Raw genomic sequence first — 55,309 nt, forward strand, 5'->3', positions numbered from 1 at the left:
ATAATACCGATGCGTGAACCTGTTGCACCCTGTACGTTCGAGCAATCGCCAGCAAGGCGAGCACACAGTGCGCCCACTGAATTACGATCGTCATCAAAGTAGCCGACTTCCTGGCCGATTATCGCCTTGAAAGCATCTTGGCGCAGGCGAGATGTCATTTTCACGCCCGCAGTGCTGAACATGTAAGTTTGTAGAAGTGAGCCAATGCCAGCAATTATACCGATAACGATGAACAGAATAGCAAATAAAATCGATTGTTTGGTGATATAGTCATCATCCGGATCAGATAAGATCTAAAAGTGGAACATAGAAGATTTAAAAATTTGAATTTGTGTAGTCAATATCAGCTCGACTTACGCCAAAGAAGTCACCAAAGAGCACCGCCCATACGGGGAATGTAGCACCGTGCAGCATGGCCGCTATGCAGCCGACCAGAATGTAACGCCACTCAGGCGCATTCATTTTCATCAGCTGTGCAAAAGTGATATTGTGTTTCTCGGCTTTAATCGTCTTCCTTTTCGTCTTCTCTGTGGAAAGAATATTAAAATTAGTTGGTATTTCGTCGCTCGCACGAATCGTTATAGTGCCACTTACTTCGGCTTACCACACTATCGGCATCTGCTTCATCAAAGCTTGAGTCACCCTCGTCGTCGGAATCATCTGGCACAGCCAATTGTTGTTTACGCTGGCGCACAGCATTCGAGGTGTTCGCCAAGGCCTCTTCCTCTTCTTTGCGCTTGGAGATCATCACCAGCTTGCAGTAAAGTCCTTCCGCGCGCATTAGTTCCTCATGCGTACCCTGCTCGGCTACAACACCATCCTTCACGAACACTATCAAGTCGGCATTTGTCACTGTTGAGAGCCGATGTGAAACCACCAGCGTGGTGCGTCCTTGGCTCGCTACATCGAGTGCGTCTTGCACTCGGCGCTCAGATGTGGGATCTAAGGCCGAAGTCGCTTCATCCAAGAGCAGTATCTTCGGGTTACGTATGAGTGCACGTGCAATGGCTATGCGTTGCTTCTGGCCACCGGACATCTGTGCGCCACGTTCACCGACCATAGTGTCGTAACCGTTTGGCAGCTTCACTATGAAGTCGTGGCAATTAGCCATGCGCGCGGCCTGCTCGATTTCCTCTTGCGTTGCAGTGGGTTTACCGTGAAGTATATTTTCGCGTATGGTTGTGGCAAACAGCACTGGTTCCTGCCCGACAACACCAATCTGTGAGCGCAGCCAGCCAACATTGAGTTCGCGTAGATCGCGACCATCCAAACGCACACAGCCGGTGGGTGCATCGTAGAAGCGCTGCAATAGTTGGAGTGTTGTTGACTTGCCACAGCCAGAAGGACCAACCAACGCAACCGTTTGACCTGCTGGCACTTGCAATGAGAAGCCCTTGAGCACCTGTACATCAGGCCGCGCCGGATAATTGAAATGTAAGTTCTCAAAATTTATGTTCCCCACAACTTTTTCCAACTTGGCGCCGCTCTCATTCAACGGATCAATTTCCGATGCGCGATCAATGGTGGAAAAGACATTCTGTGCAGCGCCTTGTGCCGTTGCGAACGACTCTACATGCGGCAGCGAGAAACCCAAATTCTGTGCGCCCATTATTATGCTGAAGAGCACTATAACCAATGAGCCAGCAGTGTACAGCTTTTCGTCCTCATATCGATACTTCAATATCAGTTGTATGCCATACCAAATAGCTACTGCATAGGCAATATAAATAATGAACCACATAAGGCCGGCGCCAATACCGGAGTATAGTCCCTTCTTGCGTCCCATCACATCAGCAGGCACCAACAACTTGGCGAAACGTTCAGTCTCCTTGCGTTCACCACTAAATGCGAAGACGGTTCGTATGCCCGAGAAGACCTCCTCGGCGACCGCACCGGCATTTGAGTAAGCCTTCAGTTCCTTTTGTGTGAATGTGCTTTGGATTTTTGCAACATAGGCAGTAGAAATGATAATAAACGGACAACAGGTGAGTACCACCAATGTTAAAAGCCAACCATAGACAAAAGAGAAAATAATTCCTGTTACGAAGGTCATAATGAGGAAAACGAATATTGCGACTTTTTCGCCGATTCCCTCTTTCATTTTATCCAAGTCTCTATATTTAGGAAAAAAAAAATTATTGAAAATCTGCTGTGTGAGTGGTGTGTCAAACATACTCAGTCATCTTATTGGCGAACGTATTGCCGGAAGACGTGTCATACCAAGACATATCCTGACGTAAAATGGATTCCAAGAAAAGTTTTCGAATTTTTGCTATCTGCATTAAAAAAAAAATATATACGAATTTTATGCTATTCAAATTTCTTTTCACAGATTTATCAATGTTGTACAAACCTGTCTGAGTGCAACTTTATTGAGCATATCGACCGCTAGCGCCAAAAGTATCAACTCCACTACACACCCAACGAGCGTAGCTAATCCATAAGCCAACGCATCCTCCTTGATTGCTAGCATATTCTCCGCATGACTCGCATTCGTACTACATTAGCAAAACAAATAAATAATATTAGCGACATTTGTATTTATGTTAAAAACGATAGCCTTTCCACTTACAGCTTCCTACCGCCGCCGAAGGCACTCAAAATCGGCGCTGGTGTAGACGTGCCAATGCCAACGTTGCGATCTATGAGCAGCGTTGTTAGCTCGGCGTAGATGATTATATTGTATGGTGAACTAAGTGCAGCTAGAGATGCCACAACAGCACCAAAAACTACAAGCAAACGATCCCATAATGTCGCATAGCGAAACTGAAAAAAAATAAGTGTAAAGGAATACATATACATAGTATGTAAATAGATATAGGGAACTATCCGGTGAGCAGGAAAGAAAATAAGTTTCCTCCTGTACATGTTGTTTATCCTTTTTCTGCAGGGAAATCTATTAAAATGCTACATGAAAATGAAAATCTTCAGCCAGTGGCGGATCCAGCGGGGGGTTTTCGGGGTTAAACTACGTGTCAGTCAGTGGCGGACCCACGGTAGGTGTTCTAATACATAGACGCCATATTATACATGGGCGTAGCCAGGTAGGGGCAGGGGGGTGCTCGAGCCCCCCCCTTAACTTTCAAATTTTCCTTATATATATTTAAAATAGTACCCTGAAATGCCAGCTTATCGTTTATTATATCGATAAGTTTCGAAAATATCGATAGCAAATTCAATAAAAATATCGATAAAAATTTCGATAACAAAATCAATAAAAAATATCGATAACAAAACCGGCAAAATATCGATTATTATATCGATGAGTCCCGAGAATTCCGAAAATCTCTAAAATCCGGAAATAGTCCCCAGATTGAGTCTCTGTCTATATCCTTTTCTCTATAATTACCTTTATTTTAATCTTTCTTCCTCTATCTTCATCTCTACTTTTATCGGTATCCTCATACTCATATTTTTCTTTATATTTATATTTATCTTTGTTTTTACTTTTATGTCTTTCATATTCTTCATCTACATATTCCCCTTCACATTTGCTTTTTATAAATATTGCGCCATCTGTTATTCAAAAGCCGAAATACCTACACACACATACTTTTTGTCTCCTTCTCCTACTTCCAGCGCATGGACGTTTTTTAAAGTGATGAGGAAGTGATTTTGTATGGAAAATTATTTATGCCCATATATTTGAATCAAATAAACATACTTAAAAGATATCAACCAATACTTCCCATATACCAAATGAAAGGAAAAATCTTGAATTTTTGGTGCAATTCAGAAACAAAAAAATGTGCTAATTTTTTCAACAATTTTTTGCATTAAAATGCTCAATATTTGTTGAACTTATATAAAATTTGTACACGATAATATTTCTATTGCTCCAAAGAACCTATATCCCGAAAATGAAAGTTTAACCTGCAAATCGTAAGTTGCTAGAACCCCCAAGGCTCAAAATTGACCCCGAAATAAGCCAATAAGAATGTGTCGTTAGGTTTGGAATTATGTCTTTCAAACGCCACACGTTTTTTTCAAATCGCTTTATTAGTTCACGTGCAACAAGCGTTTTCGTAAAGCTCTAAAAATTGCAACTACAACATTTGAGCATAGCCTCCATATCGAAACGTAAGACATATTCTACGTCAAAATATGTACTACCGCTATGACAATAGGGGAAACTGCCTGGCTGACGAGTTCGTAAGAAAGGGTACCCAGGGGAGCGGGTGGGACCCCCAAAACCCCTACCTGGGTTCGCCCCTGGCTCAACCTATTAAATATATGTTTTTTTTTATCGGTGTAACAAATATAATCACAAAATCAGATAACCCAAATAGGTTGAAAAGGCTGTATTCATTCGTATTCGGAATGCAGTTGCAATCATAATCGATATATGAAACCCGATAGTTACTATGACGAAGAATGTGAAGCATATCGCACACCGTCTTCAAAAGAGTCACAACTCAAAATTTGGCATTTTTGAGATTATGCGCTAAAAATGCATAAAGAGCTTTTATTTACCTTTCAGCAAAAGCTGGAGCAAATTTTTGTTATAATTTGTTAAAAAAAACCCAAGGTAAAGTCGCCCTTGCCCATATGATTATCATATGCTAAGAAATAGTTTTTCGCATTTTCTGACAAACGTGTTATTTTGAGTTGTGACTCTTTTGAAGACGGTGTGCGATATCTTCAAGAAGGTCAGAATACGAGGAAATATTTATATACATACATAGATCCTACTTTTTTGTCCACCCGAAAGAATTTTAAATATTCTTTAAACATTTTTCAAGTTTGAAATGCAACCATTGACCCCAGCTGGCAGTGAAAATTGCAAGTTTCTGCAAATTTACGTTCGTGTAAAATGTTGCAAGCATCTCTCGATGAGAGAAAATCTTCAAATTCATAGGAATTTCGCTGCTGAATGAACCTTACTGTACTGGATAGGTGAAAGCACCTACTGTACCTCTTTTACGTTGACATCAATGACCAAATAAATTTAAAAAAAATTCCTTAACATTTTTATTTCGCTTCATAGTTTCTTTTTAGACAGAACACTCACCAGCTCTAAATATGGGTATCTTATTTGTGAATCGCTCGTGCCGCTGAAAATAAACCAATAATTACATATTAGGAATATGGAACTATGTATGTGGTCGTGTTTGTAAAAAATTTAGCTTACTTCTGTGTTTTAGCCTCAAAGTCTTTTGGTCCTGGTAGAGTATCCGATTTCTGGAAATTATCAGCTGGCTCTGGGCGGCCTTGCATTGCAACATTGTAGCTACCATTAACCATGGTTGGACAATTGCCTAGCCTCAGAGTATTCTAGTAACCGTAGTATTTGGTTTTTAAGTGAAACTGAAATCAAAAACAAAAACATTAACGAGGAACCAGTATTTTTTTAATTCTATTTTGAGCAATATGCGAGATAAGTAAACAATTAAATAATATTATTTTTTATTAAGAATTTTATTCTTGCGCAGCTTCGTCAAATTGGGAAGTGATAGGGAAGTGTTGCGAAGATTTTTAAGTATGATAAATGGGCTATCTATTAATGTTATATACATGTATGTATGAATATATATATGTATGTGTATACCCTGTTGGAAAATAGTTGACTGATGAAAATGTCATCAATGAAGTCGTTAATACCATTTTACTTGAATTGACTACCAAAAATACCTGCTTGGAAATGGTAGTCACTAAAAGCCAGCGTTCGCAAAAGAGTACGAGTCAAAGAGGAAGACATTAAGTAGAACAGAAAAGGGAGAAACCCAGTCTGCAATGCATAGTCAATGGGTGTCATCATGGTTCAGTTATGCATACTTGGCATTGCATGAGAGAGAGTCAAATAGGGAAGCGTGTAAGCGGTTACCCAGCGCACAGCATTACATTTGCAGAAGTCTGTTGGTTTTTGATTTCCTAAGTAAAAATGACATTCTATGCAGTGCAGTGCAAAGTATGCATAACTGAGCTATCATGCTGGACGCCATGTCTGAAGAGAAGAATTGGCAAAACTCACACTTGCTTGAAAAAGTCATTGATGACTTTTTGGAAATGCCAGCTGCTTTCGGCTTGTACGAAATCAGGCGTGGGTAGGGATGCTAACGATACATCGATGTATCGGCAAAAAAAAAAAAACATCCATGTTTTAACCGATGTTTTCAACGCTTAAATATCGTTGCATCGATGTTCTTAACATCGAAAGTTTGGGAATTAATTTTTGACATTAGATATAAAATTACAGATGAACAATTAAATTCGACATCGATTTTTTGTAATCTGATATATCGACATCGAAAATATCAATGGTTTTTCTGCCAATATGGCAACCCTAGGCGTAGGTTTCCAACTGGGTATGCTTATTCTTAATAGTATCCTAACATACATATGTATGTATGTCGGTATGTATGTACATTTGTATGTCTATCTCTCTGTATATGTGTAAGCTTGCTTTTGACACGTAGTAGCTTGCTCAGTGCTTGCTCAGACACGTAGTATATCAATTGTAAACTTGTGAAGTGTAAATAATTTCTTAATTGCTTGAACTCGGTGATAACGAATTTCGAAGTAATGCACTCGCATCCCGGTGTAGGTATACATTTGTACATTTATACTTACCTACATATATACATACAAAGTAATATAAGAACAATAAAAAATAGATCATTTATACACATTTAGTGACATTTATCTGTCAAACAACAATTGTACTGCATTATTATTTGCGCAGATCTATTCATAAACACGCTATTTGATTTGAAAAACAAATATGTAGATGCGCTTTAAAACCATTTGGTATTTATTTATGCACTTTGAAAATGCTACATGTAAAGTCTGGGTTGTGTTCTGCTGTATGAACAGCAAACACCACCCGCCAATAAAATGCACTAAATGTTTATGGTCAATTACTGGGCATATAAACTTACATAGTTAATACTAAAGATAGCTCTAGGTGTTCCTTCATGTTTATATAACTTCGATAAGAATTTCATAAAAACATACAGAACCAAATGGGGATTTGGTGCGCGGCTTAAGCGAGTTTTTGCTTACTCATGCATGTACCTACCAACATATTCACATATGAAGATTCTTATATACAATTCATCGTATTTACTGTTGGACCATTTATAAACTACTATATACATAAGTAATTAGTTGGGTTCCTCCAAAAAAAGGATGTGCCAAAAATTACCCTGGAAAACACACATGGCTGTAAGAACATTGATGATATATCTAGGTTCATAGGAGGAAAAATTTGGGGTTGCTCTCCAAAAGTACTAAGATTAGTCTATACGGCGATAGTGCGATCTATGATAACTTTTAGAGCAATCTTCATAAAGGCACTCACTAAGATACAAAAGCGATAAGAGCTTGTCCAAAACTATTATTGAAAGTTCTTCAAGAATCTAAATCATAACCCATTTCATATTCATAGCCAGGCGCAGACGAAAGGAAAAAATGGGGTTATGAGCCGAAGGATGATCGAAGCAGAGCATTAGGTTGGTATATCCGAAACATATAAGATAAACCAACATACAGATATTTCTACAGAGCTCGTTCATTGACTGAGGAAGTACCGGAATTGAGGTACATATTTGGGTCCGGGGCACAGTGCAGCTTTAGTGGGCAAAAATCGAAAATACAATACAATACAATATGAACATATTTGGTATTTGTGTGAAGGTAATTTATGCACTAAAAATAATTTAGCCGAAATTTTCCTTTAAAATAAATTATATACCGCCAGAAAAGACAACCCAAAGAAATGTTTTTTTTTTATTGAAAAAAAAAACCGAAAAATATGACCTGCCCAACCGGGGATGAAGTATCTTTTGCTGGTATTACCGACTTCCAGTTTCGACCGGAGGTGGGTTAAACTTTTGTTTTACTACAGATTCTGATTCTGAGGAAAAAACTTTTTGGTTTTTGTTTAAAACTTTTTTGTGGGAAGTGGCCGTTTAACCCTTTAAATGACCTTCGAACTTAAACTTGTCCTGGACTTCTGAAATGAGTGAAAATGTTTTTTTAAAAAACAAAAAAATATGAATTACTAAGAGGAGGATGCTCTATATGTTGGTCTTATTGCCGACTCCCGGTTTCGACCGCAAGAAGATTTAAATGACCGGAAGTTCATTTTTTAAATGAGATATACATGCTTTTACCACAGTTTTGCGTTCTGCGGATAAAATACATAGAGCTGATTTGGTAGGTCATAAAAAATATTTCCCTACATTTTAGACGGGGGTTGAGGGGTGGTGTAGGACACTCTGTATAGTAGAGAACTAGGTTAGGTTGAAGTGGCTTCCAGGTTCAGACGACGCCAGTACACTTAGGCCCAATCAGGCCCATTGTGAATCCATATGGCCAATGGCCAATGACATATCGCCTCTATTGAGAGTGAGACTTTCTCTCGATCTCCATATATTCCATTTTGACCATGTAAGCTTCCTTGAATTACAGTTTTCAGTGCGCTCCCATCTGGTGGGGCTGCTTTTTCAAGCAAGTGTTCTCTTAATAAGAGCTTGCAGGAAGCGAGTCGCATACCCATCCTCTTCCAGGATGGAAAAAGTAGAGAGGAAGTACCCCCCTTGCAAGCTCGTCTGCCTTCTCATTTCCTGGTATGTCACTGTGCTCCTGTACCCATACCAACTGCTCTGCCATCACGCTAAGTGATTTGTGGCAGTTGACAACTGTTTCCGAATTAATGGTGACAGCGTAAAGTGCCATAAGGGCCGCCTGACTATCTGAGTATATATATCTATTATTACTGGCGATAACAGCTACATTTAGGCTGTCAATGGCTTCTTGTATGGCTGCCAGTTTGGCTTGAAAGACGCCACAGTGGCTCCTACCCTGTTTTCTAGTTTGGAGCCGTCCGTATAGAATCTTATGGCATTTTCAGATCCTGGAACTCCTTCGATCCATGATTCTCTGCTAGGCTATAACCTTTAGTGAACGTGAGCATTGGTACACAATAGTCCGTTGTGCTCGGTAAATGGTTGTCGGTTGATAAGAGCCGCTTTCCAGCTTCTAAGATCCTGTAGTCTTAGGGCAACTATCACAGCGTATTGCCTTCCCATAATATCTATGGGTATGATGTTTAGAATCGTATTCACACAAAATTCTGAGATAGGGATGCTTTCTTGAATCAAGTTCGGAAGTAGGGAGTTATTGAAAAGTTTTCTGGGATAAGGCGCTTTCAATCTGGCTAGGTCGATCTTCCACTCAGGTATCGATATATTTTTCTTCAGAAAATGATTTTAATGAAAATTAGAAAATGTTCTATCTCTCAACTTGGCAGCTAATATTTTTAATTCAATAAAACTATGTATTCATAATTGCCGCATCAATGTTACCGACACTGACACACAAATAGACAAATGTCGAAAAATTTGTTGAAACTTTACTTCTACAATAAATACCGGTGATTTTAAAAATTAGATCGTTTTTGTACCGGTAAACAATTTCCAAAAATTCGGATTTTTATTAACAGTTCCCAATTTTGAGAAAAGCGGAGGCGTTAGCGCCCATATTTATACTTTCAACTTTTTTGTAATGGTTACCAATTTTGAAAAATCCAAAAATTTAGTGCCGGCTACCAAAGGATACAAAATAACTAAGTCTGGTGCGGAGATGCACAGTGGTTCGGATAGCAGATCTAGCTGGACGTAAGTCAAAATTTTTTTGTTTTTAAAATACTTAATGGTACTTGGAATACATTCCTGACAATACATTCAAATAGAAATTGCATTTATTAAAGCATTAACATATGAAAACAAACAAAAAAGGTAAGTCAACGCCGCCAAATTTGAGAATTCTATTTTAAAGGCTGAAATTTAACTTAAAAGATTGCTAATTTCACTCACAGATATTTGTATAATTACAAATTGACTTTATAAACAAAAAATTACACTTATTCCGCTATAGATTCAGAGGTCATAACGCAATTTATGTCCACACTGGTATAAGCAAATTTATTCTGAAAAATCATCATTTTGATTAATTTGTGTGTTAAAACAGAAAAATACTGGGAGTTATAAAAACTTTGGTTATTTAAGAGTTAAAAAAAATAGTAACTCGCGAATTTTCTGCTTTCTGAAATTAAAAAATTATACAACAGGCATGCAAATCTTTAAGCGCTGTTATAAATTTTTTTCTGAAATTTATTTGTGTTTCCTGCTGTGATCTTAAATTTTAGTCATGGTAAAGAAAATCTTAAAAAGTGAGTTGTTTAACATTTGGAGAAGTGTTGCTGAAACTTCTAAAAGACAACAAGGTCCGTGATTATGTGATTAGTAAATTGAAAGAAATATCTGATGAAAATGCTCGTTCCGAAGTAAATAAAGTAAATTAAGTAAATGACTTTAGATTCGTAATCAGCAACCCAGAAAACCCCCAGATACCCAGTTACATAGAAATCTACCGATTTTTTTTTAATTTTCGTCCGCCATATTGGATCCTCCATTTTGAATTTTTGGTAAATGACTTTAGATATGTTATCAGCGACCCAGAAAACCCCCAGATACCCAGTTTCATAGAAATCTACCGATTTTTTTAATTTTCGTCCGCCATATTGGATCCGCCATTTTGAATTTTTGAAAAGTGACTTCAGATTCGTAATCAGCGACCCAAAAATCCCCTAGGTAAGAAGTGGTGTAAAGATCCATCAACGAGAATTTGTTTAAATAGTTTCGTCCAGCTAGATTTGCGATCCGAACCACTGTGAGATGTGGGGATCTCCGAAATAGCAGCTATAACTTCTACCCCGTAGACTTTATTGCTATTCCCATTTTTCCTAACAAACAAATCGTGGTATAAAGTTCAATAACTCAATTATTAAAAGAAGTATAAAAAACATATTTTAATGGCCTTAATCTGATTGGAATTCTTTTGATTTGTTGACTAAGTTTATTCATATCTTATTGAATTATTTTATCAAATAAAAAAAATGAATTAAATTACAAAACCACTTCTAGGGAAGTTCGATTTTTTTACATATGAACAGTAAGTGTTTCCAAAACTCCGCCACATAATATTTCAATTACACAATTTCAATTCAATTTCACAATACTTCAGACTACATTATTTCGCAATTGTTTGAAGAATTTGCCGTACTCAGATGTGTCTTATCAACAAATTATTTTGCACATGCGTACAATTTACCACTCCTACTTCTAGACTCACTCCTCTAAATTACTTTTGTTAATAGTTAATTGATGTGTACTTAAATTATAAGTACTCTACTTATTACACAAAACTTTTCACTTACATATGTACATACATATATAGAAAAGCAATCGATATAAAATTTAGAAAAGTTATAGCTAGTAAATTATTATTTTTTAATTTTAGAACGTTATCAAAACTTTATCACATCAAGTACCTACGAGTATTTCAATTTCCGCGCAACTTCTATATTTATTATTTTATTTGCACCAACGCGTGTGTGTCCATTACAACGTCCCGAAGTCAACTGAAGGCTCCATACAATTGGGGCTGAATAAAATATTGGCAAGCCTTGCAGCTAATTTTAACGAATATACTCGGGGAAAAAGACGCAGCACCAGTAGCACAGATAGCAATAAGATCATATAGCCATGCTCGTATTTTCTTTACTTACTAATTTAATAAATTTGCTCTTGTTAACATTTTCGCGTTTCATCCAAATGTATGCATTACGGCCATAAACAAACTTATCACCACCATATCTACTATATGCTATACACATGTATGTATGTACATACATATGTGTCTAATACATATTTAATAATAATCCATATACACTTAGGTCTTTTTTTATGCGGTACATGCGTTCCTCAGAAAGCCACCTAAAAAAAAATCCGCACTTTCATACAAAAACAGGGTATGCGTTCCAGCATTTTCAAAATCCGCATAAATTCAGATACTCCATATAAAAGAAATTGAGAGGCCAAATCGACATTTCATTCTGATGAAAAGCTGCTAGTTTCTGCTGGAAAAATTTTTGCCAGCAGCCATTTGCCAGCAAGAAAAACAGCTGATCAAAGTCAACTGTTTTCTATTTATGAAAATATTTAAATTTATTTCAGGTTTAGATTTAGATTTAGATTTATTATTATAATTTTTAAGTTTGAAATAACTTATTAGAACTGCAAATGTATCGGTAGAAAGCAAATACTCATTTACTCATGTTGCTTTAGAAGTACTTCTAATTTATATTCTTTTCATATTTTCTGTTTTATGCTTTTGTACGTAAAGAAAATTTCGATCAGCTGTACTAAAAACTTGCAAGTTTTTGCTAGTTTTGCGTTCGTGAACTTTTGCTAACATTTCTCTCTTTGAGAGAGAACTGATAAAAATTCATTAGAATTTTCCGCTGAGAGATGTTTGCTGGAAGAATACGCGAATACACCTAATATTAAGCAAAAAAAAAAAACTATTTCTTCCCTTCAACACTTACATATATTCCATGTAAACCTGAACATTAATGAAATGAATAGAATTTTATCTGCATTTTAACCAAAAACAAAGAAAAAATACCACAATGAAAACATTAGTCATATAAGAAAAAATGGTTTGAAAACCGCATTAATTCAAATCCGCGTAAAAAACGCATAAAAGGAGACTTAAGTGTACTTGTAACCGTGTAAAGGAAATGAACTCCAATAGAAGATAGATATCAAATGGGGGACTGAGCGTTTTCAGGTGTTGACAACGACCAACATATCGTCGTTTAAAGTACAAAAACCGCGTATCAAGATAACGCAAAACCGCGTATGTGAATTATTTTCTAGATAGTAAAAACACTCATTGTTCAAAATGGCTGTATTTCAGGACTAATGGATAAGGATTGAGCGAAGAGCTTGTGTGAGCAAATCCAATTTTTGGCAGAAAATGGCAGTTACCTTCTACAGCTTCTGCTAAAAAAGCTTTGTTAAGACACAAATGTCGAGTGGGGACCGGAAATTTCCACTGTTAAACCATACCTGTCTTGCCGAATTTCTTACCATCGCTGTCTTAACATCAGCTGTCATTTCGTTTTTTGACAACTCAGTTTTCATTTTACCGCGCCATCGACATTGGGTACAGATCGATCCAAGTCGAATTTATACAAGGTGGTGTTATTGGCGAATTTAGGTTTTCGCCGCAGTACTTATTAATGTCAAAATAGTGTGTTTGTTGCTATATGAATTCGCCTTGTTTACAACAAATACATCATTTTGACTTAATTAGTACCTCGGCGAAAATCTAAATTCGCCATCAACACCACCTTGTATAAATTCGCCTTGGATCTGTCTGATTGGCTTGATGCCACTTCGCCAAGTGCGTCTCTTCTTTGTGAAGTCACATCAGTAGCCCACACTAAATATAAACGGATCAAGCTGCAATGGGTTGTCCACTAGGGTGGTTCTTAAATACAAGCGGGGGGAAAAAAGTTTAAAATGTTAGGCTCTCACCCCCTAGGATTTTTCTAAATCGAAACAAAGATTACCAGTATTCTTTTGTTAAAAAAATTATATTTAGAGCTACTTCAAAACCGATGAAGTTTTCCATGCATTTGGTATGGGAAAAAACACTTCACAATACTTTTTGATCGGAAAACTCTGTTTTAACTATTATTTAACTATGTATTAACTATTTTTATAGGTCCCCTAAAAACCGCAAAAATTTACACTGAAGATGACAAAACGCCGAAACAGGTTTGTCTCCAAAATTTGACAAGGTATGATGGAGATTCGATCCAAAATAAATCATCTTACCACTCAGTCGGCTAAATCAACCAACACCAGCGAATAAATTTTATTTCTTATTTTGCCGGCGAATAAACTCATAAATATTTTATTTTTTTATTGCGTCGTTGAATCAAATCACAATTCAAATATATTTCTTAATTAAAGGCGAAATTAAAATCAAAAAGTATTTTGAATCACGCAATCCTGATCACGCTATTTGGATAGCGCCACCAAAATATATTTAACAAAGTGTGATTGAATTTGACATTGCTCTCAGAAAAACCATCCTATAACGAATCGAAAAAAAATTTGAATCGTTTGTTTATATTTTTTTACACTATAGTGCCTTAAAAGAGAGCCGCAGTGAGTTGTCAATCACACCTTGAGCGCCACAGCAAATTTTGAGATTAATGAGAAGAGTTTGTACTTGTACACAAGGTGTATTAAACAAGGTGTGATCAAAATGTATTCAACAAAGTGTGATTGATTTTGACATTGCTCTCATAAGAAACAGGCTATAATGTCAAACTGAAATGAATTCTTAACCCATTCGAATTTTTTCTTTCAAATTTTAATTTGTTCAAAAAAAAGTTACACACAAATTTTTCAAGCAACAAATTTTCTTAATAAACGTGAAATTGTTAAGAGATAAACCGCCGAGAAGAGCAAGTAAGTACAATTAAGTTTGGTAATAAGTAAATACGTTCGACTTTGCTTAAATATTTTATGTAAGGAAACCAAGATGAAACGGAGCAAAACGTTTGAACGGTGCGCTGTATGCAATACAAGTCAGGACACGAAAATAGTGCGATATTTTAAACCACCTAGTTGCGAATTTAGACGGCAGCGATGGGAAGAAAGCTGTGGTGTTGTACTACGTGATTCATCTCGCGTTTGTGAAAACCACTTCAAGGAAAGTGATGTCCAAATCAAACACTTTCCAACGAGCTCGTTTATACCCATGCGCAGTCCCAATGCCATACGGAAAAACTGATACAAGTGAGGATTTAGTACGCGATCAGGATACATTCTTTGTTGATGCCCAAACTCAAACAGACGACTCTTTAGAATGCACGTTGCGAACAGAAATATTTCGGCTTACCGAAATAATTAAACCATGCAAGCAAGTATGGTAGAGCTTAAATTAAAACCGCTCGAAGCAAGGTCTTTAATGGAAAACTATTTCGCATGAAAAAAAATTTAATTTCAAAATTGTTTGAGTTAAGCTCACATATAAAAGTGGTAAAAAATGTAAAATCATACTTTTATAAGTGTCGAATAATGCTTAGGATAAAAAATTTAAATATAAAAATAAACGCACAAAAGTATAAAACTAGGGCAATTAAAAACAAGAAAATTGCTAAAACGATTTTATAAACAATTTGTTTTATTTTATTGACAAAATATATGTGATGTAAGTAATGTAAGTAAAATAAAACTATAATCGAAATAAAAGCCTAGGGCATCAGTGCTGATATGATAAATGCATCACTAAGGGTTAATTCGTTTGTTTATACTTTTTGACATTATAGTACCTTAAAAGAGAGCCGCACGGAGTTGTCAATCACACCTTGTTTAATACACCTTGGGTGTGATTGACAATTCAGTGCAGCTCTCTTTTAAGGTACTATAATGTCAAAAAGTATAAACAAACTAATTAACCCTTAGTGATGCATGTATCTTATCAGCACTGATGCCCTAGGCCTTTATTTCGATTATAGTTTTGTTTTACTTACATTACCTGGAATATATATATTTCGTCAATAAAAGTTTTAGCAATTTTCTTGTTTTTAATTGCCCAAGTTTTATGCTTTTGCGCGTTTATTTTTGTACTTAAATTTTTTATCCTAAACATTATTCGACACTTATAAAAGTAGGATTTTACATTTGTTTCCAATTTTATATGTGAGCTTAACTCTAACAATTTTGAAATTAAATTTTTTTCATGCGAAATAGTTTTACATTAAAGACTTTGCTTCGAGCAGCTTTAAATTAAGCTCTTCCATACTTGCTTGCATGGTTTTAATTATTTCGGTAAGAGGAAATACTTCTGTTCTCAACGCGCATTCTAAAGAGTCGCCTGTTTGAGTTTGGACGTCAACAAAGAATGTATCCGGATCGCGTACTAAATCCTCACTTGTATCAGTTATTTCGTATGGCATTGGGACTGCGCATGGGTATCAACGAGCTCGTTGGAAAGTGTTTGATTTAGACATCACTTTCCTTGAAGTGGTTTTCACAAACGCGAGAGGAATCACGCAGTACAACACCACAGCTTTCTTCCCATCGCTGCCGTCTTAATTCGCAACTAGGTGGTTTAAAACATCGCACTGTTTTCGTGTCCTGACTTGTATTGCATACAGCGCACCGTTCAAACGTTTTGCTCCGTTTCATCTTGGTTTCCTTACATAAAATATTTAAGCAAAGTCGAACGTATTTACTTATTACCAAACTTAAATGTACTTACTTGCTCTTCTCGGCGGTTTATCTCTTAACAATTTCACGTTTATTAAGAAAATTTGTTGCTTGAAAAATTTGTGTGTAACTTTTTTTTGAACAAATTAAAATTTGAAAGAAAAAATTCGAATGGGTTAAGAATTCATTTCAGTTTGACATTATAGCCTGTTTCTTAAGAGAGCAATGTCAAAATCAATCACACTTTGTTGAATACATTTTGCTTGTACATACATACTCGTTTGAATATACATATCGCCATAGTTGCCAACTTAGTGCTTTAAGCACTAGATTTAGTGCTTTTTGAAAATTAAAACGCCAAAAAAATGGTTTAGTGCCTGGTGCACTTTTTAGTGCTTTTTTCTGAACTAAAATTTCTGAATTTACAAGAATCTACAAATTTAAATGCACTAAAATGCACACCATGATTGATAAAAAGATGAAGTTGCAAACCCACGTTCTTGCGTTCTTGTTAAATTATATTTGCGTTGAAAATGCTAGCACGCAGATAAGTTAAGTATTTATTTTTTATTTTCTTGATTGATTACGCAGTTCGAAAAATTTTAATTTTTTTTGCCATCTGAGTGCATCGGTTTTTGTAGATTCTTCGGTGCTGAATACAAATTTAGCTGCAGAATTTCTATACCACGTCAGAATTTTGAGATATCCTAGCCTCTAAGTGTAAAAACATGGTTTTCGCAATATTTGAGGTTATATTATAAAACAAAAATTTTTTTCGCTCATTTCTACTTTGGGTATCATTAAGTATTACTCTTCCCCTTTAAAATTCAATTCCGTTTGTTGCGATTCGATTGTTCCTTCTCCAGATGTACCAGTTTTAATGTGCAGTACTTCGGTATTACTTCGCAAGCATGAATGTGTATTTATTTATACATGTAAATATTGTTTATTTTTTTACTTTTGTTTACCGCAAACTGTTATGAAAAAGAGTATCCTTTGATTAAAAAAAAAATTTAGTGCTTTTAGTGCGGTAAAACGCTCTTTTTTCCAAGATTTGGTGCTTTTTGTAACTGAAAAGTTGGCAACACTGCATATCGCACACCGTCTTCAAAAGAGTCAGAACTTGAAATTCGCCATTTTTGAGATGATGCGCAAAAAATGTACACAGAGCTTTTATTTACCATTCAGCAAAAGCTGGAACAAATATTTGTTATAATTTGTTTAAAAAAAAACTAAGGTAAAGTCGCCCTTGCTCATATGATTATCATTTGCTAAGAAATAGTTTGTCGCATTTTCTGACAAACGTATTATTTTGAGTTGTGACTATACAAAACTGTCTACTCAAAATATTTCTAAAAAATCGAAAAAAAATCGAAATTTTTACGAAAGTTTGTTGATTTTTTTAATGTTCCACAAAGATTGAAACTTGGATTTATATGGTTTTTGTTACAGACTCTACACTAATTTTCTAAACAAAGAACTAAAATATTAAGATAAGTAATCAAATCTTGTCAGTATGTGAGTGTCGTAAAGTTATGATAAGCACTATATTCCGAAGGGTTTCATGGTCAACATTTTTGTGTGGAAACTTTTGAATTTTTTTCGGGGAACTCAGCAAAACTTGTGTTATATTAGGGTTGTTCAGGTTCTTGTGTATATGATCTTGCATTTGCATTAAACTAAATGCAAACGGTTGCCAAGGTAGTAAGCATAAAATTTGCAAATGCAATTCCACATGCAAACCCAAAACCTTTCCTCAATATCCTGAACAGCCCTATTGAGATTTCCGTTTTAGCACGGTTGGTTATATCGACGTTTAGATGTAATAACTGAACTCTAGCGCCAGCTGGTGGCAATTTGGTGCAAATGTATTTCTCTTAAAATTATAAATGATTTGTGTATACCCCGTGTCAAAAGAATAAACACACCACATATTTGCAAATTTTAACAATTTATTTTTTTCAAATCATATTAGAATTGAAATATGCAAACAATGCATACCCAAAATCTTTCTAAGAAATCTAACTGGAAATCTTGAAAGTTTTACGAAACTTTATTGACTTTTCCAGGTGAAACTTCCTAAGCAGCGGAAATGGTTGGGCCGGAAATGGTTAGGATGGAAACAAGTGCTTCTTAAATGTATGCACAACTAAAGGTGAGCCCATATGTAGATGAAGAAAAGGATAAAAGCTAGGACTAAAATAAAAACAAAGACAAATATGCGTGATGGCACAACGCCGAAACCGGTTTGTCTCCAAACCAAATTTGACACGGGATGACGAAAAATCGTTCCGAAATACGTCATACTCCTATCCTGTCGGAAATACCAACAACGAAAATGAGAATAAGTTTAAACCATTTACTTGCACTGCTAACCACTACACCGCACCTGAACTTGCTACACCTAAATTCACCACACCTTAAGTCACCACACCTGAACTCACTCAAACCAATTACACCTTAACGCACCACATCTAAATTCAACACACCTATATTCACCAAGCCTTATCTTACCACACCTCAACTCTCCGCACCCAAACTCACCACACCTCACCTAAACTCACCACACCTAATTTCACTACCTGAAATCACCTGACAAGACATCACATAATACAATATGACATAACATCACATACAATTATATCACATCCATTACCTGAAATCGCATCACATATGTATATTAACAGAATAATTTTTATTTTCAGAGAAAAGTTTTGTTAAACACTTTTTTGTGTTATGTTAGCGGAACCCATTTTAAGACTCTTCGGGCAATAGACTCAAGTGTTTTGACACTTTAAATTCAAATTAGAATAAGAATCGCTGGTAATTGGATGTGCCGCATAATGTTATTCGAATTTTGTTAAGTTGTGAAGTTATTGTATGGGTGAAAAATTGGAGACCATTTGCTAAAACTTAACTATAGTTTAGTCCTTTATATGTATTTGCATAATTTATTGATTTTATAGATACATATGAATGTAGATTTGTTAGTAAATCTTTACATTAATGAATAAATAACTGAGTAAGTAATACCAAAAATATGAACACAGCGCAAATAATTAAATTTAGTAGAAAATTTCGTCATTGCAAGTATGTCGCTTCTAAGGCCTACTCTATTTGAAAGAGCTCATCTTCAACAGATATTTATTCAGTAGCAGATCTTTACCGCTTCATCTCGATAGAAGTCATTACGGCGCACGAGTACTTCATAGTTTGGGATACGCCTTTCATACCCGCCAAATGCAATGTATAGCGCTCGATGAGACGGCTGAATTTTGCCGGGAGTTAGACTGCCACAGTAATGAGCTCTACCTACATACAATGGTTCACCATCGGCAGTGCGTCCCGCCTCTATAGCACCCGGCGGTATTATACCATCCGATGCTGGCACCCAATCATAACCTTCACCAATAAGAATCTCAAAATCGGATTTGGGTATCTCTTGACCCGCGTATGAGACATAAGCGCAAGCACGACTCGGTATCGCTTTTCCCGGCAAAAAATCGCCGTTGTGGAAACAACGACAAACCAAAATTGGCGAGAGATCCGTATCGTGTCCGGCATGTACTGCATTTGGTGGTGTATAGTTGGCGCTTGAAACCACCCAAGTATCGGATTGTTGTGGACGTGGGGGTGGCATAGGTGAATGCATTGGGGGGATCGTTGGGTAGACAGATACACCGAGGGACTGGTATGATGGAGGTGGATCGAAATGCGTTGGCGCTGGTGGTGCATATGGATTGTATGGATCGTTCGGAGGTGGCGGTCCCATGGGTGCAGGCAAGGGTATTGGCATTGGAGTACCAAATGGCGGCTTAACGTCTAGCGGTGGTGGGTAAGGCTTCATATCCTCAGTTGGTGGTGTTGGAAAAGTAGGCTTCTTTTCTTCTAGTGGCGGTGGTGGTGTCTCATCGATTGCCCAACCCTCGGTGTGTTTGTCTTCTACCAGTATCTCGTAAGACTCCAAGCGACGTTCTGCATTTTTGAACGGTATAAATAAGGCGCGATGAACCGAGGATATTTTACCGACACTCAGGCTACCTTCATAGTGACCGCGTCCAATATAAACAGGCTGACCCAGCGCCGTTTTGCCACAGAGTACAGCATTCTCGGGTACGACATGATCGTAGCATTGACGCCAGCTGAGATTTGTGCCACAAAGCACCTCGAAATGATCCTTTGGAAACGCTTCACCACGCCATGATACAAAAGCAATATGTTTCTTTGGTACGATCTTGGCTACGAGCGTGTCGCCATTGTGGAATGTGCGACCAACGTAAATGGTGTCACCGTCAAAATCATTGCCGCCAAGTAGGGCATTTGGTGGAAGTGAAGCGTACGCGGACGAATGCACCCATTTATAGCCTACAGTACGACATAAAAAAATAGACAAATTATAGATAAAAATCTAAGAAGAAATGTAAATTTGCTAAAAAGGATGCATACGTCCGCGTCGCGCTGAGCTTTGTTTCCAGACATCAGTGAAGTATTTGTAAACTGCTGCTTTTAGTATTTTTAGTTAAAATATATTCTTTTATTATTTACTCTTGTTCAAATACAAAATAGATCTCAATAGTAGTATTCAATAGTATTTTTTTTTTATTGACGGCAAAGAACCTCGTATGCGTCAACGCGGATTTCGCGACCACCATACGGAATAAAAAGGCAGCGCTGTAATTGCGAAATCAGACCAGGCGTCAGACTGCCATGGTGATGGCCACGTCCGACATACAGCCGCTGACCATTGCGTCCGATGCCGCTGAATACAGCATTAGGCGGGATAGCGTGATTGTACACATGTACCCAGCTGTAGCCATGGCCGCAGAGGACGTCGAACGAGATTTTATTGATCTCATAGCCGCCAACGCAGACGTATGCAGAACCTTTGTTAGGAACAAACTTAGCAGGCAGCAGCTCACCTTCATGCATGGCGCGAGCCACATAAATGGGAGCGCGATCTGTATCGTAGCCAGCCACCACAGCACTGGGCGGAGCATAGTTGGGCGTTGAAGGTACCCACTGATCGGTGGACTGTTTGATGAGTACTTCATATGTGGCGATTCGCACCTCCTGCCCACCGAACGGTATGTATAAGCAGCCATGCGATGGATGTATTTTACCCACGGTCAAACTGTTGGCATGGTGACCACGTCCAACGTACAATGGCTCTCCAGTGCGTGTAGTGCCGGTGCGTACAGCGTTGGGCGGCACAGAGCCACCGTAGCAGGGTACCCAAGCGTAACCTTGACCTACCAGTATCTCATAGTGTGATTTCGTGATTTCACGGCCACCCCAGCAGACATAACCTGCACCCTTGCTGGGGACTACTTTGGCTGGGAGATTGTCGCCTTCGTGAAACGAACGACCCACGTAGATGGGAGTGCCGTCCGAGTCGTGACCGCCAATAACTGCGAATGGTGGCACCGGCTGATATGGTGATGAATGGACCCAGGTATTTTCTGCAACGATAAGAAATTGGTGAAGTGAGAAAAGATTACAAATTATTTGCTCTTAAAAATAAAATGTGAGTATGAAGTTATTAAAAAGTTGTTTATATGAGCATGGGTATGAGAATACTTTAAATAATATATATGTACATTAGTCCGTACTACCATACAAAAAAAAAAACAAAAAATGTTCGCGGTGCATCTCTGAGTCTAAGGTATTTTTGCAAGACAACTTCATAATTGAGGTTGTTCACACTTGCCTGGTTATCAGGTTATCTGATTAAACATTATTATTGTGTAGTGCATTTTATTGTTGTAAACGGAACAAAAAATATAACCACATAACCCCATAACCTGATAACCAGTTAAGCATGAACAAACACATTGTTTTTTTCGGCCGAACCTGGGGACAAATACAAACAGCAACACAAATTTTTATTTTTTAAATCAAAATACTTAGAAGAAGTTTAATAATTTTTTGTGAGCATTGTTTCACGGACATCTGATGGGTAAGTACTAGAACGGGGTACTTGAGGTCAATGAACTTTGGAACAAAAAATCTTCCTCCGTAAGACAAAACCAACGATATATTTATCCATAATTTAAGATTCGACTGTAAATGCCTAAGATATGGCGAAAACCCCTGCTTCAAAAAAAGTTTCGAAAAATCTAAAAATTGCTTCGCAAAAATAGATACTTTAACATTCTGTTGGTATAGTCTAATGTCACGTAAATTTCAAAATTTGAAAAAAAAATTTAGAGGTTGCTACCAGGGGTGGAAAAAATTAAATTTAGCTCTTAAATCCTAAAAATTCATCAAAATATTGACTTTGCCCAGCTATAACTCAGCGAGTTTATGAATTCTTATGAATAAGTTTCAATATGCTATGTTATAGCCTTCCGAGCTCCTGCTTTTGTCAAACATTTGCGATAAATATTTTTTTTTCAAACCCTGCCTGTGACCTCTAAAAATGTTTGAAGTTTTGAAATTTTCGTGGATATTTTCATTTTGTACTCAGAAAAAATTTAAGGGGTAGATATCCCATACAAAATTTAGATGTCGATAGTGAATGTCCACACTAATCTATGTATATACATTAGGGTGTCGTAGAACTTAAGAGAATTTTTGTTTGCCAAATCCTATAGGCGTAGTCTCTCTATTTTGTCCTTTTGATCTAAAAGACGCATTTGACCACTCTCCATTTGTACATGGTTATGCCTGGGTTAAACCCTTGGAATATCTCTAAGCTTTCCATTGAGCCTGATGGGAGAGATCGGTAGCCAAGCTCTTGCCCTGGGTCGCGATATCCTTATCTGTAACAACTTTCAGGCATGCTCCTGGTAAGATTGCGACTATTTTGTCCATCGCATTCTTGTAGATGCTACAACCTTTCCGGAATTACTTCCCATAACGAGCATCTTTTTTCCCCTCCGCGAACTGCTACTTTCGGATTCAATCCCTACTGATCGCTAAGGCAGCCAGCCACCATGCGGTACGTTAGCATTGTAATGGGGTTTGCAGGTCTATTCTGCACGCAACCGAAACATTTTATTACCAAAAAATTTTACCAGTTCTTGTCACCGCGATTCTAGGTACGTTGGTAATGCAGCAATTCAGCTATGAAGATTTGTGGAAATTCAGGCATTGCATATTTCACGGGGAAATATTACAAAGCCTCGCATGAGACACCCTTGCCTTAGTAAAATTTCCCAACCTGTGAGTATGTATATTTTGACTTCAAGTCGGCTAAGGTTATCGTCATCCAATAGCAATAAAACTTTATACATTTATAAGTGGTTTAAGACATGATTAAAAATTATGTATTGAATTTTGCAACAAAACATTTTCTAGGTCATCCTAATGTACACATTCTACTAAAAGCTAAGATCGTTAAATAAGAGCGATTTACCGTAATTGATAACAGCACCTGGCTCCACGGAAATAGTAGCGCCTAAAAGTATGCATCAATTTTTTAATTTAATATTAACGTTAGGGTTTGCGCAAATTTGAATTTATCTGCTTATGCAGACACACACATACATACATATGTATATGAATTTGATGCAAAATGTACGACTACGACTTTTTGCTAATTTATAGATAGCTGTTATCATGAAATTGGTCAAGATTAAATTTCAATCAAATGACAATTGCAATGTGTCATACATAATTTATTAAAATAAAAAGCAAACACTGAAACATTTTTCTTTTCCACACAAAAACAAAATACGCACAAATAACAACGTAAATTCTGGGCCAAAAAGGAATAACCGCTAAAAACAGCCAAATTATTGAATTTCATATGCTGCCATATTCTTCGAAAAAATACCAAAACTTTCACATCTTAACGGAATTTTTTAATTTATCAATACCTAGCATATTTCACTTTTTAATCGCATATTTAAGTACATAGTGTTTATACAAAAAAATGAATTTTTTTTTGTTTTTAGTTTTGCTCGTAATATCATCTCTTGATTTTAGTGGTTACATCTTTTGGGTGCAGAATTTTTTGTGTTTCAATTCGATAGCAATGTGATCTTACCCATTGTTATTTAAAATAGATTTTGGCACAAAAAAAATGCTTCTCCTTGTTTTATTTCCTATATAATACTCCTTCGGTTTTGTACTTTTAATTCTTTATCAGTGTGCTGTTGATATACAAATTTTAACGTTTCTTAGTTTAACAGATCCAGCAGCGCCCGTTTACTTCGACGGTTATTTTATTACTGTTTTCTTGTTGAAATCAACTGAGTCAGTTTATATATCAAATCGAAATTCGTCCAATAATCATTGGCTTTTGTGTCTTATCTGGGCACGCATGTATGGGTGAACTTGCAAATACATAAATACATACTTATGTACCTTATTATTTATATACGTATCTATGTATAAGTGCATACTTGCAGATACATTAAATAATTACCACAAATACATCTGAGTATTTTTTTACAATATGGTAGATAAAATGCTTGTGCTAGGGTGGTCGAGTAGATATGTGCTACATAAATCTTTTTTTATTTTATGTAATTCTAAAAGGGTCAGCTAAATATACATACATATATACACACATATATACATACATATTTCTCTCAACACAAAATTTGGTAACTAAAATATAACCAAATCATGTGTTGCGAAAAACATACTTAATTGACTAAGTAAACTCTTTTCTCAGTGTAAGTATGAATAATGGGTCGTACCAAAAAGAAAAGTTCTAATGTATTTTTTTTTTTTAATTTTTTGTCATATCTCTACCATTTACAGTCGCATCGTAAAGTGTGATATATCGATGGATCGACACATTTTTTCGTTTCAAATTAAGTTGAACTCAAGTACCCCGTTCTTGTACTTACCCACCAGATCTCAGTTCTTTTCGTCCTAACGTGCCACACTAATGTCAGTAAATATTTTTTTATTGAATGTAGGTTTCACCGAATAATGTAAAAAGGCAAAAAATACCTGTAGCCATCGCAGAAAAAGCAGCTACAGCAAGGGCGGCAGACTTAGGGGTGCTAGTTGCCCGACCAACTCGAGGTCTGCACGCTATAGTATTCTCGAGGGCTTTGATTTCATCCTTGATGACACGAATCACTGCGTGTCTAGCCTGGAGTGAGAAAGTTCGAGAGGGAGCTGCCTTGACTACTTGGGGACTTCTCTTAGAAAGATGGGTCTCAGGTCAACTCAGCGAACGCTATGGAAAACCAGAGCATGCGGGGTCGTTCTGGCGGAGGGTGGACCGGGGACGGTCTAGGGATCTCCTTAGGCTCCCGAAGCCTGATCTTTCGATTCTGGTAGGTCATGAAGAAAAATTGGGGCTATTAGAAAAAGGGGCGTAGCATATCCCATACAAACCAAATGTTTCATAGTGCATGTCCCGGAAGATGTTCATGGAAGAGGAGTCGGATATGGTATGGAGATATATGAAAGCAATCGCATACTCATGGAGAAATATTGTGGTTATCGTAAAAGGGGGCGTGGCACATCCCATAAAAATCGAGTTTTTTATACTGCCTAACTTTGTAAGTGTTCATGGTAGAGTACTCGAACATGGTGTGCAGATATATGAAAATAAGCGCATACTCATTTAGAAAAATTGCGGTTGTTGGAAAAGGGGGCGTGGCACCTCCCGTACAAACCGAATTTTTCATGCTGCATAGCTCTGTTAAAAAAAGTTATTAATTCAAAAAGAATAAAATAAAAATCAAATCCATGAAAACTTTTAAAAATATTGACAGGTTGAAAAATAAATGTATGAAGATGTTTTAAGTTTTCTTCGCATATCATCGGAGGCATTGATTCGTGAGTTTGCCTACCCTAAAATCCTATGTATCGACCGGTTCGGTGTTGGCATGTGCAATTATGTACATACATATGTTCTTACATACGACTACTTTAAAATCAGGGATTACACATATTTTTTTGCGTCCCGTCCTAATGTACTCTGTGTGAGGTAAAATATACAAACACTGATAAATTGCTATTATTACACAAGTGTTCATGGTAGATACCCGGCTGGAGTATATGAGCTGTCAATGAAGATATGAACTTTGATCGAAATGTTATATTTATGTATGTCTGCTTATGACTCATATTTAATATATTTTTGAACATTTTTTGATGGAATTTAAAGCTATATATCATGCATATGTAAGGGAGCGTTTACAAGGCCGGTTTGGACTTTAGAGTGCCTCTTTTGAATTGTTGTTCCCGTCTAAAATATCAATTTCATAATAATGACATAAATCAAATTGAAAACGCAACTAAAATGCTTTTCCATAGTGATAGCTAATAAGAGCCTGCTTTCAAGGCTATATCCATTTGTATAAGTTTGGAAGAGAGTCATGCAAGTTAACTATGTAACAGAGATGCCAAATCGAAATAAAAAATAGTCGCTTTTGGAATCGATTCGAATCGGAATAAAAATACCCCATCTCCCAAGATCGATTCATACATTTTTTCAAATAACGCCGTTTACCTTATTTTTATAAAGTACTACACAAATTTATTGCAAGTAAACCTACCTTGTTCATAACGGTTTCTATATCAAGATTTATATAAAAACAAATATATGTGAAATAAAATTTTCCTATATTTAACGCAGCGATGTGAGCATTCAACAGAAACTTCCTAAATTAGCCCTACTTAGGAGAATGGTTAAATTTCTTTGAAATTCGGTTTTATTTTATCACAAAAAAGAAAAAGTTTTATGTTTTACTTCAAAATTAACCACATACACTAGCCCAAAAAAAACTTTTTGCGATACGAACGTTTTTTAATATTTATATATTTTTTTTGTTCCGCTAACTCTATGTTTCTCTCTTAATTACCCTCACTCACCGTTGATGTGTGGGATTTTTGTTTGTTGAAGATGTTGTTTATTTTCTCCATACAACGTATGTATATACATGTTCTCGAAATTTTTTTCATGTGGAAGAAAATCAATATGATAGTCGTAAAAAAAATCATTTAAATGTCATAGTGGGCGATGGGAATATTAAAAAGTCTTTATCATAAAAAATAAAGAAGGCTTTAACTGATTTATAAATCGAAAATTTGTATGAAAATATCACTTTATAGAGATCTTTAAAAAAAAAAATTTAAACAAAGAAAATTAAAAATAACACTGATTTACAGTAAAAATGCACATTGGATGCCACATTCCAATGCCTATTTAGAATTGCTCGCTTACTCCGAAAATCGAAATAATTTTTTTTCTTATTATTTTCCACTTAATCGCTTATGTATATCTTACGAAGCAATTGAACAATCTTAATACGAAGTGTGGCAAATGAAAGTTAACTAAATTATACACAAGCCGTATTTACATCACTTTTCGTTATGCCGTATAGTTTCTGAGAAATTAATTAATCATTCCAGATTTTTTGGGTTTTGATGAAAAAATAAAAAAATTCAAATTTTAACAGGGAAAAAATTTAATAATAACAAATTCTGTGTACATTTTTTTTTCATTTGTGTTAAAGCCTTTTATGTTTGCTCAAGTGCGCTCGTGTATAAAAATCCTTGCGCATCTTCATTTGACCACTCATTCCGATTTTGTTTATCCATCGATTTTCTTTATTAGTAGCTTGATTTTTTTTTTATAACAGAAAAATTAGATAATTTAGCACATGCCCGAATATATCGAAAACTTATCTATAGAAAAAATTAACTGAATTTTCGGAATTAACGAGCCATTCTACATAGGAAATGGATAGAGGCATCCGGTGAAAAATAACTAATTTGTCATGCATTGTAATCAGCGATTATGCTGCTGATTTAAGTAAACGTTCTTGAAATCCCGTGAGCCGCCCTAATGCAACTCAGACATGCATGCATAGTCATATGTAGCTATGTACAAATGTACATATAGTACGTACGAGCAGAAATACCTTGTTTCCAAAATAGGTAGACTCTTTTTTTTTAGCGAAATTATTCGCCATCCTACCACAACCATTTTTGTTTTTAATTTTTGCAATTGAGTGGGACATTTATTAATTAATTAATTCGTAACAATTTGTTTAATTGAATTATTGAGACATGGTGAAACTTCTAGAGTCAATGGAGCGACTAATAAAAGCTCACAAGCGAAGTTTGTTTACGGTATTTCACTTGTCAATACCCTGACGGAAACAAGTGATTTTTCTAAATCAACTAATTGAAAGACTACTTTAAAAAAATGCAATGAGTAAATGTTTCGAATTTTTATATTTTTTTTGCTAAAAAAAAAAAGAAATTTGTGTCTTGGAAGTATGAAAAAGCATCTGTGAAGTGCAGAACGAAAGCGTGTTCAAACGAAACATACTGAGTTTGAAGATGTTTAAGCCAAATTCATTTTACAGTAGGGTCATTCCATTGAAAAGAGGAAAACGACATAAATTTAAATATTCCCTAATTATCTTTATTTCAGTAGTAACCTCTTTTTAAATGACTACATTTTATTAACCTGTGGGAAAATATTAAAAATTTCAAAAGAAGTTGTAATTTTTGTCTATGAAAAGTTTTATTTCATGCATAATTACTTTACAGCAGTCATAAGGAGATGTCCCACTAGTCACAACTTTAAATATTTTTTAATATTTCTATGAAGATTATATAAACCTCATTTTTATTGAAAACGAAAGCATATAATTCATGTTTTACAACATAAATACATCGCTCACATGCATTCAATTGATAGTTCAATAAAACTAAGAAATCGTAAAGGTATTTTTGTTAAAGCAATTTTTTACATTAGTTATCTTTCTATGTTAAAAAAATATCTTTCGCTGTTGTATAAGTTCCGACGACATATGTAGTTAAAATTCACAATTGATCACATTCTGGAGTAAAATGTCCCACTAGTCACAATGGAATGGCCCAGTAGTTGAAAATACATGCAGGAAAAAGCAACTGTTAAATAAATGAGTTCGTTGCAGGTAAAATAGTAAAAATTTCAATTAGTCATCATTGAAAATAAGGTATTTTATAAATTACTTCCAAACTAATTCAATTTCCTGCAGGGTATATACATACATACATATATATTTAGTGGGTATTTTTCATTATCTTATCACAATTTGTCAGTGTGGCTGAATGATTACTGTCTCGAGAACAGACATACATTGTATGTACATATTTACAATTTACATTGTGCAAATGTATCCATGTACATATGTATCATCACTATATTTAGATCAAACTAAGTGCAATGAAATGCGAGCCCCGCAGCCAATTGGTTTGGAGTGCGTATTACTACTAAGTATATGCGTATACTACTAAGTATTGTAGGTCTCAGCTTCGATTTTGGCCCCAGCAATGTTGGACCCTTAAATCGAATGAGTCGAAGTAGTAGTCCCACTCAGCATCTCGCACACTGATTACCCGCGTTGCAAAGGTGGGCTAACGCGGACGCTTTCTGCTCTATTGCACTCCAGCGAATATTGCAAGCAATCAAACGAATGAGCTGTATGATTGGTGAACAAGAGCTTTACAGTGAAATAAAATACAACGGCTCCGCTGGCTTCATTTCCAATTGGCGTCAGTTGGCACAGAAGATAAACGGACTGGCGTTCCTTTTTGGGCTCGGCCAAAATGGCTTTGGGCCTAAGTTTTAGGGGGTTACAGAAGGAGATAAGTACAAATAGTTAAAAGGCATATTTAAATACAATACAAACTTAGTTTATCTTTATACTTCTATTACTGAGGTAGACTTTTTGCACATAAAGAAGAGTAATGAGCAATTTAGCTCCAGTAAAAAAAAGCTTACAAATAAATAAACTATTGAAACTTGCTGTCATTTTATGGTAAGGCTAGTTAGGATATGTGTATGCAGCAGTACCCTTCACAACTTAGATTAGATAGCTTTTTTATACCTTTCATGAGCATGAAATGGTATTATAACTTTGGTCCGATGTTTGTAAGTACCAGAACAAAAAGAGATAGACCCATGAAAATGTATACTTATATGATCAGAACGTCGAGCTGAGTTGATTTAGCCATGTCCGTCTGTCCGTCTGTCCGTCTGTCCGTCTGTCTGTCTGTTTGTATGCAATCTAGTCTCTCAGTTTTCGAGATATCCGGATCAAATTTGGTAGGTGGGTGTATTTTTATAATGTATTAATCATTTGTCGGAACCAGAAGAATCGGACCACTATAACATATAGCTCCCATACAACTGATTGTTCAGATATGAGATTTTTCGTTATAACTTCTCCATTTATGCAGCTACGAACATGAAATTTTGCAGCACTTGCACCCATTATCAACAGAATGCTTACAGTGAAAATTACAAAGATCGGTTCACTATAACCTATAGCTCCCATACAACTGATTGTTCAGATATAAAATTTTTCGTTATAACTCCTCCATTTATATAGCTGGGAACAGGAAATTCCGCACTGTTTTCAATAATTATTAACAGAAAACTTACAGTGAAAATTAAAAAGATCGGATAACTATAACCTATAGCTCCCATACAACTGATTGTTCAGATATGAGATTTTTTGTTATAATTCATCCATTTATGCAGCTAGGAACATGAAATTTCGCACCATTTTCACTCATTATTAACAGAATACTTACAGTGAAAATAACAAGGATCGGGTGACTACAACATATATCTTCCATACATCTGATTGTTCAGATATGGGATTTTACTGTAAAACTCCTTTATTTGAACAGCTAAAACCGATAAATTTCGTAAGATATTTTATAAATAATAATACAAAGTCTACTGAGAAAATCGTCAAAATCTATGCTGTATAAGCTTTATCTCCTATAGCACTGATTGTTCAGATACCAGTTTTTGCGATATATCTCCTTTATGTAGGAAACTAAACCCAACAAATTGTGTTACCGGTTTACATACCGATCACATAGCAGTGAAAATCACTTAGATTGGTGCCATATAAAGTATATCTTCCATACCTCTGATTGTTTAGATGCGATTTTTTTATATAAGTATGTAACTCCTCTATCGATGTATGCAGATGTATTCAAAAGCAGTAATCTGTCAAAGTAAAATTTGCAGATGTTCATGAAAGGTATGAAGCCTTCGGCATAGCCGAAGACAGCGCTGCTCTTACTTGTTACCTATATAAATATGTATGCGTATATATATTTAGATACATATTTCATCCCACACATAGCAAATATTATGTATATAATACACCTGACCATTTAGAATGACACATACGTATGTACATAATTATACTATAAATCATACAAAAAATTGGTCAAATATTTTATGGTTCTCAGAACGGCTCTATCCTCCATTCAATGTGAAAGTATGCGTGGTAGAAAAATTCCCTGTAGGCTATGGGATTAGACCTAAATTCTTTTAAAATCCCTGCAAGAATTTTAGCTTACACAGAGTTATCCCTTTCTAACAGTTCTTCTTCTTCTTATATTGCACAACAACTTTTTGTCGGTCCTGTCACCAATTGCCTATCTCATTTGCAAAGTTAAGCTAGTTTATCACACCAAGCTCGGCACTTATAGCCGTTTTCACCAGCTATTAAAATGCCAAATGAATTTTATTTTATGTAAATTTTCATATAAAATAGAAAAAACTAAAATCAATTTTCACTTAAATTGCTTTTGTGAAATTGGCTCTTAGACCATCCATTGTGTGCATGAGCGCCCTTACTTTCGCTTTCCAGCCTTGCAGCGAAATCGAAAGATATACCCGAGCTTCATCATACATTAGTATCATACACAGTGGGACGTTCCCAAGTAGTACCCGCTCTACAAATTCGCTGAAACTCCATATATGCTCTATTCTGTAGTTAGGAAAGAAGAAATGTGGAAAATGGTAAAAGTCGACGTACTGCCCGCCCGAAGCTCTTGTAATTAGGCGGATATGGTAAATGTTATCAGATTTTAATGAAATTCAGAGCATATGCTGGTTTTAACTATAAAATATAGGCGCCAATGCGAAAAATTTTTATTTTGAAGATAACGAAGTGTGTCTCACTATGACGCACACCTCCTATACAAGCTTTGTTAGTTCCCTTAATTTTTTTGAATAGTGTATTATCTGCCTACTTTGGTATGTAAATCCACGCTAACATTTTTATTCTTTACGACCGAAACCAGATAAATTTTCGTGGAGCTGAGTGGAAGATCGACCTAGTTCGAAAGCGCCCTATCCCAAAAAACTTTTCAAGAAAGCCCTACTTGAGAATTTGATTAAAGAACGCCCTTTCTCAGCTGTCGATTCAAAAACACCCTATCTCGGCACATTTTCGATGTATTTTCAGCTGAGATAGAGCATTTTTGAACAGAATTATGAGATGGGGCGTTCCCAAATTCTGAGATAAGACGTTTTTCAATAAAATTCTGAAATAGGGCGTTCTTCAACCAAATTCTTAACTAGGGCATTCTTGAAAAGTTTTCTGAGAAAGGGCGTTTTCGAACTGGCTACGGATATACTAGGTCGATCTTCCACTCAGGTGAAAAATAGTTAAAATTCAATAATATTTAGATAAATAGTCAAATCTAGTCAATATGTGAGTGTCGTAAAGTAATGATAAGTACTATATCGCCGATTCCTTTGCAAATCCGCCTATCGACTAATTGCCGCCTATCTTACGGAACTCAGATTTTGCAGGAGATCGAAAAAACGGTTTTTCTTTGCAGGAATTGCCTTGATAGGCATTATTTTCGCACCACCTAACGGCTACATTTTTTGTGGAGTTATTTATTTCTATTTAACCAATTAATTTAAATATGAAAGAAATCGGACCATATGGATTTTCCAAATATCCCGACTCCTGCGCCACCTAGCGGATCAATTCATCTTTCATGTTGTATTTTCAAGTCTCTAGCTCATCGGGAAGTTGGTTAAAAATTGATTGCAAGATTTGATTACACACAGGTGGAACTTAATAAAAGCTTGTAAAATATGCAAAAAATAAATGGAAATAATATACTCAATTGCTTTTAATAAGTTATCGCAGTACTTCAATTCAATAAACACAAACTTAGTCATAATTTTTCAAAGTAAATAATTCTTTCAGGGTTCATCAACTCTTTGACTACATATGTATACCATTGTTCCGGGCAACAAGTAAACAGGTGTCAACTAGACAACAACAAAAGGTACTGCAATATGAGCTGGAACAAAATAAATAAATGAATTCGTTATTTCATAACTTTTTTTAAATACCTACCCTGCAAAAAGTGGGACTAGGTTAAATACTAGTACAGGACCGCGCTACCTTGTAACCAACACTGGTAACCGAAACATATGGAGAAAATATGGTTACACATTAACCTTGCGGTGTCATTGGACCTGACCTCTTCTGGTCTACCGCTGCATACACTCTAAAAAATCTGTTTAAAAATGCGACTATAAATCGAGTATATTTTTGTTTATTTTTAAATTTTTTTGGTAAGTTTACACGATGAATATGTATTTTTCTCGTTTGCACATTTTCGTGTGTAAAAATCTTTTTTTGTTAGTGGCTTTACACAATTCTAAGGGTGAAATCAAACAGCAGATGTGTATTTTGTAGCTTGTACACACTTTCTTAGTAAATTTACGCACACCACAGCAGCTATATTACACTCTAAAAAGTCCGAAATTTAAACAAACTATTCGTTGAATAATCGAGCATGTAATTTCGCGAATAATAAGGTAGGAAATCAGTAACCTACCTTTTAGGTAGGAAATCTACACAATTTTTTTTTAGAGTGTAACATGGGACCACATAGATAACTATAAATAGTCCTGTCCTTTTGGACCATGGACTGAACTTCATAAGATTTTGTATAAACCGAATATTTGATCATTTTTAAAGGTGATTTTTAAATGTAAATAGTAAAATCTATTATTTCAAATGCATTTTCTTAAAATTCGTTTTCATAATATTTATATTTGGCAACCGAATCATATTGTCGATGGGCCACGCAGAGGTTGAAGGTTTGAAGTGCTCCAGATCAGCATAATAAGTTACTAGTGTGCTACCTGGGCCTTTTGTCCATACTTTAAAACCACGTCGTAGTAGACCACCTGGTAATCAAATTTTTGCAGGGTATGTATACACACATGTATGCGTGCTTAGTACATACAAATATGTGCATATGTACACGTATTAGTGCAGGGAGTTCTATCCGGATTTTTTGAATGTTCGGATAATCCGGATATTCGAATATCTAATTAAAAAATCTGAATAACCGGATAACAAAATTAACGGATGTTAACATACATATGTACACGTATTAGTGTAGGGAGTTCTAACCGGATTTTTTGAATGTTCGGATATTCCGAATATTCGAATATCTAAATAAAAAATCCGAATAACCGGATAACCAAATAGGCGGCTATTAACCGGATATTCGAATTTCTAATTTAAAATTAACAAATGCTTGTGTATTAACCTTACAATAGCCGTCATCGATTCGCCATCAGTTAGCGAGGGGCGAAACGAACGAACTCAATGAGGTACAACCAAACTCGCTATCGTCTATCCGTGCTAGCTAACTTTGTTGTTGCTTTCACATGCAAAATTCTTCTTTAAGCGACCGGAACTCAAACATGGCGAGCGAGAAGTGGCGAATCGATGACGGCTAATGTTAAATAAAAAAATATATTTTTTTTAATATCGCCTGGTTCCGCCTGCTACAACTATCTATGGAAGTAGCGGCCACAGGTTTCAAGTAAGCTAAAATTGGTTAATTTTGTAACAAATTCCTGTACATGTATGCCGCTCTCGCAAACGTCTTCAGCTACGTGTTTTATTAATTATTAAACAACTCAATAATTTTGAGAAAAATTTTACGAATCCGTTCAAACTCTATTTAGAATATTCGGATGAACAATTGAAGGATATCCGCATAACAAAATCCATATACACGATTTTCAGAACGGATATTCGAATATACGAATAGTCCCAGCCCTAACACATGCCATATGCAACTGCACTTGTTTTTGACGCTTTCACAGAATATTGTTGAAGCTTTTCACACTCGCGTACTTTTTATCTTGATTTTTTACTGAAAAGCTTATTGAAGACTGATAAGATACATGTGAACTGTGTGTTCTTATCAACACTAGTGTTCATGAAGTTAACCTCACCTCAAACGAATGTGCTTAAGAGGCTGCTAAAAATGATCTAAAACGGTGTCAAGAGGATCATTGTAGCAATTTTATTTTCTATTTTTAACCGACTTCCAAAAAAGGGGGAGGTTATCAGTTCGTCGGAATATTTTTTTTTTTTTTTATGTATGTTACCGCATAACTTTGGACCACGTCAACCGACTTCAATAATTCTTTTTGCAACGGAAAGGTAGTGTCTCAGAGGTGGTCGCATAATAATTTGGTTTAGATCCGATCATTCGATCATGAAATATATAGATATATATATATTTTTTTAAGTCGGTTTTTTTTTGCTAAAAATTACTTGTTATATCTTGATCAGTTCAGGATCAGTCAGTGGCAGTACGCACCCCTAACCACTCGGCCACAGCAACCGCCTATTAAAATTTGTTCATACGTACATTTTCGGTATCTAGACAAATGAATTTTTTTTTTTGTAATCTGTAAACCGTACATAATTAATTTAAAGCCTGGACACAACTTCTTGATAAAAAAACTTCTGAACTTAATCTTTCGTTTTGCCAAGAAAGACAAAAACTTGCTTTTACAATTTAGTTGGTAGTGCAGTAGACTTACACCAAAACAACTTAAACTTCAAAATTATACGTTATCACTACGTGTGACTTTGCTTTTGTCCGTTAGTGTACATATTCGTATATTTTGGCGGTTTCTGTATATTTAATTTCAGTTACATTTGCAACTTCATTTGCTAAACAGCGTAGAAGTATTGAGCTGCGCCACAAGCTGTGCCAAGCAATTGCAAAATATTTTTTTAATTAAATTAAATTTACAAAAAAGTTAGTGCCTATATAAATCATACAAAATGGGTGAGTAAGCTACAACGGAGTGATAAGATAATTAGTATAAAGTGTTAATATAAAAAAAAAAATAAAAAATTTTCTAAATAAAAAAATCACACAACTCAATAGATAAAAGTAAAAGTTAAACGAATGAGTAGGAAAGTGCTTGCTCAGCTGTTTCAAAATTTCATAAAGTTCGAATTAAGTGTTGCTTTAACTAAATTTGTTAAAAAAAGTAATATTTTTATATTTCTTTCGAAAATATTCTAAAAGTTTCGAGTACACTTATATATTTACCTACGTGTCATTTTCGTCTTCGATTCTTTGTAGTGCCGGTACTTTACCAACTCGTAAGTTTTATCTAATCAGCGCTTGTTGCTAATAAAGAACAGCAAGAAGCAAAGTGCATGAGTCCTATCATATTTTTATTTAATTTTGAAAGCTTTGTCGACACGTTTTAAGTAATGGCTGCGAGGCTTGATCTCTTGAGTGACAGCAACCAAGAGTTTAATAAAAAAAAGCGTGGTTAAAAATGTTAAAGGCTATGAAGGTATTGTATGGCCGCTGTAGCCCACTCGTAGCACCAAGATGTGATCCCTTTTAAAAACAACATCCCAAAAAATTATAGAAAATGCTTTTTCTTAACAGCGGTCGCCCCTCGGCAGACAATGGCAAACCTCTGAATGTACACATTCTATATTCTGTTCTTCTATTCAAACTATCGCAAAAAAGAAAAAAAACATTAGAATTCCGCAGTATCCTATTCTGTAATCTATTGTTTCAAAAAATGCTAGTTTGTAATAAAGCGGGGAAGAGGACAATAATACTCAAGTAAAGAACGCTAAATTCATTTTTGGCTGACTAAAAAGACGAAAGCAACACTAGCAATATGACCTTAACGAGGATTATTCAAAATATGACAAAACTACGAAATACTTGGCTTGCTTCGCATTCTAAAAACATGAACCTTTTCAAGTTCCTCTAATTCAAAATTCCCCTCTGGATATTTTAAGGAAGAAAGAAGTCTTTTTCAAAGAGTGAAGAACTTTTTTCTTATCTAATAAAGGCGTTTTTTTTTGTTGAAAAAAATCTAACAGAAAGGCACTTCCCGGAAGTATGTGTAGTCAGAGAAGTACGCGGGGTTTTGCACCCCAAATTTAAACCCATTTCGCTCCTTTTTGATATGAATACATATAAACTTCCCAGTAAAGTTGGCTTATACTTTGCTGAGTCATTTAATTGTGTATGATCTGGCGAGGCAATACAATTCATTTCAATACATTTTCATTCAGGCAATACATTTTCTTTCGGTCAATTATGGCCGCTATTTAGGCGGGTATAGTTTATTTATTGATTGCAGAAGAATTAATCATTTCATCAGGCGGTAACACTTCTTAATGACGATTGCCTTCTACTAAATTCTATGTTTCTAAATAACTTTTTTAGTAAATAAAAAAAAGTTTATGAGTTATAGAAATATTTATTTGGACCTTTAAAAATTTTTCTGTTAAATGGGAAAGATGATATCCGTCAAGGGGCTGCCGCCAGTGTTGATACCCATTTGTGCCCGTTTCATTACATTTCCCATGACTTTCCGCTAGATTTCCGGTGATAACTGTTCGCCTTCCTGTCGAATATTCTCCTTAAGGGCTGCGATGGTATGAGGCTTGTTGGCATAAACCCGCGACTTCATGTAGCCCCAAAGAAAGAAGTGATTAAGAAGAAGGGTGTTTAATTTTGCGCCACCTTGTATATGGGGCGTTCCATACCAAAATAGAATACAGGGTGTGAACCACATTCATTTGTTTGATTTGCTTTAAATTGTTAGGGTTGATGGATAAACATAAATAATAAAAAAATATGAAATTTGAGCTTGATTAATACATTTTCAAAAACTTTACAGCACAAAAACAAAAACAAATCGTGTTAATAGTTTTCCTATTATTTCGACAACGGGGCGAGGAAAAAATTTGAAAAAAATCACACATACACACATCAAAATCCTCTATGAAAGAAAATATTTTGTTAATTTTTTTACTTGAAAAAATTTTCACATACAAATTTTTTGATAAAAAAAAAATCGTTTTTGAAAATATGTCATCTCAAAAAAAAAATAAAAAAAATCACAATGGTAGCTCTAAGTATTCCGCAATATTTCAGTATAGTTGAGTAAAATGAGTACAGTACGAATTTACAAATTTTTTAATTCTTTTTGAATTTTTGGAGTATGCAGTTTTGTAGCCCATTAAATTCTAGTGTAATAAAGTGCAAGTTTTAAGCGATTGCAAAACTGGGTTAATTTTTTTTTTTAATTTTCTTTGAAAACGGTTTTACGCATTTTCTTCCATAAGAAAAAAGTGCAAAAAGCCGTCGCAGTAGCTTAAAACTTGCACTCATTTTACTACAATTTAATGGGATACAAAATTGCATACTCAAAATATTCTAAAAAAAGGTAAAAAAAAAATTTAAAAATTTGTAAATTTGTAATATATTTATTTTACTCAACTTCGGCGTAAAAAAAATTTATAACTCAAATTATTGTAGAGTGCACCCTATAAAACTATATTTAAATATTGCGCAATACTCAGAGCTACCATTATGATTTTTTTTTCTCTGTCGTAGCTTTCCGCTATTCTGGTTCGACTCTGCACTACCATCTGCACTACCACGGGTTAACAGAGTATCAACTTACCTAGGAGTCGGTGCAGTAGCGGTTCAAAAGTAGGGCGCCCATAAATCACGCAAGTGACTACTTTAGTAACTCCCGGTATTGCAGAGAGAGCCCCGATGGTGACTACCGCCTAAGACATTGCCTTGTAAAAGTAATCGCTGAAATACACTGCAAGTAGTCGTTCGGTAATTGACGGAATTTATCAGGTAGCTACCGATTCTTCAGTCCCTTAGTCCCTCCCCCGTACTGCAGGGTATTGAGTCACATACCAGTGTTTGCACTGATGTACTTATGTACTTACACATGCCTACATATACAATGTATGTATTTATTTATGACTTTGTTATTGAACACCACATTGATATTTACGTGTTTTAAAATTAAGTATGTGTACAGAAGAGCTTGAAAATTGATAGATTATTAGTAAACTTATGTACATATTGCGTATACATATACATAAGTATTTACATACTTAGAGTAACTAAACTAGGACAGTAAATAAGCTAGCAAATACGCTGCATTAGTTATCTTGGTAACTGTATTTCTAAGAAATTTGATAAATGAGTGTCACATGGAACTTTTGCAAATAGAAAATACATATATTTTATAAATTTTGCTTTATTACTAACTCATGTATTTCACTGTGTACTTATAAGTATCTACATAAAAGACCATCAAACATTTATATTAAATTTTCAACATTAACACTCAGTAAGAAAATTTATTCAAAATCTCACTTCTCACTCTACTCCCTTTTTTTAGCGGAACACACATGGGTTTCCACAAGCATTTACAGCGATTTGCCACCCTTCGCCATTCATGCCGGCCACGACTCGGACGGTGATCCAATCTATGTTGGCCGTGCCTACCACAATGGTGATATATTACCTGCAAAAATCGTTCCCAACAAGAAACAAGCCTACGTCGCGTGGGGTGGTGAGGAGATCAACAAGCAAGACATCGAAGTGTTGACCGGTCATCATTACAGCTGGATACCAGCCAGCGGTGGTGAAGTGCCACCACATGCTTTGCGTGTTGGCCAAACCGGCGATGGTGAGCCGCTTTTCATTGGACGCGGCCATTGGCAAGGCAGTTTGACACCCGGCAAAATCCACCCATCGCATGGCTGCCTCTACATTCCGTATGGTGGACATGAACAGCGGCTCGATAGCTATGAGGTGCTCGTACAACCTGAAACCTGGGTCAACTCATCGGGTAGCAATCTAGTGCCTGGCACTATTCACGCCGGTCATGATGCTGATGGTGATGCCATTTACGTGGGACGCGCCTACCATGAAGGTGATCTGCTGCCCGCCAAGGTTATTCCGAATAAGAATTGCGCTTATGTACCATTCGGTGGTCGTGAGGTAGTAAAGCATGATTTTGAGCTTTTAGCCGGTTACGGTTACGGTTGGGTACCCGATGCAAATGGCGGTGTGCCACCAGGCGCTGTTGTCTGTGGCCGCACCAGCGACGGTGAGCCTTTGTATATTGGCCGTGGTCACTATGGTGGCAGTCTGACACCCGGTAAGATTCATCAATCGCATGGCTGTTTGTACATTCCGTTTGGTGGACAGGAAGTAAGAGTGCAAAACTACGAAGTTTTGGTGCGCGTTTAAAGGACAAAGTACCGCATAATGGCTTATGACAACGAGATGAGCTTTCAACTCAGCCACTCCGGAGCAACGTAGAATAATGGAATACATTCATAAAACATTTGTAAACACATATGTATGTTTACGTGCACATGTAAATTGCCCTTTTTCAACTTTTTAATACATTCTTGTTTTATACAAATGTTTTTTTTCTTACAACTACATACATACCTTCATTGATGTAAATGTATAAACATTTTACCTTGGTCTTCCAGATTTTTGTTCTGTATCGTGAACATACATACATTTTATAACTCAAATACATAGATGTTTGGTAAAATTCGAGCCATGTATTGTGTCACATAAATTAATAAAAAAATTTTACATCAAATTCGAAGAATTGTTACGCTGATTTGATGATATTAATGGTTATTGGGAAACGGGTTAGCAAACTTGTTGCCCATTTGTTTATTCTCACCATTGTATGATATATCGGGTTTAAAATTGAATGCGCCCCATTTTTTATTAGCAGGCAGTAGCAGTCAGTGTCGAAAAATTTCACACACTTATCTATTTTATAAGATTCACAATATTTTTCATTACAAATATTTTTCGGTAATTTTTATTAAAACTATCTTTTTTATTCTAAATCTATTAAAGTTTCAAACTTTGCACAGATTTCACAAAAATAAATCTCAAATTTTAAAAACTTTTCATGAAAATTCCCAATTTTTTAAACAGAGTTTTTGACAATTTTTTTAACTGACGCTTTTTCGCAATTTTTCCATACAAAAAAGTTTCATGCATGTGGTATAAAATTGAATTCTGTACAAAGTTTGAAACTGTAATACATATGTACACTTTCAGTTTAATAATGAACTATAGTTTGATTAAAAATTGCCGAAGAATATTTACTCCACCGTCCGTAGCGCTGCTTTTTGCTAACATAATTTATCGCGTGGGGTTTTTTATGACCCCAAATTTAAATTAACTGCATTTACGATACCCAGGTTTTTATTATTAAATTTCTATAAAAAAAAATTTATTTACATGTATTTTAAATAAAAAACAAATTCAGTGCTTTAAGAAAACTTATTTATTCACACTTAAAGCAAATTTGCCAAAAGTCCACAAATAACGTGAAATTGTTGATGATTTAAGTAAAGTATCTAAAAAGTTCAGAGGTAACAAATTTATGTATATATGTTTTATTTCTATAACCTTTAATTCTTCAAAACTAAAAAAAGGTATTAAAAACAAAAACTTAGGAAAAAGCAAAAACAAACAAAAAATTCAGTGGCCAAATTTGAACATTTTTATTCTACGCATTGCATGCAAATTCTTTGGCAGTGCCTCGGAAAACAATAGTTTTTTCCAAGGAGCACATGTGTTTTTTATACTTTCTCTCTAAATTCCGAGGCCGGAATTCATATCTACGCTTTTTCGTTCTGGTTCTGGGATATTTTCTTGTTCGTGAGAACCTCGTGTAAAACGCTGAATGAGAAATCGCACCTCCCCACGTTTCAGTAATGAAATCCTTAAGCTTTATATTCTGCTCCATATGCAAAGCGTCAGATATTATATGAGCATTTATACAACCAATATCGGAGCATTTACAAAAAATCAACGGCTGAATACGGTCAATTTTTTCCATAAAAGCTAGAGGATTTTAAAAGCTGTTCAATGATCCTAGATTTATAAGCTCTAAAAAGGCATCTTTAATAGGCATATATTTTTCGATCTTTTGTGAAAGCAACACATATATAAATATTCAGTAGTAATATCACATAATTGGTAGAATACTTTTCCATAACTTTTTACTTTGTGCTCGGGATTTTTACACCGAAAATTTTTTTACACACATTTCTAGGTACGGAAATATTATTAAAATATGTTACTACTCTTAACGCTGTGATAGCATTCGGACCGAACTATATTGCAAAGCCTACCTTTGAAGGGATCCACTTCCCTTTCCAAACTTTGAGAAATTTTTTACTTTTACAAAATTGGTCAGACGCCTCCTTAATATTTTGTTTTCCTTGAAAAAGCATCTGTGAAGTGCAGAAGAAAATTTCAGAAAAACCGCCAAAAACGTATCCGTTTCAAAACAATTTTCGGTTCTTGTCTGTACATTGTTTCTGCCGTACACTTTTTTCTTATTTCCGATCCATTTAATATCTGCCATTTTATTTACAAGACAAAATACATTGCGATCATATTAAGAAAAATAACTTTTACAAACTTTTTTGGCGGTTGGGGCTCGATATGTAAGTAATTAAATAAATAAAAAAGTTTTTTATTGGGACCGGGAGCGGAGCTCGGAGCGAAATAAAATACCGGAGCGGAGCGATGAAAAAAAAATCTAAACCTAAAATCAATTGATTAATAAGTTAAATAAAATATTGTAAGAGATTATAAGAGATTAGTTATCAAAGGTAAGGGGTTCCAAAAAGTTAAAATCGAATAATTAATTAGTTAAATAAGGTATCCGTTTAAAGAAGGGGGGCTAAAAGCACTTTATTTTGAAAATATTTTGTAGGCGGGCTGCCACCTGTTCAAAAAGTTAAACTCAATTTAAATAACAAGTTGAACAAGATATGAGAAAACTTTTTTTTAGTATTTTTTTAAAGAGAGCTGCCATCTCTTAAGAATTTCAAAATCAATTTAATTAACAAGTTAAATAAAGTATTGTGGGTACCATGCAAGAAAAATACGAAAACCGTATCTAGTTGTAAAATATTTTTGTCGAGAGTTGCCGCCAGTTTAGAAATTAAATTGACAAACGAATGAAAAGCTGCTAATATTGTAAATTTTTAAGTTTGTGAGCATGTAAGTATGTTCATTTGTCTCTGTTTGTATAAAATTTGGCATACAGATAGCTTAGGATCTAGATTAAAATAAGGATATTTTTTGAAAAGGGATGCCACCTGCTTAAAAAATCTACTTTAAACTATAAGTGCATCTAAATTTTACAGTATGCCTAACGAACGAGATTTAAGAAAGCGTTATTACCACACTATTTTTAACAGGATTGCCACCTATTTAAAAAGTCATATTAAGTTTTATTAATTAACTGAATGAAGGGTATGGTAAAGAAATTCGGTTTAAAAAACCTTTATTTTTTAAATATTTTGAAGAGGGTTGCCAACTTTTTTAAAATCAAATATTTTTTTATAAGTTAAATAAAATACTGCAATATGGCTGTAAATCGAAAAAAGCTTTGTTTAGAAAATGTTTTCAAATAGGGTCGCCATCTGTTAAAAAGTCAAATCAAATTTAGTGAATAGGTAAAATGAAACATTAAAAAATGATACCGAGCAAATCCAAAAATGTTTAGGAAGGCTTTATTTCGAAAATGTTTAAAAGTCTAAATAAGTTTAACGAGTTGCTCCAAAGAAATATTACAATACGGATGTCAAACAAAACAGATTGCAAAAGCTTTATAACACAGTTTTTAGAGGGTGTGCCTGTTTAGAAAATCAAATTCAAGTGGAGTATTTTTAGTATTTACATCCAACAATTCTATTGAATCTGAGGCCGTTTATTGTAAGCAAACAAAAATAGTTAACAAATAGTTTTCCCACAATAATTTTTCATTAAAAACGGCCTCGAGCTCAATAAAATTGTTTGAATATTATTTTTTATTAGGCCAATAAACAGAAAAAATACAAATACTTAACACATACATTGTACATATTGGATTATACTGTTAAGGTTTTTTCTTGTTTTAAAAATAAAAACGTTTCAGATAAATGTTTTCTTCCTTCCGCCTGTTTACAAATTGGGTGACCTCACGATTGCCGCCGGCAGGGGCCTCGAGGCTCCTTAAGTCGACTCTGTTATGAAGAATGTTAGATTCTGAAGAAAGGTGCTGCTGAAATAAATTATCATGTATAATTAAGTAGTGCCTTTTTGATTTGGCTTTTTACTATGCAGTACAAAAAAGTGCTTTAGCAAGCATTTTTTCGATAGATAGATTTTCCTTCTTTCATAGTTGACTACTTAAAATTCAGCGTTTGTTATTTATTTATAAAATTTTTTATAACATTTTTTTAATAACATATAAAACTTTACATATATTATAGCATTCATTTAAATATCCAAACTCCCAGTTTTTTTAGTCAGATGCTAATTTGTAGTCATTGACACCAAACCTTCCCCACGCGGTTGACAATTAATTCCGCACCAGCACTTCATAGTTGGTGACAGTCACTTCTTCGCCACCAAATCCAATATACAAGCATCCCTGAGATGGATGAATCTTGCCGGGTGTCAAACTGTTGGCATGATAACCACGTCCCACATACAATGGTTCACCAAGGCTAGTAAGTCCACAGCTAACAGCACCAGGTGGCACTGAACCATTTGCATCGGGCACCCAGTGATAGTTATGTCCCGCTAATACCTCTATATCATGTTTGTTCACCTCCTCACCACCCCAGGCGACGTAGGCTTGTTGCTTGTTGGGCACAACTTTAGCAACTACTACATCGCCTTTGTGGTAGGCGCGACCGACAAAGATCGCATCACCGTCCGAATCGTGACCAGCTTGGACGGCAAATGGCGGCAAATCGGTTTCGATGTTGGTGGAAATCCATTCATGTTCACCTGCAAGTTAAAGGGATGTTGTATTAGATGTAAGTAAATTAATTAAGGGTAATGCTTGAAGTTAAAAATTTGTGCAAACATGCATATCTACATACAGTCAGCGGCAAAAATATGCATACCAAGGCGATTATATTTTCCATCCCAAATTTTTTTATTTTTTTAATTTTTTGTAAAAGTTTGATTCATTCAACAAAAAAACCATAGAACAAATTTTTTTTAATTTCATGCAGAGCTCGGGGAAAATGCAAGAAATACCAAGAAACTTTTAATTTTTCAATTCGATTTCTTAGAAAAATTTTACTACAAGCGTTATGACTACAAAACTGCATTCCCAAAATTTCTCCAAGAAATCGTATTTCGATGAAAATTTCTTTGAATTTTTTTCATTTTCAGGGGATCTGTGTGAAACTAAAAAACTATTCTTGCCTTTGAATGAACTATATGTTTATAAAGAATAAGGAAAATGTGGTATGGAAAATATAAATAAATAAAATCGTCAAAACGTCAGAGTATGCATATTTTTGAAGCTGACTGTATGTATGTGGTGTAACAATGCAAATCGGCGTACGCGGCAAGTGTGAGATTTCATGTTTTTTTTGTTTAATTGACATTGGAAGTCTTGAACGGAATTAAAAAAGTGCATTTTTTTAAATTAACACTTATGATATTTTACATTGACAACGATTATATGTATGTACATATGTAAGTATTAACTTGGAAATACATATATATTGCACAAAGATTGAAGTTATAACTACTTATCAATAAACCATAAATGTGTTAAGTAGCTTCCTGTTATAAAATTATTTTGTGATAATCATAGCTGTTGCCAATCCATTGGGTTTAAGGGATCGGCATATCGATAAATATCGTCGTTTAAAGTACAAAACCGCGTAACTGACATTTGCTGCCAAAAACTGGATTTGCTCACAAAAGCTCTTGGCTCAATCCTTATCCATTCGTCCTGAAATATACTAGCCAGAAATGCGATTGCTTTATACAAAATATAACCATTTTGCATTATTTTGATAAGCGATTTTGTACTTTAAACGACGATACGTATGTATGTATGTATGTATGTATAATTATGTACACAAGTTAGTCATGCATTCGATACGTAAACAACTTCGGCGAAGAAAGACTCCTAAACTTATCGAGCCCTAACCGCCAAAATAACGTAAGCGACATTTTTTTCAAAATTTTATTTTTGAAGCAGAAAATTCCTAGAGCGTCTAGATGCATTTCTGCATCAAAAAGAAAAATTTGAAAAAGATGTCGCTTACGTTATTTTGGCGGTTAGGGCTCGTTATATTTGCGGGTTTTACAGCATACAAATTTCCCAAGGGTAATGATGCTGAAGTGACAGTCCTTGGCCAGTTATGACAGTTCCACAGATTTTTGTTCGAAGAATACTGGAACATTCCATATGCTTACACGTCCTTCTTCGCCGAAGTGCTTTTAAGCGCATTTTTTACGTAAATTTTTTTGCGTGTCTCCTTCGCCGTTAAAACACACTAGATATTTAAGTTGTTTTCGGTAGATTCGGTAATGATCTTGAGTTGAATACATACATACATACGTTTGAACTCCAAAACTCCTCATGAGCGCCTGCATATGCTACATATTGAGATCGATAACACAGGGCAACACTGATTTTGGAGCGGTAAATGTTAAAGCTGTTTTTGATAGACTCTTTTTGGCTGATTACGAATCCGTACGTAGAAAGTTTCCATCAGGTCCAGATTTTGAGAAAAACGAGGTCAAAATTTCAAAAAAATGCGTTTTTGCAATATTTGAGAAGCTCCAGCAAAGAAATAAAAGAGGATAAAATCTTCCACTAAGGCTTAAATTGAAGCTAGAATCCTCGTCTACTGTCCCTGAAAATAGATATCATCCCTGCATCTTGACCTGATGGTCTCTTATGGTCATTTATTGAACAATAACTGGAAAATTATGATTTTGAAAAACAAAATTTTGGTCAAAATCAGTTTTTGCTGTGCAATAAAACACTATAAGTGAGCTAAGGGTCAAGGTGCAGGGATGGTATTTTTAGGGATGGTAGTTCAAGTCTTAATTTAAGCCTAAGTGAAAGATTCTATCGCCTTTTGTTTAATTGCTAGAGCTTCTGAAATATCGCAAAAAACGCGATGTTTTGACAATTTCACCTCGTGCTTCTCAAAATCTGGAGCTGATGGAAACTTTATACTTACGGATTCGTAATCAGCACAAAAAAGTTGATCAAAAACAGCTTTAACATTTGCCGCACCAAACTTTTTTTCCATTTTTGTTGACCTGTGTTATTTGATTATGTTTTATCAAATAACATAGAAAATCCATTAAAAGTGTCGATCTATCATTTGCTGAATCAAAACTATTCACACATTCTAAGTATTTTCTTCCATATAAAAAAATCGACCATACCTTGTATGGAGAAAAATGTCGATAGCCGTCGGCAAAAAATTTATAAAAAATCAGCGCGATCTCTTAGCTACTTCAAATTTGTACATTGTTATATTATATAGTTTCGTTTGCAGCATGAACCATATTTTGTTACAGAAATATCGAAAAAAATTTAGCTTGCAAAGCCTTGTTAATATTTCAAAAACCCAGGGTGCACGCAGATATAATGGAGCGAGGTATGTACATATGTACATACATACATATATATATTTCCAGCGGTGTAGATATAAATAAATTCACAGTTTGTCAAGTATTTTGCAAAACTTTTAATGCAACGGTTTGCGTTTATATAGCTAATCAAAATTAGAAAGAACGCTTCGATGTTAATTAAAAGTTGTCGGATTATTTTGACTATATCAAATTTCTTGTGCTCCATTCGGACTTAGCAAATTTGCCTTTCACTGAATTTAAACGGGTAAAGATAACACAACCTTAATAGTTTTGGAAACGATGTTTTCTTATATCAAAATATAGGGTTTCACAAAAAATATACTTATCAATTTCTCACTCTAGGCTAGGGATATCTGTTTATAAAGAATTCTGCGAAAAATATTGTATTTGTAAACTTCACTTACCCATTATATTATTTTCTCTTGTTTATATGTATGTAAGTAAATAATCTGTAAATAAGTAGATACTATTTATATATGTATGTCTTTATTTACAGAATGTCAGTAAACGATATTGAATTCGTCTGCCGTTGTTTTTAATTGCAGTGTTGCTTAGACTTTAATGTTTCAATTCAGACTGTATACAATTTCACAATCAGCAGAGTAATCAGATGAATGCTAGTGATGTACTGAGTGAATACTTTTAAGTATTGATCGATATTCGGTGCCGATTTAAAAAGTATCCAACACTCTCGATAGTCGGTACCGAATCGTTTAGTTTTCGAATAAAAACGCACATAGGCCAAAAATATGGAAAAAACGGTTCAGGGGAGACTCGCCTATCAAAACCCGAATTCAAATGAAAGATGTATATAGTATGTCGGTTCGAGGCCATAATGCAGAGAAGCTCCTACTTGTTGGAAGCATTTTTTTCTAGCTGAATCGGACGATATCATTTTTGTAGGCCTGGGGCAGATTCTGTAACCAGTTAGCGACAATTTTGGAATCGGTATCGGTTTTGTTGACGTATGATGTTAAAAAAATTTTAGGTCAACAAGTGCGATATCGATCCGAAACTTGTCGCTAACTGCATATCTCATCTGTCAAAGCATTTTTCTTGAACCTTGGATCGACTAAGGTTAAAACTGATAAAATATCATTTCTCTTTTATCCGATATCATATAAATTAGTAATGAAAGTTTTTTCTTTCTTTTTTTTCGGTGGGCATATTCGCGTATACATACACGCTCTGCTTTAGAAGGCAGCGAAAGTTTCATTCAACCGCACGACTTGTTCGCACGCACTGTGACAATCAGTATCGGGTGCCGAAATATTTTTTAAGTATTGGGTACCGACAATTCAGCACATCACTACTGAATGCATATACATACAGTCCTGAGTAAAACAAAATGTGAGTTAACTATCCGCTGTGACTTTACAATTTCAATTGACTGCCGTCCCTAAATCGGAGCGCTAAGCATTGCGTTTTCCATTGTCAACGAGTTTCAGCGCGCGCTATCCCCAAATCAACGCGTCGTAATTTTTGACGTTTTCTTATTTCCTCTCGATTTTATTCTCGTTTCCTCTTTAACTTTTTTATTCTTTCCCTTTCTTTCCGTCTTCTGCATCCAACTTCAACACGTCACGCCCTGTCAAAAATGAGAAATCCATTAGCTCGGCGTTAGCGCCGCGTTATTGTGGGATGCTTCATACAAATTGTATGGGCATGAGGATTTTTTGACAATTGCTTGGCGCTTCACGCTTGAAGCGCTAATTTAGAGACGGCAGTTAAACATCTAGAGAGAGGGTTTGATTACAGCGTGCGACAGTCTCTTTTATATACAAACAAAAAATCATATACATATATTTGGTCCCTAGTTTCGTGAGTATAGTAGAAGAACACGAAGAGATCTCGTAATACGAAGTGAAGAAAATTGAACATTCTTATAATACGTATTTTCTATATGAAGTGCTCTTTTTTTGTTCGCTAATGTGCAGTACAAACACATACAGTAAGCCCTCGCTAAAAGCAACTTTCAATAAATGCAATACCTTGATTAAAGCAACGCCCAAATGTTTAGCATTAGTAACTCAGTAATTGAAACTTTTCAAAAATTTTTGCCTCAGTAAACGCAACTTTCTATCCACAATTTCTTATTTCGTTTAATTTTTGTCTTCAATGGGCTTCAGTTTCAGTAGAAGGACCTTAACTCTTCAAAAGCTAGAGAGGCTGCCATCGACGAAAATGAGTCCTCAAAGAAAATGCAAAGGAAAAGTCAAAACGTTCTATGTCACTTATTACCTCTGGTGCTTAATTGATCTGTTATCTCTGTACCTGATCGATTCTGGCAACCGTTCATCTTCATCAGCCAAAGGTAGACAGTTTTTTTCATTCGTTTATTAGGGTGTAACGATTTGCAGATGCATTTGCATTCTGGTGCAAGTAAGAGACCATCTAAGTGTCAAGGGTACTAATAGACATGCAGTATCACCGACGTTATGGGCGGAGTATTTGTTCGGAGCAATATTCTTTAAGTAAGAGTATACACAAATTCAAACTATATATATAGAGAAAGCAGTATATTGTAACTTTCTTGGTCGAAATTTATTTTTCATTGTACCACAAAATTATACAATTGTAATTAGTTTTGTGAATTAGTTTCTTAAATATGAAGAAACACACACAATTTTGTAAATGAAAATTAATTTCGTTCAAAAAAATTACAATTCATTACAATACAAAATTGGAAGGGGCAAACGTCATTTTTAGTATATAATTTATTCACCTTTTTTGCTTAGAAGCGAACGTAGAATTCGAATTTGCCATACTTTTTTAACCGACTTCCAAAAAAGGAGGAGGTTATCAGTTCGTCGGAATATTTTTTTTTTTATGTATGTTACCGCATAATGGTCTGATTATGCATACTTCGCATAACTTCGCACAACTTCGCATAAACTTCAAACTGTAATTTCGTATGTACTTTGTATCAAATTTGTATGTATTCCATTACCCAGAAATTAGCAGAACTTTTAAAAACTTAGCGACCAGTTGAGTTTAGATCTCGCTTCACATTTTCTTAAGTTACAATTTTATTGCACTGGTACAAATGGTTGTGCAAAGTTATGCGAAGTATGCATAATCAGACCCTAACTTTGGACCATGTCAACCGATTTCGATAATTCTTTTTGCACCTGAAAGGTAGTGTCTCAGAGGTGGTCCCATACTAATTTGGGTTGGTTGGTTTGAAATATATAGATATATATATTTTTTTTAAGTCGGTTTTTTTTTGCTAAAAATTACTTGTTTTGAAATTAAATTACTCTGCCTTAATGTACGTTTGTATTTCGATTTTGTATGCATATAAATGATTTTTTAGTGAATTAATTTAATACTTTTGTTTTGTCTTACCGTGCACAATATTATTTAACTTTTGATACTCTTGACTTCAGGTTAAATTCTCATTTCCATTTGTGATTCGATTATTGCTACAAGCTCAATCCAAGCAACTGACCGAATTTTTACAGGTTGCTTTTACCGCAGGCGTACTGTACACATGTATGTATGTAAAAACGTACAGCTGCGGTCAACCAATTAACAACGCATCTGCACAAACGTATATACACTCTTTTAGCTTATAACGCTCAACTTTCGCTACCAATATCGATCAGTTGTTGTTTTATTTATAATCAATGTTTTAGAAGCGTTTAACTAATTCAATTTAATTTAAATCATATTTTAATTTTATTATATGTATATATGTATATAGTAGTATTCTTAAATCAATGTTCCAGCCTAAATTACGTTTTATGGAAAGGAAATATTACTTTTTACCAATCAGGGGTCGCATTTTTTTATGAACTGAGGATAATGTTAATTAGTTCGAATTTTACAAGAGAAGTTAATCGGGATATTTTATTTTATTTTATTTCGATACGTTTTTCTAGCAATTTTCATTTGGTTAAAATAGTGTAATTCTACAAAAACTTTTTTTTTAAATTAAGTGATTTGCTCCATTTCCTGACATTACAAAATTCAGTAATTATGGATTTACCTCATTTATTTACTGGTTATGTTCAGTAATTCCGTTTCTATATTTGTCTAATTTTTAACATAAGGCCACTTAACTGCTTAAAAGAAAAAGGTGCTAGTATGTTACAGTGTAGAGTGACGTGGAAATTATTGGAGACAGAGATTTAGATGGGTAATGCCCAACGATAATACGCTACAAAATTTTCTGAGAAGGCTACAACGTTGATTTGGTAGGGCTTAGTTATAGTTCAAATACAATACATATATCTACGCATTGTTGTATTCTTACTGATTGCTCTCAATAAATTCTTCTTCTAAATAAATACCGGAGACAATTGGGCTACATATATTATTAAACTGAACCTGCCTTAATTGTAGTGGCTTCTTGTATGCCGTTGTTAATTAGTTGACCGCAGCTGTAGACTGCCGGCATTGTTTTATCTTATCAGCTCCAAGCGATGCGAATAACAAAGATAAAATCACGAATAGGGAAAACCTACATACATATCGCACACCATCTCCAAAACTGACACAACTCAAAATTTGACGTTTTTGAAATTATGCACTAAAAATATACACAGAGCTTGTATTTACCTTTCAGCAAAAGCTGGATCAAATTTTTGTTATAATTTGTTGTTTGTTATAATCCTAAAAAAAAGTCTTACTTGCCCATATAATTAGCATGTGCTAAGAAATATTTTTTCGTATTTTCTGACGAACGTGTAATTTTTAATTGTGTCACTTTTGAAGATGGCGTGCGATATGTGTTTACATACGCCGTACATTCCATAGGAACTGAGGAGTTCGATCCCTGATTCGTGTATGTCAAATCGAACATACTTTTTGTCAATGGCACTGTGAATATTCTTCGAAATTATAGAGAAAATGCTGAAACACATTTTTCTGATATACAGTCGTGTCTCTATATAGTGAACGCCCGCTATAGTGAACACCTCGATATAGTGAACACCGAAATTTTTACACGGAACACTATACATAGTGAACAATCGAAAGCCTCTAAATAGTGAACAAAATTTTAAAAGCAACGGCAAGCTTAAATTGACAAAAAAACACCAAAATTAATCGGAAATGAAAATGGGTTTTCCCCGAAATTTACCACCTTATGTTTATTATTGGAAAAGCTGCTGCTATTTCATGCTAATGTTTATTTGTTTCTTGTCGGGTTCCAGCCGTTTGTGTGTGGATGTGCGCTGTTTTATGTGTTTTTAAAAGTTTTTGTGTGCTAATAAATTTAAATTTATTGTTATCATGCCTGCGAGGAAATTCCTTTCGTTGAAGCAAAAATCTAAAAGTGTTGAAAAAATCGGAAAAGGAGCTGGTGTTTCATCCTTGGCAAAAACGACTGGTGTAGCTAAATCAACAATTTCAGGAATAAAGAAAAATAGTCGTAATGTTATATTCTACCAGACGATTGGAGCATCTAAACGGAAGACTCTTAGAAAAGGCGAGTATCCCCGCATGGAGAAGGCGTTATACAAATGGCAACGCAAAAAAAAACTATCCACGTTACTGGGGAAATGCTTAAGGAAAAGGCAATAAAGTTGCACGCTGACCTTAAGGAAGTAGAAGGAAGCTTTCATGCCAGCTCTGGTTGGTTATCTGGATTTAAATCTCGCTTTGGAATCCGATTGTTAAAAGTGTGCGGCGAGAAACTATCATCAGATACCCAGGCAATTGATCCCTTTAAGCACAAACTCAGAAATATTATTTACGAATTGAAGCTTTGTGAGGACCAAATTTACAACGCAGACGAGACCGGTTTGTTTTGGAAAATGCTTCCTGACAGAACGTATGTCAGCCAAACCGAAAAAACAGCTCCGGGGAGAAAATCAGAAAAGGCCAGAATTACTTTTCTTGCATGTACAAATGCCACTGGACAGCATAAAGTCAAACCGTTAATAATTGGGCGTGCCAAGAAGCCGCGCTCTTTTAAGGCGTATGACATCCCAGTAGACAACCGGAACTCTAAGAGTGCATGGATGACTGCAGACACCTTCAGGGAATGGTTTCACCAATGCTTCGTTCCTCAGGTACATGAATAATACATCTAAAATTCCTTACAGTTTTATAGAGTATTTTTTTTGGAATCAGCTGCAGACAAGTGTAGTAGCGAAATGTTGGAAGCCTTTATTAGAATGCTTCACTGCTACAGAGCCAAATGAAAGCAAGGATTAAGACGATGATGTTCCTTTGAGCTTACTTCGCCAAAAAAATATTGCAGGAAAAATATAAAGAAGTCATGATATACAGGATCTGCTGCAAGTTGTAATACCGGAGGTAATTTTTATTGACCCTCTTGACATTCACCTGTTCATTTAGTTTGATTGTTTTAGGACACCTACACTGAAAATAATATCGAAAAGTGGAATACAATCGAAGACGACGAACCAATTGGTTTAGAGAAAGATGCCGAGGCTACTGCGGAATCTGGTGATGATGAGCAAGGCGAAGCACAGATGAGAAATCCTATAAAAGCTACTGAAGCTATTAAAAGCTTCGATAAGGCTATCGCATGGGCCGAAGCCAACACTACTGACTATGCTGGCATAATAGTATTGAGAAGTCTACGCGAAAAAGCGGTCCAAAAGTCAATTTCCGAACGCATGAAGTAAACATCTATTCGCGAGTTCTTTCAATAAACATTCATATGTACATTTCTATTTTCCTAAGTATAATAAGTATAAACTTATTCCAAATATCTGTTAATACACAAACATGAATTTTGAGCAAATCAAGTAAGTTTTTGAACAAAATAAATCAACCTTAATATAGTGAACAACCTGGATGCTGTGAACAGGCCATACAAAAATTTGTTCACTATATCCAGACACGACTGTATTTTCAAAAGTTACCGATATCGCTAAGGAATTTGATTTTGACATTGTCCTTCCTCGGAGAGCGAAAGTAAATATTTATACCGATATTGGATAATATTTTGCTCGATTTCCGAGAAAGATTGCCGAAAGAGACATTAAACATTTTTGATTTGAACTTATTACTTCTATCTAAACTTGGGGAACATAATACGCCTGACGAAAAAAATAATGCTATCGAACGCGTACAATCGCTTGGAAAACGATACGAACTTTTCTTAGAAAAAGGACGGTATCAATTTGGAAGGAGAGTATAAAGTGTGGTTGGAACGATGGACAAATAAGGAAAGCGAAAAGCCATTCCCAAAATCAGCAGCAGAAGTTCTTGGTAAATGCGACGAATATGCTTTTCCATTGATTAACAAACTTCTCCGCATTCTGGTCACACTACCAGCTAGTAACGCTACTTCCGAAAGTAATTTAACGTTATTTGACAAGTTGATCCCAATTTTACTATATTTGGCCCATGGTTTCGCGAATAGATACATATATTGATATTTGTATTGTATAATGAGCTAGACATTTATAAAAAAAATATTAATTAATAAATAAAAAAAGAAATATAACCAATACTAGTTAAGAAAAGGAATTTCTATTATTGCCATAAGTGCAAATTACAAATCTCTAAAATCCCGGGATTGTTTGCCAAGAAACCAGGGATTTTTGGGACCTTAAAAAGGCCGGGATCCCGGGATTATCCTTCCTAGTGTCTGACGTTCTACCAGCGAAAAGACTTTATAATACATGTAAATTTCAAATTTGACTTTAGTTCTAAGACTTATTCTTTTACTAATAAAATAAAGCAAAAATAATATGGTGACGTTTGTTTTCGTCAATTAGCCCTTTTTTGCAATTTTCTGGAAATTCTCAACGGCAACACTGTTTACATTCTTACATACATATTTACATGTGTATGTAATTGTCTCTGCATTATTTTTTACAGTTCTCGTCCGAGGCGAAAAACGGCGAATTCTGATTCTCTTTGCTTTACAATTTATATTTTCTGTGTGGCATACTCTCTTTATTTTGTATTCT

At 35.2% G+C, this 55,309-nt stretch overlaps 3 protein-coding genes across 3 annotated transcripts; 1 reads left to right on the plus strand and 2 right to left on the minus strand.

Moving 5' to 3' along the window:
- Nucleotides 1-5: 5 nt before the first annotated feature.
- On the minus strand, nucleotides 6-11,542 carry LOC118751756 (multidrug resistance protein homolog 49-like; the record flags this gene model as incomplete). The annotated part of the gene is made up of 9 exons (XM_036486572.1): nucleotides 11,336-11,542; nucleotides 5,132-5,307; nucleotides 5,012-5,054; nucleotides 2,573-2,766; nucleotides 2,354-2,498; nucleotides 2,176-2,276; nucleotides 595-2,114; nucleotides 358-527; nucleotides 6-293 (listed from the first exon to the last, which is right to left on the minus strand). Coding segments are annotated over exons 2-9 (2,574 nt in total), but the record flags the coding sequence as incomplete, so codon positions are not given.
- A 7,553-nt stretch (nucleotides 11,543-19,095) lies between these two features.
- On the minus strand, nucleotides 19,096-47,974 carry LOC118751757. Its single transcript, XM_036486573.1, has 5 exons — nucleotides 47,816-47,974; nucleotides 44,352-44,783; nucleotides 23,437-23,478; nucleotides 20,999-21,538; nucleotides 19,096-20,444 (listed from the first exon to the last, which is right to left on the minus strand). Exons 1-5 carry the CDS (start codon nucleotides 47,817-47,819, stop codon nucleotides 19,228-19,230), a joined length of 2,235 nt encoding a protein of 744 aa, XP_036342466.1. The 5' UTR covers nucleotides 47,820-47,974; the 3' UTR covers nucleotides 19,096-19,227.
- LOC118751758 lies at nucleotides 35,812-40,563 on the plus strand. The gene is made up of 2 exons (XM_036486574.1): nucleotides 35,812-35,933; nucleotides 39,340-40,563. Exons 1-2 carry the CDS (start codon nucleotides 35,930-35,932, stop codon nucleotides 40,194-40,196), a joined length of 861 nt encoding a protein of 286 aa, XP_036342467.1. The 5' UTR covers nucleotides 35,812-35,929; the 3' UTR covers nucleotides 40,197-40,563.
- Nucleotides 47,975-55,309: the final 7,335 nt, after the last annotated feature.

The sequence above is a fragment of the Rhagoletis pomonella genome, unplaced genomic scaffold, assembly GCF_013731165.1.
Source record: "Rhagoletis pomonella isolate Grant_MI unplaced genomic scaffold, Rhpom_1.0 Rhpom_scaffold_00964, whole genome shotgun sequence".
In the NCBI taxonomy this organism is placed as follows: Eukaryota; Metazoa; Arthropoda; class Insecta; order Diptera; family Tephritidae; genus Rhagoletis; species Rhagoletis pomonella.

Excerpts from the sequence above, each read along its gene's own strand:
- LOC118751757 (XM_036486573.1), bottom strand. Across the intron at positions 23,479-44,351 it reads CTATGAAGTGCTGGTGCGGA|GCGCTACTATTTCCGTGGAG; the intron begins ATTAATTGTCAA and ends GCATACTTTTAG. Across the intron at positions 21,539-23,436 it reads AGGTGCTGTTATCAATTACG|AAAATACCTGGGTCCATTCA; the intron begins GTAAATCGCTCT and ends TTATCGTTGCAG.